General features: G+C 45.2%; 3 protein-coding genes and 1 long non-coding RNA gene across 4 annotated transcripts in view; 2 read left to right on the top strand and 2 right to left on the bottom strand.

The window, feature by feature from the left end:
- Window positions 1-14,193: 14,193 nt before the first annotated feature.
- On the bottom strand, window positions 14,194-16,700 carry LOC135371553 (uncharacterized). Its single transcript, XM_064605546.1, has 6 exons — window positions 16,625-16,700; window positions 15,610-15,858; window positions 15,361-15,532; window positions 14,964-15,112; window positions 14,678-14,884; window positions 14,194-14,481 (listed from the first exon to the last, which is right to left on the bottom strand). Exons 1-5 carry the CDS (start codon window positions 16,680-16,682, stop codon window positions 14,688-14,690), a joined length of 825 nt encoding a protein of 274 aa, XP_064461616.1. The 5' UTR covers window positions 16,683-16,700; the 3' UTR covers window positions 14,194-14,481; window positions 14,678-14,687.
- Window positions 16,701-27,482: 10,782 nt separating this feature from the next.
- On the bottom strand, window positions 27,483-31,681 carry LOC135371547 (uncharacterized). The gene is made up of 3 exons (XM_064605538.1): window positions 31,277-31,681; window positions 29,781-30,983; window positions 27,483-29,351 (listed from the first exon to the last, which is right to left on the bottom strand). The coding sequence occupies exons 1-3, from the start codon at window positions 31,575-31,577 to the stop codon at window positions 28,099-28,101; spliced, it is 2,757 nt and encodes a 918-aa protein (XP_064461608.1). The 5' UTR covers window positions 31,578-31,681; the 3' UTR covers window positions 27,483-28,098.
- A 6,331-nt stretch (window positions 31,682-38,012) lies between these two features.
- Window positions 38,013-38,211, top strand: LOC135371552 (uncharacterized). Its single transcript, XR_010415636.1, has 2 exons — window positions 38,013-38,043; window positions 38,100-38,211. It is a non-coding gene; the product is annotated as an uncharacterized LOC135371552 (long non-coding RNA).
- Window positions 38,212-64,750: 26,539 nt separating this feature from the next.
- Window positions 64,751-72,089, top strand: part of LOC135371546 (uncharacterized) — an 11,637-nt gene continuing 4,298 nt past the window's right edge. The window contains exons 1-5 of the mRNA XM_064605537.1: window positions 64,751-64,784; window positions 64,905-65,073; window positions 65,180-65,318; window positions 66,426-66,568; window positions 69,992-70,049. Coding sequence (XP_064461607.1) covers window positions 64,985-65,073; window positions 65,180-65,318; window positions 66,426-66,568; window positions 69,992-70,049 — 429 coding nt within the window. The 5' untranslated portion in view covers window positions 64,751-64,784; window positions 64,905-64,984. The remainder of the gene's footprint in view (window positions 64,785-64,904; window positions 65,074-65,179; window positions 65,319-66,425; window positions 66,569-69,991; window positions 70,050-72,089) is intronic.

The following is a 72,089-nucleotide window of genomic DNA, read 5'->3' as shown; positions in this document are numbered from 1 at the left end:
TTTTTTAAAAATATATATAACACTTTTTTCCGAGATGAAATCAATTGCAATATAGCATATGCTGAAGGGCACTCCCTAGCAGGGCATTAGCAAAGTCCAAAGGCAGTGTCTTAATTAACTTTCATTAATTAACTTTTCAATTATAAAAGCTACAAAGTTGTCCCAATGAGAACACCTGTTCCTTTCGGTCACCTGATATCGTAGCCGTTTTCAGAACAAAAATCCGTTCGATAGATCGCCCGCAAAAAATTCGTGAAGGAACGCCATTTTTCTCTTTATTTTGTTCATTGCGCATCTTCGGAGACGCGTATTTCATTCAATAATAATAATAATAATAATAATAATAATAATAATATTATTATTATTATTATTATTATTATTATTATTATTATTATTCAATAACACGTTTTCTGTTCAACCTGTACATGAGGTGCTCGTGTCAGGGTACAGCACCTCTCGCAGTTCACTGGAAAAATCCTTCTAAAAAAAGAGCATATCGCGATTCGTACGGTCTGTTTGTGCTATCGACGTCTGATATAGACCATTTTCAAATGGCTTCTTAAAATAATATCTAAAAAAGCTTACTGCCAGCAGAGTGCACCGTCAGATTGACGTCAGATGCATCTTTCAAAAATGATACTGCAGGTATATTAGAGAACCTTCATAACATCGAAGTACATGACAAATAGAACGATACACTTCTGAAGTCCTGACTGCGTGCAATAAAACTAAATTGACCTATTATCCACTTCACATTGTGGTTTTGTGCAAAATAACGGTACTATATCTTTTTTGGAAGACTTTGCTGATGGTTTGTATTCTGCACTTGACATGAACCTTGTAGCTGTTGCGCTTTCTTAGGATTTATCAAAAGCGTTTGATCCTACAAATCATCAGTATCTTTTGCAAAACTGGGGTTAACCCCAACGAGTAAAATTTTTCGAAAAGATGCAAAAGATGGCCCTTTCTTTAATTGGCTATGTAGTTATTTACCAGGACGTTCACACAGAGTCATTGTTAGTTGTCAACACAGCAAGACAGTAGACCTCCATACGGGCGTTCCTCAGGTGTCCTGTTTGGCCCCTATACTCTTCCACATCAGTTAACGACCTGTCGGACGTGGTGAAGAAGGCTTCAATATTTCAGCACGCTGATGACACCGCCTTGCTGTCTACTGATTTGCGACTCCAAGATGCAGTTCGATCTTTACAAAAGGATGCCAAAAAGGTTATGAACTTCTTTGTAAATTGTATAACAGTCAATGCAGCGAAATCAAAGCTAATATGTTTCAAGAATCCTCACAAACTTGTTCATCTTTGCTTGTCTGCTCTACAATATAAGGTCGTGTTTTCGTTGCTCAATTCGCAGGCATATATTGCTGTCTCTTGGTTACTCCATACTGAGATACGAAGTAACAATCTTTTTCAACTGTTCATTTACTTGGAAGAACAGGGTCAACCATGTTTTAAGATTTGCCTTAAGAAAGTGTGTCCTTTTGCCTACAGACGCGTTCAGGCAATGTATTTAAACAAAATAACCTTGCTCTGTTGAAAACTTATTTGCCGAGATAGTGATTCGGAAATATTACTGAACCGAAAATTTTAAGAATGTACGGATTATTCCAATAGAAACCAGACTCTCTGAAATATACACTGTCCCTAGAATGTTCACTTCTTATGGAAAATGGCAACGCTGTCACTATGTTCCCTCCGTTTTGAACTGCCTGCCAGCAGATGCTTTGCATTTATCATCAATTGTCTACCTAACAACATTACTTAGTTTTTATTCTGTAGTTGAATGCGCTTACCATGTTATTTTATTGTAACTTTTTCTGTTTTCATTGAAACTTGTTCGTTGATGCTGTATTTCGTGTTTTTACGTACAGCTTTTAAGCGCGGTTTCCACTGTCAGGCAGGACTGCTCACAAGCTCTTGTTGGCTTAGGCAAGTCCTTACATTGTAATCATTTGAATGAAGAGAATAAAATACTAATAATATTAATACTTATTATTATTATTATTATTCAGTAACACGTTTTTTGGACAACCTATACATGAGGTGCTCCTGTCAGGGTACAGCAGCTCTCGCAGTTCGCTGGAAAAATCTCGCATGGTCTGTTTGTGCTACCGACGGCTGATATCGACCATTTTCAAATGACATCTTAAAATAATATTTAAAAAAGCTTACTCCCAGCAGAGTGCACCGTCAGGTTGACATCAGGTGCATCTTTCTAAAGTGATACCGCAGGTACATTTAAGAACCTTCATAACATCAAAGTACATGACTAATATAACGATACACTGCTGAAGATTCCTTGCAATAAAAATTATAATATGTTAATAAAGCAGAAAACGTAGTAACCGAAGTGGTGGTTTTCCCTCCCACCTCCACCACCACCGCCACCACCACCACCACCAATTTGTATGTGAAAATCACAGACAAATAATTGGTCCCGGGGGTAAGACATGCGACCACGCATCGTGCAAACACATCTTACATAAGATGAGCAATACCGCAGAGAGTGACAGTAGAGACATACTGCGCTCAAGCGGAACCCACTTATACACAACCCTATGCCGGGGCCATGATGGGCCTTCTCGCACCCCGAAAGATTTGCAGTTAGAGGCTCCTATCATGCACACCAAAAGCATAATGATAAGTACTTTCGGGGTCATTATGCTGGTACCAAAGCGGTTGTGTGGCGATCGCAAGTTACCACAAAAGCGTCGTTCTTTATCATCGTCTATGGTAAAACGACAGTTCTCTAAATCACGGAACGGTGGCGCCTCGTCAGTTTTTCGAATATATTTCTCGATCTCGATTTGCACGATATGTTTCTCTCACTAGAGGGACTCCTTGCCCTACAAAGGTTATTGTCTGCAATTGAGCTCATTGTAGTGATGTAACATGTGTAGGGAGCCAACGTAAACTCTGTCTAATCAGAACATGAGTAACTAAACAAAAGCACGGACGGATGGATGGATTGATTGATTGATTGATTGATTGATTGGGGTTTTTGGCGAAAAAGTGACAAAAGCCATAGAGCGCCAAAAACAGTGGGCATGTGCAGAAGTCAATATCAGAGTAAAATTAAATTTAATGCTATGATTTTTGAGGTCACGCAAACATCATCGACTCAAGATTACAAAATTCCTCTCCCTCTGCAGAAGTCCTTTAAAGGGTACCACAAAACTTCAACAAAAAAAAAAAAGAAAAACAGAACAGAAAAAGGCTCAAACCCTGAATCGGGCCCGGCGGCCTGGTGTTAACCCGATCCATATCGACTACTGCCAGGTTCGCGTTCGGTTGGCGAACTGAACATTACTATAGCTTGCACTAGCCTGATCAAAACCTAGGTGTTCCGGGATCCAGGAAATTCCTGTTTTGTTCAGGCAGGGTAATGGCTGATCCATCACGGAACCGACTGGAAGAGGCCGACCTCGGATTTATCTTGATCAGGCTTGATTAAAACCAGATCCAGGCTGATCAAGTTTGATCCGCAGCTGTCATACGGGAAAGTAAACATAAAATAATGACATTATGAACAAAACATTGGGAGTCCCGTAAAATGAAATACTAAAAAGTACAAATTTTACAACTTACCAGTGAAGCCAATGTCATGGAGGACATTCTCGAACTGAACGAGTGGCTCATCACCCAGCAAGAGGGCTTGGTGAGGGGGTATGAAGTGCTTCTAAAACCTGCTAAAATAACACTTACGCTGACTTTCAAAAAGAAGACTTCAGATGAGGACATGGACAACAGGGGGCTGCTCACCACAGTGTGTGCTCTTAAGAGGCTCCCATCCTCGGAGTAAAAGCCTGGGAGTCACATAAGTCTGCCCTATTTTCAGTCTGCATCGCAGGGTCTCCTGCATTCCCTATTTTAAGAGGATACCCGTGCCATTCAATGTTCCTTTCGACAAGGTGGAGCTTATTATTTTCCTGTGTACTGCAAAACTCCTGTCGGTCGGAGTCTATACAGTTTCGCAGGAGCCGAATCAGGTCCTGGGCAGGAATATCAAACGGTGTGATGTCGTTGTCCATTGCTTTGGCTGCTGGGCTGTCAGCACACTTGTTTCCCGGTATCCCGTCATGGCTGGCTACCCAGCAGAATATGAACCGGCATTTTTGTTGGTGATTTGTGATGCAAGATACCGTGCCCTGTGGGCAAGGGAGTTTTTTGTTTTATGTGGCCTGCATATTCCCTGCATAGCCCCAAAAGAGTCTGTGTAGATGACTGATGAGACGATGTTGTGCTGCAAAATGTAATTCAGCACAAAAAATGGACATGTACCAGTTCAAACGGATTGCCCTGGTGCATCTCAAAGTCACCATGGCACTCGATACAACTGTGTTGGTTTTGGATCCATCTGTATAGAAACCTGTGTGCTCTCCCATACTTTACCTCAGATGTTCCAACTCCTGTTGCAATACGGCCGTGTTGATATCATTTTTCTCGTATCTTGCTAAGGATCTGTTAAACCTTGGGGGGGGGGGGGGGGGGGGGGGTGTCCATGGAGGTAAAAGTCTAGTAGATTCTGATACCTGACTGTTGAAATCACAAAAATGGTACTATTGAACGTGTTGTGAGATACGCATAGCAAGAGGAGGAACAACCGAAGGCTTGTTCAAGAATAGCTGTTGCTGAAAAGCTTTCCTCTGGCGAGGTGCGAAAAACACCAAGCACCAGCCGTAGTCCGTGATGATGTACGGGGTTTATGCGTTTTAAGACAGAACGACGTGCTGACGCATAAACTATACACACGTAATCCAGTCTAGACCGAACCACAGCGGTACACGCTCGGTGTAAAGTCTCTTGATCTGCTCCCCAACCTGTGAGATAAAACTTTTAACAGATTTAATGATTTGGTGCATTTCACTTTCATGTTGTTGATGTGAGATTGGAACGTGAGCTTGTTGTCAAAAGTAAGGCCCAAAAGTTTGTGTTCCGATTGCACAGTAAGAGGTTGACCATTTGTACTCAGAGATTGCTCCGGAAACAGCCCTCTTAACCGTGAAAAATGCACACAAACCGTTTTATCTGGTGAAAACTTAAAACCATTCTCAACCGATCACCTAGTCAGTCTATTGATTGCAAGCTGCAGCTGTCTCTCGCACATGGCAAGATTGGACGATGAACAGGATATTTGCACATCATCCACATAGACTGAATATGTGACCAACGGTGGTAGTGATTGTGTCACAGAATTGATCTTAAGAATGAACAGGGTAACACTCAGTACAGGTCCCTGAGGAACACCATTTCCTGTATGAAAGGACGCGAGAAGGTAGTTCCCAGTCGCACTCTAAACATTCTTCCCCGAAGGAAATCAGAAATCGGAAGGAAATTTGAAAAACGGACCACGTATTCCGCAAGAGTGAAGGTCTCGTAAGATGCCGTACCGCCATGCCGAGTCATTCTGAAGGTCGAAGACTACGGACCTCTGTGCTGTCTTCGTACGAAGGCTTCATGGATTGTGGTTTCTAAGCGAACAAGATGATCGGAATTGACTTCCTGTATTCACTTCAGTTCTAGCTCGACTTCCAGTTGTCAGCCCTGTCTAAAATGACTTCTGGTTGTCCATTTCCCATCTGTACATGACTTTCAGTATCCACTTGCGGTAAAATTCGACTTCCGGTTATCCACTTCCCGTCTGTGCTTCACTCCCGGGTGTTCACTCTGCAAATGGGGAGATCAGAATGTGACATTTGTGAGTACAACAGCAACACAACGGTGATGTCAGAAATAACATACCATGGCGTAAATCTCTACAGGAAATGACAGTTTCAAAAACTGAGGGATACAGTCATTATAACGGGTGAAACGTTCGACGCAACACCGTAGAAGAAACCAGAAGAACGTCGCAGCATTGCGGAGGAGTATTTCCCTTTTTGTTAAAGTGAATTTTTTGCAAAGCTCCTCATCGTCTTTGGTGACACCACAGTTCCATATTTCAACGCTATGCAGTACATCACAATTCCTTCACGTGCGACGTCAAAATAACACATATCAAAAAGTGCACGAGTTGGAACAGTGAGGTGATGACTTTTTTACCCGAACGTGTCCAATCTTTAATGCGTTAGCATTAGGAGTGTTAAAAATGGAAAAGCTGTATGTATACATGTATGTGTTTGTGTGTGTCCTCGTGTATGAGATGGTGAAGCCTCATCTAGGAACCTGTATAACAGGACAGTAAAGGGCAATAAGAGGGTAAATGTAAATGAGGTAATTGATTTGAAATTGAAGTAGTCGGAGGTAATGAGGAGTAAGCGGTAAGAGCAATTAAAGGTAATTAAAGGAAGACAGTTAGTTGAGTATAGGAAATGAATGTAAGAGGGAGAAACATTAAATCAAATTAAAGTGAATAGAAGGCAACCACATGTTATCGGAGGTAGCTAAATGTATTTGCAGGTAATTGACGTCAATTGAAGGGAAAATGAGTGCGATTAAAGCAAGTAAATGAATGAAGCAATTAAAGAAAACTAAATGAAATTCAAGGTTACCGCAAGTACCCTCCGATTACCCTCGATAATTACAGAGCAATAGAGGCCAATGGTATATTAATTAAACGGCCTTACATGTCGTAATTCAAAGTCTGGAAGCAGAAGTGAAGTGCAGGCCAGAGCTGGACAAACGTATTGGAAAACAGCAAGCCAAGTATAGACGGAAAGTGGACAACCGGGAGTGAAGCACAGACGGGAAGTGGATAACCGGAAGTCGAGTTTTACCGGAAAGTCAAGTACAGATGAAAAATGGACAACCAGAAGTCATTTTAGACCGGGTTGACAACTGGAAGTCGAGCTAGAACTTAAATGGATGCGGGAAGTTCATTCTGATCATCTTATCCGCTTAGAAACCACAATCCATGAAGCCTTCGTACGAAGACAGCACCGCGTGTCTGTATTCTTTGACCTTCAGAATGACTCGGCATGGCGGTACGGCATCTAACGAGTCCTTCACTCTTGCGGAACACGTGGTCCGCTTTTCAGATTTCCTTCGCGGAAGAATGTTTAGAGTGTGACTGGGAACTACCTTCTCGCATCCTTTCATACAGGAAATGGTGTTCCTCAGGGACCTGTACTGAGTGTTACGCTGTTCATTCTTAAGACGAATTCCGTGACATAATCGCTACCACCGTCAGTCTATGTAGATGACATGGAAATATCCTGTTCATCGTCCAATCTTGCCATCTGTGAGAGACAGCTGCAGCTTGCAATCAATCGACTGACTAGGTGATCGGTGGATAATGGCTTTAAGTTTTCACCAGATGAAACGGTTTGTGTGCCTTTTTCACGGGTACGAGGGCTGTTTCCGGAGCAATCTCTGAATACAAATGGCCAACCACTAATGGTGCAATCGGAACACAAACTTTTGGGGCTTACTTTTGACAAGAAGCTCACGTTCCAATCTCACATCAACAACATGAAGGTAAAATGCACCAAATCATTAAATATGTGCAAAGTTTTATCTCACTGGTCTTGGGAAGCTGATCAAGACTTTACACCGGGTGTGAAACGCTGTGGTTCGGTCTAGAATGGATTACGTGGACTACATAGTTTATGCGTCAGCGCGTCGTTCTGTCATAAAACGCATAAATCCCGTACATTATCACGGACTACGGCTGGTGCTTGATGCTTTCCAACCTAACCTTTCCTTCAGGGTGAGAAGTTACCCACTACACGCTGCTCGTTCGAGTGTTGGGGGCACACGTTTTCAATAGCTCTTCTTGAACAAGCCTTCAGTTGTTCCTCCTCTTTCTATGCGTGACTCACAACAGGTTCAACAGTACCATTTTTGTGATTTTAACTGTCAGGTATCAGAATCCACTAGACTGTTACCTCCATGGACACCACCCCCAAGGTCTAACAATTCCTTAGCAAGGTATGAGAAATGTGATACCAACCGGCCGTATTGCAACAGGAGTTCGAACATCTGAGATAAAGTTTGGGAGAGCACACATGTTTCTATACAGATACATCCAAAACCAACACAGGTGTATGGAGTGCCATGGTGACTTTGAGATGCACCAGGGCAATCCGTTTGAACTGGTACATATCCATTTTTAGTGCTGAGGTTTACTGAATTATTGTCACACTGAATTACATTTTACAGCACAACATCGTCTCATCAGTCATCTACATAGATTCTTTTGGGGCTATGCAGGCAATATGCAGACCACACAAAAAAAAAACTTCCTTGCTCACAGGGCGCGGTATCTTACATCACAAATCACCAACAAAACTACAGGTTGATATTCTGCTGGGTAACCAGCCACGACGGGATACCGAGAAACAAGTGTGCTGACAGCGCTGCAACCAAAGCAATGGACAACGACATCACAAGAACAACAACAACTACATGAATGATTATGGGTAGAGGTGATTCACCGCAACAATTGCGGTACCACACCTGAGTGCCTGTGGGTTAGTACGTGAATGGGATGACGATGAAAAAGATAAAGCATACACACTCGCACACCCACCCGCACACGTGGGTGCGTCGTAAACGATGTGATAGACGTTCATCCGGTCGGCTACCGGAGATGGAAGAACACATCTCTGTGCACTGTGAACACTGTGAAGAACACATCTCCACCTTCTTCGCAACAGCTCTGAGGTCACAGGAGTTCAAGCAGGTTAGAAGACGTCAGGAACACATAGAATGAGTGAAGACATTGACGGTGCTGCATAGGGTTAGACCAAGGACCCAAGATTGCTGGAAGGCTGAGCGGCGACATCACACCGTTTGATATTCCTGCCAAGGACCTGATCCGGGCCCTGCGAAACTGTATAAACTCCGAGCGGCAGGAGTTTTGCAATACACAGGAAAATAATAAGCTCCACCTTGTCGAAATGAACATTGTATGGCACGGGTATCCTCTTAAAAAACGGAATGCAGGAGACCCTGCGATGCAGACTGAACATAGGGCAGACTTATGTGACTCCCAGGCTTTTACTCCGAGGATGGGAGCCTCTTAAGTGCACACACTGTGGTGAGCAGCCCTGTGTTGTCCATGTCCTCGTCTCATGTCCTCTGTTTGAAAGTCAATGCCAGTGTTATTTTAGCAGGTTTTAGAAGCACTTCATACCCCCTCACCAACCTCTCTTGTTGGGTGATGAGCCACTCGTTCAGTTCGGGACTGTTTTTATCTTCAACCAGGACATTGGCTTCACTGGTAGGTTGTAAAATTTGTACTTCTTAGTATTTCATTTTACAGGATTGACAATGTTTTGTTCCTAATGTCATTATTTTACTTTTACTTTCCCGTATGACAGCTGCGGATCAAACTTGATCAGCACGGATCTGGTTTTAATCAGGCCGGATCAAAAGAAATCCGAGGTCGGCCTCTTCCAGTAGGTTCCGGGATGGATCTGCGATTATCCTGCCTGAACAAAACAGGAATTTCCTGGATCCCAGAACACCTAGGTTTTGATCAGGCTAGTACAAGGTATAGCAAGGTTCATTTCGCCCACCGAACGCGAACCTGGCATTAGTCGATGTGGATCGGGTTAACACCAGGTGCGCCGGGCCTGGGTCGGGGTTTGAGTCCTTTTCTTTTCTTTTTTTAACTCGTGTGCTACCCTTTAAAGGACTTCTGCACAGGGAGAGGGATTTTGCAATGTTCAGTCGATAATGTGTGCGTGACCTCAAAATTCATAGCATTAAATTTAATTTTCCTCTCATATTGATTTCTCGATATGCCCACTGTTTTTGGCGCTGTACGGCTTTTGTCACTTTTTCGCAAAAAGCCCCAATGAATCAATCAATCAATCAGTGCATTTGTTTAGTCACTCATGTTCTGATTAGACAGAGTTTACTTTGGCTCCCTACACATGTCATATCACTACAATGAGCTCAATTGCAGACAATAACCTCTGTAGGGCAAGAAACCCCTCTAGTGAGAGAAACATATTTGAAAAACTGACGAGGCGCCACCGTTCCGTGATTTAGTGAACTGTCGTTTCACCACAGACGATGATAAAGAACGACGCTTTTGTGGTATCTTGCGATCGCCACACAACCGTTTTGGTACCAGCATAATGACCCCGAAAGTACTTATGATTATGCTTTTGGTGTGCATGATAGAAGCCTCTAACCGCAAATCTTTCGGGGTGCGAGAAGGCCCATCATGGCCCCGGCATAGGGTTGTGTATAAGTGGGTTCCGCTTGAGCGCAGTATGTCACTACTGTCACTCTCTGCGGTATTGCTCATCTTATGTAAGATGTGTTTGCACGATGCGTGGTTGCATGTCTTACCCCCGGGACCAATTATTTGTGTGTGATTTTCACATACAAATTGGTGGTGGTGGTGGTGGCGGTGGTGGTGGAGGTGGGAGGGAAAACCACCACTTCATTTACTACATTTTCTGCTTTATTAACACATTATTTAATTTTACTGCAGGGAATCAGTACTTCATCTGCTTTACAGTGCCTACAGTACTTATATCTCCCTCTCTCTCCCTCATGTGTGCCGCAAGCGGCCGCAATGTTCCAAGTCACGCAGATGACAATTAACCAATTTACGCAGTCGTGAAATCAGTGATAGCATTAGGACCACACGGACTGGGAGATCTTCATTAACCCCAATAACGAAAAGCGCTCACGCTTTTGCGCCGTTTAGGTGGGTCTTCTTTCCCCGGTGTGGACAGGTATTGTGATGGCACTACACCTTCATTCAAATGACCCTGAGCTCGGTATCTAGTACGTTGAAGAGCTTCAGCGTCCCCTTCGTAATCGCAATCATGGAACTGTTCGCTACAAACACAAGCAGTCGATGGCACCGCGCCGTCAATCCATTCTCGCGATCGGATTGGTTCGTGACATCAAAAGATGCCAGTTTCGTCACCGAGAAGTATATGTCACTGGAAGCCAGCGAATATTGACGTGAATTAGGGCAACCGAACATCCAACATCGTCTCGGCATGTCGGCGAAAACCACAGGATGCGACTGCGATAAACTGCGACCATCGCGCGGAAGCTGGCGTCATGGAGATTTCCACTCGCGATGGACGCATATGCGGAATACTATGGCGCATGCCATTTGCGGGACCGGCGCGATGACGCGTCGCGGAACCGGCCGTAGTTGCGTGAAGTTGCTCGCAGCGTCTCCGCGTGGCAACTCGCCAGGGCGCGGTGCGAGCTGTGCTCCCTTCGCCCCTCCGTTTTAATTCGCTCCCGAGAAGGCTCCTCGAATGATGAAGGTAAAATTTTGGTTCTATACTAAAAAATATGTTTTCTTCCTGATGAAAACGAGAAAAAATCATTTCATAGTCAATTTAAGTCTATGTGATTTCAATACACACAATACACATAACCCATTGAGGGGCAGTACAAGACCTGCCAGGCGCCGATAGATGGTAGAAACCTGTTACTTAGCGCCTTACTTTGCCTCCTAAACACAGGTTCCCTAAGTTCCCTAAACAGGTTCCTAAACACAGTTCATAAATGTAGGTACACATACATTTTTGTCTCTTTTTAACTCTTTCAATGCACAGACTGGGAGGTGGGCTAGGACCCTATAATAGCGACTACTTTCCGGTTGTCCTCAACCTCGATGTCATAACAAATAGGCTAGCTACCCATATACCTCGATGAAAGATATCGCACGCAGACTTGAATCTTTTGCAGAGGTAAGTAAAATTTTCCGCTTCACTCCGTGTAAAGTTTAGATGGTGAGCAGGCAAACAGCCTTGTAACCTGCATGAGCCTTGTACCCAGCCTGATCAATACCATCGTCAATGCAGCCATCCAATCCACTACTCAAACGTCTGGTCGCCTCCCCAAGCATTCCGATGCTTGGTGGACAAGCGACTTTGAAAAGAATCAGAAGGAACAAAATCGAGTGTGGGGTATATTCCGCAGATACCCAACCGCGCGAACTATATGCCTTCTTTAAAGCAAGAGCAAACACAAGACGGATGCACCGATGGATGAAACGCGAAACATGGAAGATCTTGTTCGCAGCTATAACCCTCAATCTAAAATGTGCGGGAAATGCTGAGAAAAATTTCAGGTGACTAAACGAACCTATGTATTCCACTTTTGCGTGTCAAGAGCACACCGTCTCAAAACATTAGAGGGACAGGTCAATGCTCTTGGCAAGCCTTTTGAATACATGTCAAGTTCCTTGCATTACACAAACGATGTTTTACAGTACAAAATGATACGGTCAATCTGAACGGGGCAAAAACACATAGGCAGCACAACACAGAAATTTAAACCAGCAACGTGTTTATTTTTCTCTTGGACTGATAGCTACGTACAGTGTACGTGGGTAACAGGGGAAAAGGAGGGACGGGAAAAACGGAAGGGCTACAAAGAACGACGTCACGAAGCGGTTAAAGAATACGGCTGGAAGCAGGATGAATTGACACATACGGAGCACCAAGGTTTGCATTTATGGAGTTCGTCCACCAGCTTGCCCGCGACTACGCAATTTCATCTTAATAACTGTTAGGTCACCGTGATGTCTTCTACTCTTTCATGGCATGTCGTCTTTTCTGCCAGGTTACTGGGAAGATGCGTCGAAATGGTAATGCGCGTCTCCGTGTGATGCAATATAGTGAGATGTTTAAAGGAGCACCCTAGTGCCCCCTCCCCCCAAAAAAATCGCGTGATTTGTGTTGGTCGAAGCTCCGGACGTCCAACAATGGGTTTGCACAATCTTTACACCCGTGGTTGAAGTGAACCTCATGTTTGAGCCGCTTCTTTCTGACGGGAGGAGGAAGCCCTTTCCTTTTCTTTGAGAGTGGCCCCCCAGAGGCCATGTGACACCACGTCACCCCTGAGGCTGACGTGACGTAGAATGTCGATCCCGTCCATCCATTCATGGTCCGACTCCGAAGTGACGTAAGTTGACAGCGGTCATCGGCACCGGATCGGGACGCGCGGCTGCGGAGGCAGAGACAGGACCGGCGTTCTGTTGACGACCATGGCAGGCCAGTTAAACGAACACGAGTTCTTTGGAACACTGACGCCCTGGGAAGCACGTATACTGCAGCGTTGCCGGGCAATAAGACAACGTTGTACGAGACGCCAGTTCTTCCCGAAGGTGCGAGTTTGCACGGTGTTGGGGACTGTCAGCCGTCCGAGCCTTCTCCGTCTCCACCACGTGATGGCGGCAACTGGTAAGCCGCTTGATGTAATTTCGACTAACTGGACGGTACACGAAGTTGTGTTTGCTACTATGCAGGTGCGCTTGTGGGAGCTGCTCGCGCATGCCGACGGCGCGAGAAGATACCTGCTGCAGAGATATCGCCGAGGTGCGGCGAAAATTGGCAGGATGCTGCATCACCGCGCATCCAGAGTTCGGATCGCTGTGTCTGTCGGCCACCATGCTGGAAGTTGTCGGCATAGAGTACCGGAGGTACGGAATTTTGCTGGGCAAAAAACGGGACGAGTAAGTGAATAACTATTGTTCATTTATGAATAAGTGAGAAAACTGGTGAAACAGAGCAGTTGAACCAACGACACACATGTCTGTTTGTTTGCTGTTTTCGTACAATATTTTTGGTTTGATTTGTACTGCTCAGCGGAAAGGTTTACCAAACACTTATATTTCTTTTAGTTTTTTGTGGGGGAGCAACAATGCTCACAAGCTAATGGAACTGAAGGCCTTGTTGAGCTAGTGGTGGCTGAGAGAACTCAAATAGAAGAGGAAAAACTCGAGTGCTTGGTATGCTTTTCTCCAAAGTCCTGTCCGTGTCCAAAGCGCAACCGGGCGTTATAAATTCCGCTGCATCTCACAAGTTAAACAGCACATGACATTTTAGTCTTTACAATGTACAGTCATCATTTGCATGTTGCAAAAAAGAAATACATGCATTGTGAGCACCATTGATTTCCTCCTAGCCACCCCAGCAGCCATTAGGGAACGTTTGTTGAAGAGAGTCCTTGGAATAAATCAGCTTAAGATTCTGTTCTATTAGTGTTTCTATAAATCCCCATGGATGCCTGGGAAAATTCCCATAAAATCACCACATCCCACAGACTTCCTGCACAGGCTGTACATACCAACATATGTCTAGCAAACATATGCATATATACACGTTTTATTTACATATTTTTACATATTTACATATATTACATTACATATTTACATATATTACATTACATATTTACATATATTACATTACATATTTACATATATTACATTATATATTACATTACATATTTACATATATTTTGCATGTGTGACATTTCCACAATTTTTATCTCATGGTTGTACGTATTTGTATATTCTCATTTGTATCATGTGTTTACATATCTGTAAATTTTTATATTACAAAAGTAAAAATTAGTTATGCCTTCCCATTTCTCTTTGTTTTCAGGATACTGCGTCACATAGCATATCGTCATTTCACTTCCTGGACATGGGGGCCTCTTCCTCCGGAGGATAGACGAGTGCTTCCATCATGCGTGGTAACGGCGATACGAAAGGCCTTCCCTTCACGATCTGGCAGCTACAGGGGCTTTAGATCTGCAAAATAAATATGGTCACCACAGATGGTGGTGATGGTCATGCACTGTCCCATGTTGCTGTGAACCTGTAGCATCACTGGCATGAACACAAGACAAATCAAAATGTGCAACTTAATAACTGACAAAGCTTTACTGTTCACAAAAAATAGGTTTATAGCAATTGTACAAATTTAATTTCAGCTGCAGATGCTCACCATATGCATGCTACTCTGTACACTGGAGGCAGCTGCAAGGTCCCAACCTACGTTGTCTTGCGTAAATGAGTTCTCGCTTGTCTGGGGCAGGGTTTGTTTGGCTTAAGAATGGAGGGTCGTCACCAGAGTATGCTTTGAATGCCTCGGGGAATGTAGCCCATGTGTTGCATAGCTCCACACACTTGTCAACAAGTTGATTGTAGTAATCTAAAATAGTGTTCACACTTGCTCTACAACCCTGCAGGCATAGACAAACACCAAGGAGCGCACACGTCACAATACTTACGAAATGTTGGCTCCTCTTTGATGGGCAGTGCAACGTGTTCCCCTTTGTGAACTTTCGATGCTTTCACTCGATACCTGAACTCCCCATCTTCGGTCAGTGCATGCTGTCTGTCTGAGTTCTCGTTAAAGTGAAGAATGGCGAGATACACCCTGGAAAAGCCAGTTTAAGGTTGTTCCTTTTTGTGTTATGCACTGTGATCCAAATAAAGCGTTCAAGAGAGCTTCACCAACACAGGAAATGAGAGGCTACTTTTGTGGTACTTGTGCTAGAAACAGGTGGTATTTTGATGTAGCAACTGATTTTAACTCAATTTGTGAAGCTTCGTTTGAAGCTCTATTAGTGAAGCGCTCATGAAAACCTAAATTTGTGCACACTGCACCGTGAATTGCATTTGTACCTGCTTCTCATCACTCTAGCACAGAACCCCACAGATTTCGGAGCGAATCTTATGAGTAGGCTGTGAAATGCCTCTAGGCCTGATGTCTGTACGTCTGGTGAAAGCTGCTGTATGTCCTTCAGCAAATGCTTTGCTTGCGTAATGGCATTCAGCTTTGCCTTTGGCCGAGAGTCTGTAAAATGAGCACAGTGACTATCTGTTTTCAACCTCTTTGCGAGCACTTTCTCGTCGTTAAAAGTCATATCTTACTCGGGAGAAGCCAGGGTCGCTTTTCGTCGGTGAGAGGCCCATGGAGACAGCGTGAATATGGTCCATCGTGACCATGATGGATATTTGAAACATGATTCGTAAAGCTCCGCCACATGGAGAGAAGTCGATCAGGGTCGCCCTCACTGTGTGTCACGCAGTGATACAGGTGAGTTGTGACTGGCTTTACCCACAGCTCTAAACCGCCACAGTCTTTGCTCTTGCTGGCTGCCACCATCTTTTTCCTGATACCTGTTACAGACAAAAGGATTTCTGCTGCTATACTATGTACTGGCTAACGGCAAATATCAAAGATGTATCATTCCCGTGGCAGTGCAGACTTTAGACACATTAATATGACCAAGTCCCTGCCCTCCAATCTTGGACATACAGCAAATGGTCATGCTGACGAGAAACATACAAAAAACTCCACTTCCTCTTCCGGCCAGGTGTACTACATGTTCCCACCTCTGAGAAGCAGAGGATTTGTCCGTAAGAAGTGACTGTTTTGTTTCACATGCAATTTGCAATCTCTCTGTTGTGTCCAAGTTTTCGGTCCTTCTCGGCATCGCTTTCTGCACAAGAGCTATGACCCACTAATGAATTTACTTCACAAGGGGTGTGTGCGTTGGTCGACATCGTTCACACGTGTCACCCTGGTCCCCTGTACTTTGTGGATCACAAGGGTCGCAAGTTCAACAGTTGGCAGTCACAAGAGTGGGTAAGCATTGGTGTTTTTCACTATTCATCCTCAAACGTTTGTTGACTGTCGACGAGCTGGCGGTCATAATAACGTCCGCAAAATTTCGGTCATAATCCGATTGGAGAGGTGTCATAATAACGAGAAACAGTTACATGGTGTTCTTGTGGGGAAATACACTTTACAAGAAAAAGAGTCACGAAGTAAGGATATCACAGTAACAAATATCCCAATAATGAATTTAGACTATATTTTACACCCTGTTACTCAAGCAACATGCAGCTAAGAATCAAGGCAGAACATGGAATGGGCACATACCTTTAGACACGTGCCATACGTCAAACTGGTGTCTAACATTCGGATGTGTAGTACGCATGTACTTCCGGACACCAGGGTGTCGATCTGTAGTGAAGGACTTTAATTTAACGTTGAGGTCTGCCAGTTCTTCAAGTCCCCGGCGAACCGCTTCTAGTTCCATGTGGCTGTTCGAAAGAACTTCGTTTGCCTGGAATGGCAATAATTAGAGGCAACACGTCATAGGCCATGGCAATTTGGCATTGGCTTCACAGTAAGAGACAGATATCCAATTATTCGCTTTCCTATTAGAAAAATTCAAGTAAATTGTGCTCTAAATTACGACACTCTTTTTTGACTACTGTCACTCACTTGCATCTGAACAGTGTGGACAATCTTGTCCAAACCATCATGGTAAAAATTATATGTGAGGAACTTGGAGCTGTGTCCCGGTGAATCACAGCGTCCATCTCCAGCAAGCGAACACTCCTTCCCTGAATCTCTGTTAGGAGTTCTGCCTGATGACTCGTCCACACCTGAAGCAAAGTACAGCATTGCGCAAGCAGCAATAAGTGCACTGTGTTACTATGTTACTATTGTGCTCTGGCTGTTTTTCACAATTAACTGTCAGTACAACGTACAGCAGGGGTCAAAACTCTGTGGAACACATGGATTTCAAATTTTCATTCACATAGCAATTCCAACAACATGTGGGAAATATTATACGTGAGTTTTTTTTTTAGCTGATCTGTCACGGGCTCTGCTGAGTTACTATAACCCAACTGCCTGTGGGCTGGCTGAGAGTCCACGCCTTCCACAGACTCCCAGGCTGTATAACCTACTACGTTGTCGATGTTATTAACTTCACTCTGGCTCTGCTAACTGACTTACTTGTTCAATAGGTGGCAATAAGTAGCCTCTTTGGTAGTTGAAATAGGTCTGCTCACAGAAGACTTACAAAATAACAAAACTAATAAATTTGAAGGCTGTGAAAGGCGTGTGGGTGCGTCGCTACTTACCTTGATATTCATTAGGTCCAGCATCCTGAGTGTCGGAATAGGGTTTGACCCGCTGAAGAGCATTGCTGCTGACAAAAGAACATTCCCAGCTGGCTTGTTGCCAATATAGGGCTGGCTCTCCCATATTCTCTCGTGGCCATCCTTGCACGAATATATGACCCGAAGGAGTGTTCCTTTCGAAGTGAATGTCTTCGTGAGGAGAAGGGTCAAGCATTGTGCTCCTGGCGGCAAAAAAAGAGCGAAGTGAACAGCAGTACGATACTGAAATGCTCATCGGTAGAGACCAGATGTTCAGGCAATATGCTTATTTTTTTCCTATGCATACTTGTGGTGGCCAGACTTCCCACCAGACTAGTGGACGTAGCTGCCACACCGGGAGTATATTGCAGACATGCCCAATAGTAGTAATGTGCTCATACATAAAATTTACATGATACATTTACATTTACATTTATAGACAAAATTTACCTGAATCTGACTTACTGACTGACTGTAAAGGAGGTAGAGGTGCCTATATCTGCCTTTTCCGACCTTTTCGTGCCCTTCCCATGCAGCTAAAACGCTAGCTTCAAGTGACTGAACATCCGATGTCTAGTCAACTACCTCCACTGAATGAGGCCTACTGGCACATGCACTTACAGTACCGTGCTGTGAATGGTTGGTGTATACGATGGATCATCTGGACATTGTGCCATTGACAGGTCCTCCTCACTGGCAATACCGTCCATTGCAGGTGCTGTGTCACCAGTGAGTGGCGTCGAGGAGCGCAAACGGATTGGAGAGAGCGATCTGGCACGTTTCTCATTTGCAGACGAGTTGCACATGAGGTCAGCTTGTACGCCAACAAATTTCATTGGCCTTGCATCAAGGCTGGCTTGGCTGCCTAAAAAACATATGACTATCTCCTTACACATTTTGGTTACAGTCACCGAACGTTACATACTAGAGTTACTTACTGAACAGTTATAAGCTGATAATATACATGCTGAAGTATTGTATACTAATATAGAGGTACATATACAAATTTGGAGAGGTTAACAGGGTGCGTTACAAAGAGCACTTGACAAAGAGAGTGGTATGTAGAAACTAAAGGTCATGTTTCTGGCACTTGAGTTAAAAACATGCGCCGCATCAGAAACAGCACCTATATTTTTTTATAGTACCGCAAACATAACCTCAGATTTCTGGCTATCACTCTGGTCAGTTTTTAATTACGCACCCTGTATAGTAATAAAAAAAACTAAGCCTTCACGATTTTTAAAAATAAACAGTGAGCAGCACAAGAAATGCCGTTTTCGCCTATAGGTTATGTGGCCACGCGGACACAAGGTGAGATGATGATTGTTGCTGTTAGTCCTGTAATTAACTAAAAATCATTAACTTTTTAATTACTGAAATTAGCAGGCGTGTTCATATTGGAAACTTTGTGATATTCATATTTGTAGGTTATTCGCTCACTACGATGATTCGACAAATGGGATGCACCTACGGATACGGACATCCCAAAGTTTCCAATATAAACACGTGCACTAATCTCAGTAATTAATGAATTTTAGTTATATATCGGTTGTCGGCGACGATCATGATCTCACCTTGTGTCCGCCCGGCCGCATAACCTATACACGAAAACAGCATTCTTGTACTGCTCACTGTTCCTTTTTTAAAAACCATGAAAGCTTAATTCTGATCACCCTATTTTACAGATCATGAAAAGTACATGAGCAAAGTGCCAGACACAAAACACAGGGTAAGATTGGGTGGAATGTGAACCCGTATAGCACAGAACCATGTGGCCTCTTTAGCAGCCAAAGGACAAGCGTTTTCCTGCTTGTACAACTCCTCTCAGAGTTAATAATAGCACATGGTTACATCGGCAAACAATATCAGAGGCACCTCGGTGGTCCTTGAGGAATGCTTGTTGAGCAGACACCTTAGAACTGGCCTGGCCAGAGGATTCTGTTCAACAAACATTCCCCAATTTCTGTTGGACTGTTCGACTTGCTTGGGGACACAACCCCGTGTTATTATTAACTCCAAGAGGAGTTGTACATATGTGTGTCAACCCTTACTTCGCTTGTGCGATTATAAGAGCTATGTACCAGCTTACTCTTTTTTCCACTCTAAGTGCCGGTTGCATTAGCAATAAATATGTAGCTGAGGGATAAAAACATTGGACCTGGAGCCTCGTTTAAATGCCTACCCTTTGAATGTCCCTTTTGCCTGCATGTCTGTTCACCTCTGGTCACCTTCACAGGACCTTGTGCCTGTGTACCAATGCTCTTCTGTGACGGTTGAGGATCCTGATGTGTACACGTTCCTTATTTCTTGACTAGCCATGCAAACTATACAGACAGTGTGCATTATGTTACAAGTAGTGAGAGAGTACTGTGTATTTTGCCCATGGTGCCTGCTAGCAGGAAAATGAGCCCTGGCAGCTTTCAACCAAAATCATGAAGTATAAGCACTTCCACATAAGACAAATTGAGGATCATTATATGAATGGCAACTCACGTGTGGAATATCTGTGCCTTCATCTGTGTAGTTGTCATATCCTGTTTCATTCTGTACATAGCAAATAAATGTCACTACCACAGGTCTCTGATTATTACAAATACCGCTTACCACTGCACTGCAGTTGCTGTCGCTCCTGCCAGTGATTTGCGATTGAGATATCTGGAAATCACCATGCTTAAGTTACACTTCTGAAATATTCTTCCACTGATTTCAGCCTTACAGTGTCTGTGGGGTCAGTCAAAGTCGCCAAAGGGACCTCGCGTTCAGTAACGGGTACCGTGGGATGCGCCTGCAAGTTGTTTTCGTACTTCACAACGTCATTCATCAACGGCATACCTTCAAGAAACTTACCACGTCTGTACGGCAAACTGTCCGACCGTGATCTGCCAACCCTGGTTGGCCGACAACTGGCTCAATCTAGAGTAATATATATATGCGTCACTGCAGTGAAAAGGCAACGAGACGGGCACCCAACTCACAGTCCTCGCGCCGATAGTTTCATCAGCAGCAAGTGGTACATCACCGGCATCCAATCTCTGTCTTTTCCTCGACTCGCTGCTGCCTGGCAGATTCCGTGACGGAGTGACACCACGCTTGAGGAAGACCAGGGAATTGACGCCGATAGATTTCACGATGCTTGGCGGAGATTCGTAGTCGTCCTGACTAAAGTGCAGACTACATACTCGAATGCTGCTGTCCTGTTCAGCGTTATTGCGCTGAATTAGAGCAAGCCACCGGCTTCTTTCTGGCTCATTCTTCGGAACGCTATGCAAACGAAAACCACGCATCCATTTCGTGTTTCGGTTCACGCAGCCCGGCACAGCGCACGGCATGACTACGGACACAGACAACGAACATTCGCCAGCGTAGCAAAACTGTGTGGCCGAGATGTCGAACTGTTTCGGAGACGTCTTCCACTGAAAATAGGTCCAGCCAGGGCGAACGGCGCAGTATTGAGGGGATTGAAGGCGTCTCATGTGTCACATGATGGGCTATTCAGCAGTACACGGTGCAAAGAAAGGCTTGGAATGCAGTCAAGGACGGTCGTTTTGTGTATTACTTTTTTTTTTATGGCTGCGTTGTGAATTCTGCAAGTTAAACTAGTGAAAGGTTCCATTGGAAACGCAGCTAGCTGTTCCAGTAGCAGACGAATTGTTCACAGCCAATCGGCGTACAGGAAAATTTCAGTGTCAGAGCGGCGGGTGACTCAGCCGCGCTGGCCTCTCGCCAGCGTGCCTCGCTGGTTGTAACCGGGTCGTGCTGACAACCGGGAAATGTGTGGTTGGAATCCCGCCACAGGTTGTATTGTTCGAGGTTTTCCCTGCTTCTTTCCAGGTCTGCAAAGGACGTATACTAACCTCATTGTCTACCACTCCTTTCTGTCGTCCTCACTCCATCTGTGCATGTCGGTACTGCGCTCGTACCCCGAGTTATTTGACTGCACTAACAAGGGATTTCGAAAGAAACGGTGCGACGCTTTGCGTAATTAAAATGTCACGTTTGTCACGGCCATCCAGGCAGCATTGCCTGCGGTGCTGTTCACGGGAAGGTTTTTTTTCTCTAAAAATCACCACCAACATCACATCACATTTATTTCAGTTTTCATAAGTGAAACGTCGTCGTCATTGACTGCCGCTACGGTGTGGGAGAGGCGAATATCTTCATTCCTAAGCTTCCGCCACACCGGCAAACTTGGATAACTGGCACGCATGATATGTGGCAGTCGCGTGATTCGGAAACCGTGCTTGTGGCGATGTTCACAATAACTATCTAAAGGGAGCCAGCTAAGATATAGCAAGCTTACGCTTGTCCCATCCTACAGTTGGCGATACAAAGATATATGGCTGGTCTTCCACCATGATGCCAATACATATACTTATATATATATATATATATATATACTACAAGTAATGAAGAGATTTGGGAGGCCGTATTAGGGTTAAAAACAGTTGCCACTTTTATTACATTAATAATTAATCGGGTACTAGAAATAGATTTCCAGTTAGGGGTCGACGTTTCGGCAGTCAGCGCTGCCTTCAACAGGACTTAACTTGTAAATAGGTGACAAGGAATAATGTACAAGGGAAAGGGAGAAAATGAATCGGGGACAGTCCACGTAGAGCGGCGTTGGTGATGTTGCAGGAGCATTGTTGCTAATCGTACATTGAGCACTTGCAGGTGTTCCATGAGAGTTCTAACTGTTGGTCTGATAAGCCTGAAATGATACCAAAACAGACAGCAGAAAGAACGAAACAGGGTCGGGGGACTTGGTATATGAGTTAAGGCTGCGGACTGTAGACAAAACGCCGGGGTCTTCGTTTATCGCGGACTGGAATTTGTGGATTAGGAATGATTCACGCTGTTGCCTGCTACGGTCTGAGGGGAAACCAGATTGTAAGATGTACACGAGGATATCCTTGAATGAGTGGCCCGTATAATTGAAATGACGCGACACAGGGAGATTTGGTTTCTTTGTAATATCGGATCTGTGATTATTAAAACGAATTCGGAATGATGTTCTAGTCTGGCCAACGTATTGCGCTTTGCATGCGTTGCATTCCAATAGACATATTATCTTGGATGAGTTGCAGTCAGAAGCACCTTTGATTTTTACTTGGAAGTTGATGTTTGTGCTTTGTACCCTGTCTGCAGTATGCGTTACTGTACAAATTTGGCATCTTCGTCCGTTGCGAGTGGCACCCTTCGGTGGTAGGAGCTGGCTTATTGACTTTTGCGTTGACTAAGTGGTCTTGAAGATTCCTTGCATGATGATATGCTATGCGAGGCTGTTCTGGGAACATTTCTCCAAGGCGCTTCGACTGTGTTAAAATTGGGTGATGACGTCTGAGTATGCTTTTAACCATCAAAAATAACAAAGACGGTTAAGAGCATCAACTGTTTACTATATACATAAAAACAAGACTTTCGTGCAGTAGGCTGCACTTCTTCAGGTTTGAGGGCCTGTTACAAGTGGTGAAGCATATATAAAAAACCAAGTCACATGGTACAAGAGAAATTGGTAAGGCTGAAGAGAAATACAAACGCAATACAAATATCAACAAAAATGAAAAACAAAACAAACGCAATCAATGGGAGGTGGCTGGACAAGGTCGGACAGACATACAGACGAGTAGGAGTTGTACGTGGAGGAAACCAATGAACATCACATGAATAGGCACAGCAGCCAGTTGGCACAAAGAGCTTTAGAATGCGTACGGGGAATTAGGGCTCAAGGGCGAATGATTGAGGACACACAGCACCTTGATGGCTAAGAGCTTCCAGACTCTGGGAAAGTAACGTAGAGTTGGTGTCTTACTGATTGTGTATAATCGTGTATGATGTGAAAAATGGCAGACAAGTGATAATACAGTAAATAGACTCATAGTATAAAGGACTGTAATGGGCCGCCGTACACGTTGATGCCGTGCGGCTGTTACGTTGCAAATTTCGAAATGAAAAAGGATTCCCGATTTTTGCGTTTGATGTCATTAGCGTACCCGGATTCTAAAACGGTCATAAGTATATGCGTATGCAGGCCATGTCCCGGAAGATTAAAATGTAGCGATACAGGCGATTTACGATTATTAACAATAGCTGATTTATGGCCATAAAATCTTTCACGGATGGTGTTACGTGTTTCGCCTATGTATTGTTTATTGCACAGTTTGCATGTAATGAGATAGCAAACATTGAATGAGCTACAGTGAAGAGACTGTCGAATAGAGAAAACAAAACCATTAACAGTGCTACAGGTTGAGGTACATGTTGCAATAAATAAGCAAGTTTGGCAACGGTTGCAAGGAGCGCAACCGGGACTCTGTTGATAATTGCGGGAGCAAGTGAGTAAGTCGCGTATGTTACGTGATCTCCGAAACGTAATAGCCGGAGCATTAGGGAAAGTGTCTTTGAGATATTCATCGGCGTGGCGTATGTTTCAATAGCGTTTGAGCACAGATCCTACATTATGGAGTGCGCGGTTGTAAAGTGTAATGAAAGTAAAGTTATTATGACTTGGTGCCTTATTGGATTCACGAGAAAGCAACCTTTCCCTGTCTAGGGAGGCGGCTCTGGCTAGGCCATTGTCGATGAGTTGGTCGGGATATCAGCGCTCCTTGAAGTCATTACACATGTCCTTTGCATGCTTCAAAAAATCTTGTGTATTGGAACATGTGCGTTTTAAACGTGTGAGTTGTCCAAATGGAATGTTTCGCTTTTGGATATTAGGGTGATGGCTGTTTTAATGAAGGTACTGCCGTTTGTCAGTCGGCTTCTTATAGAGATCTGTGAAGAGTTTACCCGACTCGAGAGAAACAGTGACGTCTGGAAAGCTGATTGAAGTTCGAGAGTGGTCGCAAGTTAATTTGATGGAGTTGTGCCGTGAGTTAAAATGATCAAAAAATAAGAGTCGAGAGTTTTCGTGAGCTGTCCAGATGGCAAAAATATCATCAATGTATCGCAGGAATACTAATGGTGTCACTGGAAAAGCGTCTAAGGCTCTTTGTTCAAAAAGCCCCACGAAGAGGTTTGCGTAATTGGGAGAGACACGGGAACCTATCGCTGTGCCCTGAACTTGGGCATAATGTTTGTCATTAAAAACAAAGGTTGTTGTACTACTACTTTTTTAATGTATATAGAAAACAACTCATGTTCTTAACCGTCTTTGTTATTTAAGTATTCTGCTTTGAGTTCAGTGAATCTGGCCTCCATAATTTTACTGCCCCCCTTTAAGCTTTCTACTACGCCCTTTCTAGGTTCTGACCCTGTTGGCAATGCAGCTCTGTTTTGGCGATTTACCCTACCATTCTCGCTTTTAATTGGTGACCTTTGCAGGTTATTACTCGCAACAAATGGGTTGTCCTCTTCAGTTTCATTCCTAAATCTCATTTTTACGGCTATCTAATCCGAACGATAATGTGCTAGGCGATAATGTGCGGGCCTGGGCATCCTTATCTTTTTTTCCTTCTCCGAGAGTAATGTCCATAAGCCATTGGTAGGTTGGTTCGGATCAACGCGTCGCCCCGGAAATCTCTCGAAGTCTTTTAGACAGAAGAAAATCGGTGAGATTTTTCGCCAGAGATCGCCAGAGATTTTTCACAAAGCTTTTGAGCTTTCGCAGTGCGGCGGGCGACAGTGATGCGGCAGGTACCGAAGGGATGATGGAAGGTAATAGTTTCAATTATTGCTCCGGGTATATCCCGCATACCTCTCCGTGTCTTCCTTGAACTTAAAAGAAAAAAAAAAACACTTTTGTCTTTTCTCATACTGACATTAGTATATGTAAAGTTTCTCACGAAAACAGTCAGCGATCTTTTCAAATGAATGGCACATGAGTCATTATTAGTACCTTGTCAGCGCAGTACATGCAGCCACCACATGCAAAACGGATCAAATGTCTTGGCGCCGTTTTGGTTTAGCCCTCATTGTGCCATAAGGCACAAAAACACCACCCATCTTTAAACGCACTTAATTTAACATTCAACTCTCGTATCACTTCTTCGTATGAGTCTATCGATAATTTCACAAAACTCCTTCCGGACTGTTTAAAATCATTCCCGAGTGCCGCCTCCGTTTATTTACTGCCCAACTAGGTCTATCGATTCAGCGATGCAACCTGTATCCCACGATATACAGCGTTGCACAGTTCCAATTTACACTCACCGCATCATCCAGATGTATTTCAAACACTTCTGACGCGTTCTGAGGGAACGTTCAAAATGACTTTAGTGTGCAGCCCTACCAAAATACGTCGCAGAACAGGCGGAGCTCAAAACGGCGTAGCCTGCGGTTCACAGGCGTCAGGACAGACAGGCGTATCAACAGCTGTACTTTACATCCCACAGGACGAAGCTGCAAAAGGGATCAAATTGCCCTACGCCATATCATTTATGGAATCATTTGCCGTACTAGCTGCTTTGAGATGCATCTCCTCGTCCACACCCAGTGTCTCGACAATCCTGACGGACAGTAAAACGGCGCTAGATGAGGCAACATACTACTCAACGAAACTGATTAGTGATGTGATTCCATGATTCATTGCAACTACCAACTGATGGCAGCCACATCATACCACTGGGCCGCTGTGTATGTTTACAATGGGTTCTAAGCCATATATTGGTCAATTTGAAAATGACAGCGTTGACTCTGTCGCAATACGAGCCCACGATACTGAGGTAATTAATGCCGTCCAGCTTGAGTCCTCGCCTGCCAAGTGAATACCTCATGCTTCTGTACCTTTAGCACTCGGCTCTTTCTGAAGGATTCTGTCAGAACTAACGCCTGCTTGAGACCCAACAAACTGCTGATGGCCAATGTTACGCTTCGGCACATATCTGGGGGGAAGAACCTGTACTCGATCGGCAGCGCTTCAGCGTTGCGAGAACTACATTTTCTTTGTTTTGTTTTGGACGTCTTTGTTTTGCGTTTTTACAAACGCTTGTTTAATTTCTTACGCTTTTTTAAATATTCGTGTGAAACGCTCTTAAATTTAATAGTCCTCTATTATTCACGACGCACGACGCGCCCGATGGCAGTGTGTAGTGTCACCAAAGCAGGAGGCCCACCAATGGACCACCACTACGAGTAATCAGAAATGTTAGTTCGACGATCGCCGCAAACGCAAATTGAGGTCTGGCGACAGCTGCACATCACCTGTGCCAGCTACACAAGTTTGCTGGTGTGGCGGACAAGAGTCAACAATGAAAGTGGTCGCCTTCGGGCTCCCAAGCGGTATCCAACGACGACGAAGAGTGAGATAGTGACATGGGGCGCGTTCCCAGCCACGTCGTAGGTGCGCGAGCTCGCTATTGTTGCACCCATCCCTATCAAAAAAAAGTCTGAGGTTACCCCAGAATATCCTGGGGTTTCTGAGGTTTTTCTGGGGTTACCCCAGAAAACCCTAGGGTTTCTGAGGTTTTTCTGGGGTTTACCCCAGACCCTCTGGGGTTACCCCAGACACTTCTGGGGGCTACCCCAGACTTTCTGGGGTTACCCCAGCCACTTCTGGGGTTACCCTAGCCAGTCCTGGGGTTACCCCAGAAATGTCTGGGGCAACCCCAGAAGTGCTTGGGGTAACCCCCAGAGGTGTTGGGGTTACCCCAGAAAATCCTGGGGTGAGCTCAGTGGGTCCCTGGGGGTTGGTCCAATCTCATGATGTCATTGATACTGGTGTGAATATTATGGGATAAGTTACCAGAAAAGTGACTTAGTTGTAATTACCACATGCTGTAATGTAATTAACACTTGGATTATATTCGAAAAATGGTTGAAGCGCAGGCACAGGCCTGTATATGCAATGCTTGGCCTCTCATTCACATAATGAATTTCTAAGCAGGCCATAAAGCAATATTCCTTTGATATCCGGAACAAAGCGGTAACGAAACAAAATCTCATTGTTTGTAATATCATAGCAATTCCTTTATTAAAGCCTCTGATGCTATGACAGAAAGCCTGCAAAGTATAAAAAATTGGGTGAGACGGACTGGTAGTAGCATAAAGGCACAAACACGTTCCAAAGGAATAAAGGAAATATAAAGGTAGCGGTCGCCACTGCACAGCATGAACTGCGTGGTGATACTGGTGCACTCTAATGACACTCTCGGTTAATTCACAAAATGAGCAATGCAAAAACAAAAATACAGGAAGCTATGCAGTGAGAAAAGCAACACATGGGAAAGCACACAATGCAACAAGGTCTGCACCACCTCAAACTAACATATATTCTCAAAGTACGAAGCAATCTTTAAAGCAAAAGTTGCACGCACTGATATTCGTCATGTTCTGACTCAGTATACAGTGAACCTTTGTTATTATGACCATGGCCGTTCCCGAAGATTCTGATCATAATGCGAAGTTGTCATATTAACAGAAGGAATTTGCAGAGGTTTGTACTACATGGTTCCCGAGGAATTCGGTCATAAAGTGTGCAAGTCAGATTATCAGGGTCATACTAACAAGGCTTCACTGCACTTAATTAGTTTCTAGGGTGTTTGGTGGCACGCTCAAAAACTGCGACGTACCCACATCAATAAAAATGGCTGCGCATTCTATGTCACTATCTGCCACAACACAGATATCTTGTCCGTCAGGTGGCAATTCACACCTCCTAATGTGGCTTGCTTCAGCTATCACAGAATCCACAATGGATTCTCTGCAAACGAACAGAATCTGCTCCTCCCGTTTGACTTTGAGTATCACAAGCACTTCACAAAAGGAGCCTTGCCTAGCCTTGATAAAACGTGAGCATGTCTTTGTTGGCCTTGTGTGTTGAGCACTATGCACCGTAACGCCATTAACTACAGCCCTGAGATAACGCTGAAGCTCTGGTAAGTGGCCAAGACGCTGCTGAATTAGTTGTTGGATCGTCTGCGAGATATCAAGTGGGGTTTGCTCGGAGCCAAGAACACTGCTGCAACACCTTGATGGGCGGGAAAAAATGTTGAATCCTTCAGAAAGGTGCACAAACTGAGCAAGGTCATGTAATTTTTGCTTCATCACGCACCGCTCTGCTATTTGTAAGGGCACAGAGTTTGCAGCAGTGACAAGGCGCAGGATGACCCTGTTATTACTCTCAAATGGAAACATCGATGTTGCCCACAGTGGGCCGAGGTTCCGTACTGTATCAGGAAGGTGCAGGAGCTGGTGGACATTATAGGTTGACATAGCTTCATTGTAAAGTCCTTCTGTTTGCTTCACGAACTGCTTGATAAGTCTTTCTGCCCTGGATAATTCTTCGGGTGAAATAGTTGACTTCAGCAACAAAAAAATTGCCTCCGAGAGAAGGCCAAAGTGATACAGAAACTGCTGTGGAAGCAGTCCTTCAACACAAGGAAGGCAATAAAACAACAGCCAAAATTTCCACTCTGTAGCCTTCCATGATGCCCTTTCGTCGATAGACCTTGGGAGACGTGTAGACGCTATTGGTGGATGAATATGGCTCAGTCTTTCGTTCACAGTATTCACCTTCCCACCGATGTATGCCTCGCTTGTGCATTTGGTTAGCCAGAATTCAGTGAATTGTTTTGTCACACCCTCTAAAACACAGTGCATGTAGTCAGGTGAGATGCCACGCACCACATCAAATCCTTCCAGCTGCACTACTGCACTCAGACCTTTAATGCCATTGACAACCTCTCCCTGGTTCGTTGCTTTCTTCATGTCTCTGACCACTTCATTGTGGGTACGCATCCTCAACTGCTCACGGTATGGGTATCGGACGCTTCCTACACAAGAAAAGGAATCAATAATGGAGATCAATCACTGACGTGTTGGAAAAAGGAACAGCAAAGTCACGTCCAGCCCTTCATCCAGGCCATGTACTTTGCGGAAATAGGAGGTGTGGAGTCAAATAGAAATATTGAATACACTCGGACCCAGAACTCCACCGAAAGAATAATTTTTTACGGGCAATTAAAATACTGAGTAGAAGTTCCTCGAAAAGGTATTTCAGCAAGATTACAGTTACTTGCTTTTGAATATATTTGTAAGATACCCACTTACTCCACTGAAAGAAAAATTTTTGACAGGCAACTTAAATACTGAGTACAAGTTACTCGAAAAGGCACTTCCGTAACAGTAAAGATTTGTAAGATAGCATGCTGCGTGTATGTGGGGCAATACGGCAATCATCAGCTGACAAAGTAGCAACTCACCGTCAATGTATTTTCCAGGGTGGTAGCACCAGGGACACCCATCATAACCATTGTATTGTTTCCTGTTTAGGACCATAGCCCTGGCTGGGGCATCAACAGAGCATGCAAGGACATGGACGTGCGATGATATTTGTCTTGACGTACTTGCGTCTTCCCACATGACAGTTCCAAGCTTTCTCAACTTATCGATGAACACCTTCAGGTACATAAACATGTTGGGGTGGTGGCTTGAGAACCATAGTCCACCTATTATGATGTTGTGCCACCTGGCAGGCAAAGGCATCTCGTTGATAATCAGCTGCAGGGGCCACACTGATGCTGGACGCGATTTGAAGACATTGGCCCCGTCAGTACTAAAAGTGACAGTGACGTCTGTGTCCTCCCACCATGATTGCAGCCTCATGTTTCTGTACAGTGCTCCGTCAGTGATATCACTGAGGAACCTTGATGATGCCCGAGATCTAATTTGTTGTATGTTTTCCAGAATGGATCGTGAAAACCGCTTCAATACTGACTGCAGCTGGCGTTTGATGTCAAAAATTATGAAAAACTTTCCTCTTGCCACAAGTTTTGTTGTATCATATTTTGTCCGGCAAGAATTACACTTCACAGACCCAGTACTGATAGGATGTATTGAGTGTCCAAGATGCATATCACAGTCTTCACAAAAATAGTGAAGCTCTATTGTGCCCTTTTTTGCATGTTTCCAAATTTTCCGAAACATGTAATTGCTGTTCGGTAGCACCTTACTGCCAAGGAGGGCATTAATTAACTTCAGCAGCCCATCCACATGTGTCCAAGATAGGCCTGCTGTCACAGCATACATCAATATCAGCAGTAAAGCTTGCGCTTTCGTCGTAGTCTGGTTCGGTAAAGTCACCTCTGAGTATTCCTTCAGGAAGTTGGTTATGTCCCTGTCATCCATGTTGCATGCCTCGGCATCATCAGCCTCTGTGTCACTTGATTCACTGGAGTCCGAATTGCACTCGTGTAGGCTTCCGTCACTTTCGTTGTGTTCCAAGTGGCATTCAGGCTGCACGTTACCAACATCTGACTCTGGACCCGCAGGTGGACATTCTTCGTCACCTGTAGCATTTGGCACGGTATTGCAATTGTGTGTTTCCTCTTCAGGTGCCAGTGATAATGATTCTGGACTTGACATAACTTGCTCGTTGTGAGTTTCTGCAGAGACTTGCAGGCAACCTGCAGGAGACAATTTTAGGATTTTTGGTACCTAGTGGAGCAACAGACTGCTTATGTGACGAGACAGTGATGGGGGGGGGGAGGCTTAGGGCCAAGAGAAACAAGATAGGCACGTCATACTACAAATACACATTTTCGTTCGCTGTGGCATTGATAGCACTGTTAGTAGCTGCAGTAGCAGCTATTTCGTAAGCGTTACTTAATGGTGGGCATAATTACTTCATTGCCTGACACGTTTTACTATGGTAGTACTATAGAGTCGCGTAATTTTGTTGCTCGGAAGATACACGAACCTTTCTTCCTTTGGTGGTACAGTGTTTGTCTTGGTACCACATATGGACTGTTGGGTTCCAAATACCGCTTGCGCCGAATTCTAGCAGCTGGAGGTGAAGCCGTAGACGTTACGCCACCACAGGATTCGTTCTCTCGCAAAGACTGCGGAGGTCTTGCTTCAGATGTCACATTCGTAGATGCTATGCTGCACGAAGTATCATGTCCGCCGTTGTAGTGATGCACAGCGTAGGGCCCGACCGCGGCGGCTCCGACTTGTGCGCTTGCGACCCCGCCGCTGTTTTCTCTTTGAAGCTCTTCCATTGTTGACCTTGTTTTCTTAAGGCACGTTCAAGGAATAGCACGGCATCACAACTTCTTCCAACTAAAACCTGCTAAAACCCTTCGCGCCTTGGCCTTAACCGACCTTTTTCTTTTGTTTTGTTTTGTTTTGTTTTCATGACGATGACACTGCTGGCTACCCTTTTGTAGCTGGTGGCCTGCTCAGATAATATCTGCATGTCCCGATGGTGATCACCATAATGCCTTACCCGTGTCAATAGTGAATTTAGCTTTGAGAGGCAGTTTTTTTTTTTACAGTTTGAATAAAGCAACGTAGCCGAATCTCATCTAAAAGCATAGTATGGCCACGATGATCTCAAGTATCGCTCACCGAGAAACACGCTGACTATGGGATATTTTCTGGGATGTCGTTACCGTTATAATCATATGGTGAACTTAACTGTAGCAATAATTTTTCAATTATTCAAAACCTACAACCGATTTTTTCTGCTTTCCAGTGGCGCCACCGCGCCATTACAACTCCTAGAAAGGGTGTGGACGACTGGAGCCTTTCGTTGTTTGCTTTCAGGCATTTGTTTGCATCTTTGTTTTGACAGCCGCTATGTTTGCGTATGTCAGGTATTTGTTTGATGACGTACGGGTGGTTGTGCCTGTAACGGACATTAAGAACTTTCCGGGTGATGTGGACATAACAGACCTCAACGGCAACGCGGAGTTTTCTGTGTTTAAGGTGTATTGGGCAGGGGACAGAAAAACGCGTGGGGGATATTACGACGCGCAAGTCATCTACCTTGCAGGTGAGTTAGACGACATTTATCACGTATTTCACTACTTTCGTTCACGGAAACGTCTTTCTTTTTGTCAGACGATGAAGCCGACGCAAAATGTGGCGGTGAGAGGAAGCGGCTGGGAAAGGCGCCACGCATTGAAGCCATATCACAGCCGTCGAAAAGCAAGGTAGGTGCACTCTACCAAAGCAATGGCGAATTCGCGTGGTTAGAAAATGGCAACTCAGTCTAGCGTTCAGAAATGGTCAGCATGGCGATCGTGTGAAGCCCTACGGTGGTCACGACCAGGACACGAGCCCCCGGAAACTAGCATCTTATCACTTCTCTCGGAAACTAGTAGTTTCACGTTTCAGGGCCGTAGTCAGCATTGTGAATGCATGATTGGAAAGGCAGGCGCGAATTAATCCCAGCAAAGGCGAAAAAAATCACGCAATATTCGTATTATCAGAGCTCTTCGTTACAATTCGCTCACCTGCTGGTGTCTTTGTGTCTGCAGAAGGACAATACTGTTAAGAAGAAAAAATCAAAAAGATCAAAAAAAGACATGGAGACTGCGCTACTTCGGGAGCTGAGCTCCGATTCTGAAGACGACTGCGTCATACTGTCCTCAGAAAAGAAAGAGTTGGAAGTGAGGCTGGCCAGGTGTCAGAAAGAACTACGCCGAGCAAGAGAGGAAAACCTCCATCTGCAAAAAGCACTTGTGGCAAAGGTCCTGGAAGCAGGTTAGTATTTGCGTACACTTTGAATTTTTAGCTAGCTTGGCATCGGCGTCAACAAGTGGGAACTGACCCTTACTGGCTGCAAAATAGCCCGACGCGACGTGCAGGGGGTGTCATAACAGTGTCTATGTGAATCCCAACTCCCATAATATATCCCTTTGAGTGACAACACGGTTTATTTTTCGCAAAAGTTTGCAATGGTCGAGCCATCCAATTGGGATGTTCGGGCTGAGATGACCCACCTACTTTGTTCTTGTAGATACAATCATTGAGAGATACCACTGCAAGTGCTGCAGCAGAGGGATAGAGCAGCACGTCTCTTCAGTGAGCACTGATGACATCGGAGCAATGACAGGTAACAAATCACATCTTGTTTGCAGAGCTATTGAAGACAGCACTTGTATATTAGAAATGTAATTGTCATCTCCAATGCCAAAATTTTAAAAATTTTCCATCGCAAGTTTAGTTCCCTTTTGACATGGTATTTTAGAATGCAAGATTGTATGCAGATATTGTTAGCTATCGTAATTTTCTGGTGTATCCTGCCCATGGAAAGTGCACGGTCTGCTGAAAGAGGCAGATGCATTTTTTGTTAGAAATTTTTGCCACGTTAGGCTGACAGCCTGTATACAGCGTGTCAAAAGTAACCCCGCAATGATTTTCTTTCTAAGGATAGCGATAAAAGAAAAACGAGTTCTATCCTTCTTTCACTTGAGTAAGAAACAGGTACTATGCCAAAAGTAGAACCTGTTTCCAACTCAAGTAGAAGAAAAATATCACTCGTTTTTCTTTTGTCAAGCTCATTCACAAAAGAATCGTTGCAGGGTTACTGGGACACCGTGTATTTCTTCATGGCAATAAGCAATGGTTGAGCAGCGTACACCCAGAGGTTTGAACTGAAACGACCCTCTACATGCACCAAGAAATGGTGTCCACACGGATTCAAAGTTTCGGAACTAAGTGCTCATTACGATTCATTGTAACTCTCCGAAAGAGATTTCTGAAGACTTGTCTTCGAAAAAACGGCTGGCATTCAGATAAGAGAGTGCTCTGGTTGTTTCTTTTCTTTCCTTTTTTTCTCTTTTTTGTTGTTGTTGCACAATGTAAACCCTGGCTTAGTATTGGTGATGCGAGGCAAATCTAATAATTTACCTTCCTAACAGTGCACAAGGCAGCTGCAGTTATCGGCAGTGAAAGGAGGGGTGTCGTCAGCACTGCTGCAGCAGCTTCAACTGTTTCTGGCAGCCAGGAGAACAGCAGTGTCAGGCCTGCTCCAGTAGCTACAGCAGTTACTGGCAGCTCTCATGCTGTGCCTTCAGCTGTTACTGTCAGCCAGACAAGCACTGGTATGGTACCTGCTCCTGTAGCTTCAATGGTCTCCAGCAGCCAGAGAAGCACTAGGATTGGTATCAGTCCTACTCTAGCAGGTACAGGCAACCAAAGAAGTGGTGTCACCTGCCCCACTCCACTAGATGTTGATTGGCTCATGGAGGAGCCTATAGCAGGTAATGAGCTGAAGCACGTTGAACATTTAATAATCCAAGCCTTGTTGTTGATTCTCAGTTGGGGCCAACGTTCTTCGATAACATCAGCTGAGAAACTTTATATCTGAGACGGGTCCTTGCCAATGGCCACCGCAGTGTGTTGCATCGTTGGTTTAGGATAGAAATAATTAGGCTTTCACATCGTGTAAATGTGTAATAATCACTTATGTGGAATGTTTGATTAAAAACACAAGCACCCACTGCTTCCAATTTCGTCATACTGTCGTCACCCCAGTGTTGATTCGTTTGTAGTATTAGTGAGCTTTAGTATACCGTTGATAAGGTTATCATGCCTCTCGGAACCAATCGCAGTCCTACGTGACTCAGAATCTTATCCACTGGTTGGGTCCGGTTGACACGGTTCGACGCAAGCCACATTATCAACGGTCTGCTAAAACTCTCTATTTTGTGCCGAAATGACTGATGATGTTACTGACGCGCAAGTACTAATTTTGTGGCTCCTAGAAGTCCGAATTATCAGTTGGCAACTGTACGTTTCTGTTTGGACTGTTTTATAATTCAGTTTTATTCGGTGCAGACCACGAAGTCCTTTTGCGGACTCCACCATCATTGGCTCGTGAAGTGCAACCCTCGGAACACTTCGTACACGAAGGTAGGTTGTTTTTTGTGTTCATGTTCTTGCCACATCACATAATTTGCAGTCTCCTGTTTGATACTCTATACGGAGTGTTTTGCAATGAGGGCAACTGAAAAGATATGGTGCACAATCAGTTTTAACCTTGTGTGCTTTTCTCAATAAATTTTCTTTTATATTATTTTTATTAACACTTTGAGGATATCAGTGAGGGTAGAACAGGGCGGACCATATAAGAACTGATATGGCTGGGCAATATTTCGACTAGAGTTGGGATCCCGGAAAGAATAGTATGTCATTGCCTTGAAGTGCTGTGGAAAACTACCCCCGACTCGGCGGTAGCTCCCACTCTCGGGCCGTAACCCGTCCGCTCAGACGAAGCAGGAAGCAAGGTGGCCAATGAAGGATTCAGCAAAACATACCAGAGTTTATTCCCAAGCAACCTCCGGCCGCAACAAATGATAAACCAAAAAGGCCCTGTCACATGAGCCGTCCCCGCATAAATAGTCACAAAATTGGCTACCGCACCCTTAGGTGGTGCCGACAACCCCACAAACGTGTCCCTCAGGACACCCGATAAGAAACATGATAAGGGCGAAGCCCACACTGCCTAGCTTAACAGCAGTTTTATGGCTCATACTAATTGCATCCCTGTACACGCAAACCTGAGTTTGGGGCAAAACTAGGGCTAAGCCCTAAAAATTCAGGGTCTATATATACACAGGGTGTCGTGGTCACACCGAACTTGTTTAGACATGTGGCACATTTGTGACCCTCTGCAACTACATTGTGGGTGACAATATGTTTGCAAACAGGCTGTTTTTGCCTTATGCTATGTTTGATCATATTCCGTCCTAGTCAGGAGGGCCTTCCCAGGAGGAGGGGTAGACCCTGCTCTAGCCCTAGATCCTGACACTTCCCTGAAACAGATTTTTGTTCCTTCGATTTGATCATACATACTTTGATTACAATGTTTTTGTGGCTTCTTATGTTTTTTTCACAGCTCACTGCACAGTGGAAAACAGAGCCATGGTGCTAGATGTGCCACGTGAAGGTCAGTATTCTGTCTCTTTTATGCCAGTAGTACGTGATGTAAATTGTGGACTGTGAGGGCGCATCTGCTAACCAGGTGTTATTGCACTACAGACAGCACCGCTCCTGGAGACACGCACGGGGGTGAAGTTGAGATGGTAAGCCGTTGTTCACGTTCTTTCTTACACACAAATTATGGGAAATCCATTGATGTATGGACATTAAAAGTCATCCTTCCTTCATTTCAGCAGCTTCTTGGTGGTAAGCTCTGTGGTGTTTGTGATTTTTACCGTGAATGCTTTGCACCAAATTATGATAGCAACCTCGTTAATCCATACCCGCTTATATGGTAGCCACAGCCATTGCGAAGCAACGGTGATTTCCCAATGTTGCTGACATTGAAGCGCGTACATTTAGTGCAATTCAAACTACGCCTCCTGCCAGTAGTCACTTTCTATTCGAAGAAGGCGAAAACCACTTGGTAACACAAAAAATTTTGACACACTGAACTCTTCGTTCAACCATTTGTTGAGCTTGAATGGCAAATGCATGACTGCTTGCACTGCACGGACAGTGACCAGTGCAGCACGAACGTTACACACAACGAACTTTAGTTCCACCTGCATTCTACCCAGCTTCTCTCCAAGTTCCGTCTAATGATTAACTTTTCCACCCGAATTTGCATGAACTCTTGACATAGAACTATTGGCCCAGTTTTTACTCCTGAATTTGAAAAAGAATAAAACCCAAAAACTTCAGGTCTAAACATTATGTATGAGGGCTACTGATACAGAAAGCCAGAAGCTTACATTTCAGCAAAAGTCCTGATAATTCAAATAAAAGTTTGTGGTCCCCTCAGGTTCGAATTAACAAGGCTGTACTGCAGTTTGGAAGATGTGGGCTTCAAATTTTAGATCTAAGCGTGTACAATCTTGCCTCGTTAATATGGACCCTGTGAATGCAGACGACTCGATATTATGGACAGCATTTCCCGGCATTTGCGGTTTCTGACTCGATATTATGGACGATTCACTTTATGGACAATTTATGGGAAGCACGAAGGTGTACACATTAACGAGGGATGACTGTATTTGTAGCAGAACAGCCTTTCGTGCTTAAAGGAGCTCTGACTAGTGATTGTGGAGCCGTTTTTGCGATTGCAATCGATAGAAGACATAAAAAGGAGTTTCCCCACCAATTTGCATGCTTCCAAGAGTAGTACTTTTCTGAAACTCAACTTCAAAAATCCCGGTTCATTCTCGTACAGCATGCCAAGGGTCAAACTGGAGGAGTGGGTTCTGGTCAGAGACCCTTTAATGCTAGCCTGCAGCCAGCCATCAGAACCTTTTCAGCATAATTTTCTTCTCATGAGGTGTTCGACCTTGAGACGCGTCAGATTGGAATGCTGCCGCAGCCTATCGTGATGTCATGTACTGGAGGTCCACACCATGGTGTCACAGTGAGCCATTGCGGTTATTGTCGTGACGCAAACGAGTGTCTGATCATTACTCACGCAATAGAGGCATACATTAAACAAGCAGTGCTAACTGACATTAATTGATGCAAATGAATTTTGTATTTTGCAGACAGACATAGGAGGAGGAGTCACTGTTCGCAGTGCACAGTGGAAGCGAATATCAGCCCAAGAAAAGGACTCCCTGTTCCTGAAGGAGGCCCTTGTTCTGATTTGGGGAACAGAGACCCTTAGAAACAGAACTGTGACGGGCCGGCCATGCAACAAATTGAAGTCTCAAGGTGTGGGACCAGTCGACCCTGGACTAACACCGAAGAAACTGGACGCTTTGAAAGGTATATGTTACACAAACTTATCCCACTGATTCCTCAAATACTATTCCTGTTCGTAGAGGCATATCGGAAGCGTCTGACAGCAAGAGGGGAGAAGGAAGAGGAGATCACAAAAAAAATGAAGAAAGTGCGCGAGACGCTAAACGATAAAATAAAAAGCTTGAAAAAGTGGCCAGGTGGTTAAATTTATAAGACCTTATATATACGCAGACACAAAAGATCATCCCGTATTAGGTACACACATTGGTAACATGTTGTATTACATTATGCAGCTTAATTAGGCCTGTACCTGCCCTGGAACCAAGATTACACGCTTAATTAAGCTGCATAATGTAATGTACCACACGGCCCCAAATACCCCAGGAGTCTGGGGTAACCCCAGACTTCTGGGGTTACCCCAGACTCCTGGGGTTACCCCAGACTCCTGGGGTTACCCCAGGATCATAATACCCCAGGACCCCAGACTCTTTTTTTGATAGGGATCACCATAGCAACGGCCTGATCACGTGACAGGCTTCGCGATGGAGCACTAAAGAGCCGTTCCCTGCTACCCTGGCGGCGGCTCCTGCATCACGTGACCGTAGCCGTTGTGAGCCCAAACCGCTTCGGGGTTCGCGATCAAATTGGCGGATGTGTTCGTCATTTTTGACGGGGAGGGCATCGCCGATCGCGACCCGGAACGTACATATCGCACTTACAGCGATGCTTTTTCCACGATGTCAGAGGACAACTTCATTGCGACCCTCCGCTTGTCTAAGGACGCAGCTAGAGAGGTATGCGAAGCTGTGAAGTGGGATCTAGAGCGGCGTAAGTATAACTATAGTAACTCGTAGAGTGCACTTGCTGTAACGATCTGCAACGGTCCAGGAGGTGGCAACGAAGACTGAGGAACCGTAGGACAGCTCAGAGAACTTGGTACCGTGCGCTCCCGACATCGAACTCCGGATCACTTCGTCGCTCGTGCCTTGCACACGTGCGCCCTCTTTTATTTCTTCTGTGGCAACACGCTGCACAACATTACATCCCTTCCCCCCATACCCAAACACATAGACAGGTTCAAACACAAAATGAAAACTACCCAACAATGAACAGTCAAGTCGCTACGGCTGATAGCGGTCAACTGGTCGTCGTGGACGAGTAGACCGCCGCGGAACGGGCGGTGATGGTGGCGCCATAGCCGCTTGTGATGGTCCAGCATTAGCAATTGCGTCTGGGAATGGACGGACGTTGTCCCGCCCAGGACTCGACACAGCAGGTGCCGCAGGAGGGGGAATCAGGTCCGCGTTTGGTGACGCAGGCATGGATGGCCCCCGCACGCACAGGACTTCCAGGAGGATTCTGCGAAGTGCTGTTGTTTTGTGGTCCCCTTACGAAGTCGGAATGTCTATGCCAGGTGCTACCATCGGAGAGCCGAAGGTTCACAGATGACGAACTTGTCCTGTGGGAAACTTCACCTGGAACCCAGTTTGGTCCTGGTTTGAAATTCCGAGCATAGACTGTATCCCCTGGCAACAACTCTGGGCTATTCCTAGCATGCTGATCGTGCCATATCTTCTGTTTCAGCTGGTGATAGGTCACGTTTTGCCCCAAGGCAGGGCGAAGACAGTCCAACGCCGTTTTTAGCTTCCTCCCCATGAGCAGTTCGGCTGGTGTCCGTCCAGTAACCGCATGTGGTTGGGTGCGGTAGTGCAACAAAAACCTGGCAACCTGGGTCTTGAAATCCCCTGTAGTACTTTTCTTCAGCTTGGCCTTTACCGTCTGCACTACCCTTTCCGCCGCGTCATTTGATGCAGGGTGATATGGTAGAATGAGCAGCTGTCTGATGTTGTTCCGCTTAAGGGGAGCCCTGTACTCACTGCTCACAAATGCAGGCCCGTTGTCTGAGACCAAGGTATCCGGCAGGCCATGCGTCGCAAAGATGTCGCGTAAACACGCGATCGTTGTGGTCGCCGATGGTGACGTCACTGGTATGACCTCAACCCACTTGGAAAAAGCATCGACCAACACCAAGAAATAGTGTCCCTTGAACCGTCCTCCGAAGTCGATGTGGAGTCTGGACCACGGCTTTTCTGGGTACGGCCACGAAGTCATCACGACGCGCCTAGGCATGTTCTGCTGTTGCTGGCACACGCTTCAACCTCGGACGGTTTCGGCTACGTCGCTGTCCAGCCCCGGCCACCATGCATGACTTCTCGCAACAGCTTTCGCCTTTTCAATTCCGGGGCGTCCTTCATGTAGGACTTGCAGTACCGCCGCGCGGAGCTCCTGGGGAATAGCCACTCTTGCTCCAAACAGTAGGCATCCATCATGCAAGCTGAGATCCTGGGTAACGAGCTCTGTATGAAATGAAACATGCGTCCATTGGAAGCGAGATCCCATGCCTTACGGCTTCGCGCACGCTGTGAAGAATGGTGTCCCTCGTTGTCGCTTCCCGCACAACGGTTGGTGACAGAATGTCCGAATATGCCCTTTCCAGCATGAATATTTCCGCGGGGCGGTCAATTTCCTGGGGCTTGGTTTCCAAGGGAATGCGACTCAGCCCGTCCGCGTGGGCGATTCGGGTCCCGGCCCTGTGAACCAGCTCGTACTTATACGATGACAGCAGAAGTGCCCACCGCAGGAGTCTCGGCGACCCGTGGAAAGGTACCGGCTTCTCTGGCCCGAGAAGACCCAGCAGCGGTTTATGGTCAGTGACAATCTCGACCGCTCTTCCCCAGATGTACTGGCGGAACTTTGTAACGCCAAAAACTACACCCAGGGCTTCCTTGTCGAGATGGCTGTAATTACTTCTGCTGGTGCCAAACTTCTCGATGCAAACGCAATCGGACGTTCTTCTCTAGATTTGTATCGGTGGCTCAGTACCGCGCCAACGCCATGAGGCGAGGCGTCACAGCAAAGGATAACCGGAAGGTCCGGATTATAGTGTACGCAGACCTTAGCTGACGTCAGTAGTTCTTTGCTTTTGATGAAGACAATTTCATGCTTGCTTGTCCATTCCCACGGCACGTCTGCACCAAGGAGTTGATTTAGTGGGTGTAGCAGAGACATGTTCGGCAGGAATCTCCGATAGAAATTAATGAGCCCAAGATAGCTCTGCAGTTGCTTGACATCTTTCGGCCGTGGCGCCTTCATGACTGCTTCTACCTTCCGCGGGTTTGGATGTACTCCCTCGGCATCAATTATGTGCCCGAGGTATTCTGCTTGCAGCTCGAAAAACATGCATTTCTCCAACTTCAACCGCAATCCCGCCTGTTCAAGTCGAGAAAGGACACGCTCAAGGTTGTCAACATGGTCTTGGTCTGATGTCCCGGTTATCAAGATATCGTCCAAGTAGACTACGACGTGCCGCATTCCTCGAAGCAGATTCTCGATTTCCCTTTGGAAAAGGGCTGGCGCGGTGGTGATCCCAAAGGGTAATCGGTTATACGCAAACAGTCCGAGCTGTGTGTTGATTCTCCGCGATTCTGAATGCATTTTGATTTGTACCTATGCGTCCCGCAAATCCAGCTTGGTAAACAGTTTCCCTCCAGCGAGCTTGGTGAGGAGTTCCTCTATTCTAGGAACAGGGTACTTTTCCGCCTGTGTAACGGGATTTATTTATTGTAACTTTGAAATCCCCGCAAACCCTGATCCGGCCATCTTGTTTGAGAACGGGAACCACTGGGGCTGCCCATTCAGCCGTGCGCACTGGAGATATGATACCATCTCTTCGAAGCCTTTCAAGTTCGTGCGCTACTCCTCCCTGAAGTGCCAACGGCACGGGTCTCGGCGTGAAGAACTTGGGTTGGGCATCTGGTTTCAAGTGGATCTTTGCTTCTACGCCCTGGAATTCGCCCAATTCGGCCTGAAACAACGCGGAATGTCGGGCAACGACGTCTTGGACCGAAACTGTTCGGGCGTCCTCCCACTGTGGTAATGGCACCAGCAACTCCTTCATTCAGGTTCGCCCAAGTAAGCTGCGACCCTTCCCTTTAACGACGAATAAGGGCATAGCGCTTCTCTTCTCCCGGTACTTCGCCCAAACTGTCGCTCTCCCGACGACCGGCGCTAGCTCCCCGGAGAAACTGCGCAGCAGGACTGACGAAGCCCCGACCTTAATACCTGGATAGTGAGTTTTCAAGGTCTCTTCCCCCATGACGCTGACACTCGCCCCTGTGTCGAGTTCCATCTCAATCGGCTTGCCCTCAATTTCGACATTTACAATGAACGGATCGACGGTGCCGCGAGCTGACGCCGACCACATGGCATAAACAACCGTGTCCGACGACTCGTCGCTATCATCGACATTGTGGACATCGCCCTGGTGATAACGGGTGCCTTTCCCTTTCCTAGGACCTCTGTTTTTCCGTCGCACCCGTTGCCAATCACTGTGACGTCCGGCATCTTCCTCTTGGCACATCCGAGCGAGATGCCCCCTCTTCTTGCAGCGGAAGCAGGCGGCATCCGAGAAAGGGCAGTCATCTGGTGGATGCTTCCCGTTGCAGCGGTAGCAATGCGGTTCCCGCGGGCGTTGCTGCGCTGAGTTGATTGTGCACGCCCCTGCAGAAAGGTTTTCCGTCTTTCTGATTTCCCGTGAATCTTTCTGCGCTGTCTCCATGGCCAACAGCGTCTTGACTGCGAGATCATAGGTCAGATCTGGGGTCTCTAGAAGGCGGGTCTGCATTCCGGTATCGTTAACGCCACACACGATACAGTCTCGAAGCATCGTCTCTTGGAAGGTTCCGTAGTCGCAACCCTCCGTCAGCCGTCTTAACGCCGCAACGAAGTCACTCACAGATTATCCTTCGCGGCGTACACGGGAGTTGAATTTGTAGCGAGCGAGGACTTCGGAGCACTTGGGGGCGAAATAGGCGTCTAGCGCGCTAAAGATACTGGTCAAATCTCTATCCATGGTCTCTGGGGAGCCAGAAGGCGTCGCAAATTAGAGTAAGTTTTTGCGCCGCAACAGCTTACAAACACAGCTTTTTGCTTCTCTGCGGTAACGTCGTTGGCCGAGAGGAACTGTTCGACTCGTTCGCGGTATTCCGACCAATCTGTGCCATCTTCAAATTCTTCTAGCCTTCCGAAAGTAGGCATAATGCGGTGACGTGCTAGTCCTGCCGAGAATACTTAACGGCTGTGAGAACTCACGGTTGTGCTGCGTTAGTTTCACGCTCGTCGCCAGTGTAACGATCTGCAACGGTCCAGGAGGTGGCAACGAAGAGTAAGGAACCGTAGGACAGCTCAGAGAACTTGGGACCGTGCGCTCCCGGCATCGAACTCCGGATCACTTCGTCGCTCGTGCCTTGCACACGTGCGCCCTCTTTTATTTCTTCTGTGGCAACACATCGCACAACATTACACTTGCTAACTGCATTTGTGCACCAATGCAGTTCCATAGTTCCAATGGAACCAAAGTTCCATTTTGAAACAACGGCACATTTCAGCTCAGCAGTGGCGTCGTACAACCCTCAGCGTCGAGCAGAGAGTTTTAATGGCGCTACGCTTCTACGCCACTGGGGCATTCCTCGGCAACATTGCGAGGGAAGAGAGCTTCGCTTGCAGTAAGCATGCAATATCCGAGCCTCTCCACGCAGTGAGCATAGCCATCACAATGAACCTTGGGCGGGACTATCTCCGGTTCCCCTAGACTACAGATGAAAAGCTGGAAGTAAAGCGCGGGTTCTACGAGTTCTATTAGAGTGGGTGCCTGGGTAAGCAATCCCTGTTTTCCATCAACAACATAGGAATGCCTCTCACAATGCATGCAAGAATCATGATGAATAACACGTCAACTCCGTTTCACATTTTTGCCTAAACGCAATGTGTAACACAAAGTCACTATACAAAAGCACAAACTGGTTATAACATCAAATATAACGTGCACGTAATAGTGATCAGCTTCAGCATTCGTGATCTGCAACTCCCTGGTACAAAATGAATGATTATCCCCTAAAAGTCGTGTCAGAAGGGAACATCCTCATTATTTGAGTGTATATTTTCGCCGGTGCAATTGATGGTAGCCAAGTGGCAATACAACAACCGAGCCTTGCTGATCCACGCTTCGTGGATGGAAACTACTGTAGCGGCCGCAGGTCGGCGCCACCCGAAGATACGCGCCAAAAATAAACGTTGACGCTCGCTCACGGGCTCCATTTCTTAGCGGGCCGAGTGCAGTCTGATTCTGTTGCCTCCTTTCTGTCTGCCTGTCTACTTCTCTCTGCGACAAGCCACACTACTATTGCCATAAGGGGTACCATTCCATCAACGTGTTAGCGGTGAGCAGTTCTCGTACTTTTTGGCACTTATTTCTGCACAAATATTTCTAGAGTTCGAGGTGACTCGTTACTGTAACTAAGTTCCGTTTTTTGGTAACTTGTAACGTACTTATCGTAACGTATCGGTACTTTTGCGCCGTGGTAACTTTCAGAGGAACTCGTTCCTTTTTTTTTTGTAACTTTGCCACAGTAACTTAAGTTCCAAGTTACTTTTAACTCGCTTTTCACTCACGTCCACACATTTTCTTGCTTTCTCTCCGGTTCCTTCATGGCATATTTTGCCATAAAACGTGATATCCAATGAGTGACAGTATTTTATCCAGGAAGTAAGAACCGCTGCCATTGAAATAAATCTGAACCATTGTGCGCCCACAGAGGGTAAGATGCAAAGTGTTCGAATAGACCTTTACCAGAGAAACGTCATCATGACACTGGTATACAGACTGAATCCAAACAAAGCGGAATGACGGCTGGGTTCCACGAACGGGCACTTGTTGGCTGTCTCCCATTGAAAGAAAAATAGGACCGAGAGTCTCGTCCATTCAAGGGATCATGTTGTAATCCCCTCAAGACTGTGGCTTTCGGGCGCGACCTTGTTCACCTAGCTTCGAGCGTAGTTCAATTCAACCAAATTTTGGCGCTATCGAACACTATGACGTCATTTATTTACAAACAGGGAGAGGTCTATTGTTGGGCATAAAGGAAAACGATCTAAGCGTGTTGCAGTCCTCCGCAGGCAACTCAAGGTCTAACTCAACTGCTCGTGCGCTGCACCTGCGTAATGTCATTTTGTTTCCTAAGTAACTTGGAAGTACCTCGTTCTTTCTGTTAAGTAACTCCGTAACTGCGCGTTAGATTTCATGCTGAAGAACTTTGTTATTAACTTAGTTACACTTAACACGCGGTAACTTAACCTGTAACGAGTTCTTTTTGACGGGTAACTTCTCAATCTATGAATATTTCATTTAAGTTTTGTGCCACAAAGTCAAAAAATCAATTAGGGAACTGTGTTTCCAGAACCATTGTATTTCCAATGTCCCTATGTACATTCTCTTGCTTGTTTGTTGCCTTTTATGCATACAGAGGATGTTCACGCTGTAACATTATACATCTTTCTAGGATCTGTGATGCAACCAGGCGCATTCTGTTCCTGAATGCCAGATACCCGGGATCCTGCCATGATGCCTCTGTATGGGCAGCGTCCCAGCTCTGTCGAGAAGCTCCCACAATATTTGAAGATGGAATCGTTGGAAACCCGAGGCCTTAACTATGATAGGTGGTTAGCCTATGTCAGAGGCAATTACTCACTCACGCAATGCTTTCAGTTGATTCTTGCAGAATTGCGAGAAAAGCATGGTTGCACATGATTCGTTCTGTGGAAAGGTACACTATGGTGCAAGCTTCGCAGATTTGAATGGTTGCGGGTGAGTATTGGCCTAGGAGTGTTCTGGACACTATCAGCAATGACTTATTAATTTTTGGCAATAGTGGTACACAGCCATGTCGATTCCCAATCTGGGCACTGAATATAGCTTGTGTGTGTGTACTACTGTACGACATTCCACTGTTGAAGTGTTCCCGTTGCCAGTATTCCAAAATGTTATTTCATGTCATTTGCAGAACAGTACCAGGAAGAGCACCCCGTTGGTGCAAGTCAGCGGACACAGTCGATTTGGCAACCCCCTTCACAGCAGGGTACTCTACGTAATAGTGTCGTGTCATTTCTTTGTACTGGAATAGCACATTTGTAATTGTGGGCTCTATCTTTAATTGGGTTATTTATGGGAACTGTCGAAGTAGAAATTTTTGCAAGCACTTTTTTTTTGCAAATGTCGTGATTAAAGTTTCCAAAATACAAGTAGCAGGGATGACAAAATGAGGGTACTGGAATTAGCAACAATATGTTATTGTAAAACATTGCTATGATTGAAAACACTTCTATGACATCCCTAGATTATTCACATACTGCAAAAACGACTTACTCTCAAATGAAAGTCCGTGTTTCAATTCGTAGAGTGTAAATAAAATTAGTTCACAATGCTACTGCTTAGGGGAAACACTCAATGAAAACAGAACTGTCTTTGGCGGCAACGAATGGAATCCCGGGGATGGCATATATTGGCGGCATCCAGTGAGACAGCAGGAGAGCCACGCGAATGCCCATCGCTTGCGGATGGGTTTGGGACGGGTGGAATATCAGTGTTGCATATATTCCAGCATAATGTGCATTGCTCCATTTTCCAATTCCCGTTCACTGAATGAGCCCACAACAGTTCTCGCAAATATTCTATTGACAGCACTTATCTGCACGTACTTCGGACAAAGACATGAGCCTGCTTTGCAACGCGCATTATATCTTTCACCGGGCCTATCTGCATTGCGTGGCAGAGTAAAGACGTTCTCTGCTTAGCATCAAAGCAGTACAATTTTGATTGTAGCTTTGTAACAGCAACAAAGTTTTGAATTATGATAACAAGTACGAAATTAAATTAACATAGCATGTAATGTGATTTGAAGTCAACTTGTTTTTGCATTTATTGCCCCTTTAACGCCTGATTTGCAACCCAAGGTGTGACTTTGCCTGGCTTCTTTGACGACTGCCACCTTTAACTGCACAACAGTACCACAGCCTCTATATAGGTACCTAACTTGGGAAATATCTTCCACACCATATTTGCCAACTGGGCATTAACATTTACCACTGCGGGCACGTGTGTCTCATAGTGATGCCAAATTGACCAGCACCCCCAATCCTTTCCCTGTGTTTTTACAGCCATCACAGTTTTCTCGGTAGTGCAGCTCACTGAAATCACACTACATTTGTCCCCGTGACTGGGATGTTGCTCAATTCCTGGAACTTGCCAGGAGACTTTACCATGAAGATTGGTTTCACCACAACTCATCATGTGCTCTGGTGAAATAATTTTGCAATTGTGCACTCCAAATTGAAAAGCTAGAAACCTAACAAATTCTTGCAACCCTTTGAGACGTCTGGTGTTCTCTGGTCTATAATATTGGTGCAAGCTGTGTGGTTGAGCAAAGTCTGTGGTTGGCCACATTTTTTTCTTAGCAGCTGAAAACCATTGCTATATGCGCTGCTGCATGTAAAAAAAAAGCTGCCTGCACTTTACAGGGCAATCATTATTTGTTGTTTTCTGAGAATTCCAGAAGCAAGTTCTGCGACTGCTGTATACACTACGCCTGACACAGCGGCAGCATGGTGACTTGCTGCAGGAACTTAGCAGCCACAGTCTCCGCTTTTAACAAGCTCCCGTTTCAAACTCAGCACTTATTAGGGCTCCATTTTCAAGCTCAGCTGAGCTGGAGCTATTTAACTCCACCATGAACGAGAGAAAGAAGGAAAAGCTGGTAAGGGCCTTTATACTTTGCCAGTAATATGCTCGAATTGAAACCATGGACGTCAATAGGATTAGTTTTCCTTTTTTTGGTGGAGGGGCGGAGGGAATGGGGGGCAGGGCAGAATTTTTGGAGTGGTGATTTTCTCAGTACAAGACCTGCACCAAATTATGTGCATCAACTGCCCAGTGCAACTACATTGCCGGATTGCATAATCTCACTATTGCAATGCACTTCCTAAAGTCAATAACTAAATGGTTGATGAAAAGTTAGAACAAATACTGTTTCGTATTAGCGGCCTCGTCGAGTAATCCACTGACAACAGTAAGATCATCCTAAATGCACTCCCCTTTCTTCCCTCCGGGCTGTTGACCCACAATTCGCATGAACCTTTAAACACGTCACACCTAACCCTTTAAATACCATGCCAATGATGAGGACGGTGCCCAGAAGAACAACAGTCCCTGTTCGAAATATCGGCGGCTTCTGTCCTGAGGCAACTCCTTTCCTTTGCATGAAAATTTGTTGCAGATAAAAGGTAGAACCCTGTATAAATGTATTCAGATATACCTGAAAAAAGAAACACGAGAGAAAAAAAGAAAAAGAACGACAAGAGAGATTCTGCAGAGAGATATACCTCCTGATGTCATGGGAGCTTTTTGCTACTCGAGGGATGTTCTCTGGTATGATTTGCATGTTCACATGAATTAGCAGCTAACATCGTTGTAATGTGCCGTGAACGACAGTGTTGACTCGGTTTCGTATTGCAAATTATATTTTTCGTGAAACGGTGAAAGGGCCGCTTGACGGAAAAAGTCCACTGTTTGTTGGGATATTAACTTATGCTGAAATACTAGGATTTGGGGATCCCAAGCTCTGAACACTCTCATACCCACAGTACTGATGTCAGCCATATGTATCCACATGCAGGTACAAGAACTACCTGAACTGGGTGGCAGTGACGTGGGCGCTGCAACAAGTTCAGCGCTGCAGCATATCATGACAGACACTGTAGCAGCTGAGTACACCTGGAAGGAACAGAAGGGCAAGAAAAAGTTCTGCCTTCTCCACTTCCCTGCGGTTATTCTTGGTAAGAAAGATGTGTGGTGGTGTCTTCTTGAACTGGACTTTTCGCCGTTTTACTTTGTTGTTATGCAGCTGCATCTTCGTGCTACGAAGTTGCAAATGGTTGTGCAATGTATTGGTCATACAGAAATTAGTTAAATGCACCGTGCCATGAGAAGAGACAATGGCCTATGTGGTGACCCGCATAGTGCTTACTGTAATATATCACTTATCATAACATCTCTTCACAACGCCAATAACACACACATTACAAAATACAATGATTGTGACAGGTTTCATTAGGGCATAGCTTATAATTTACATTGTATACAGGATGTTCATGTGCCCAGACAAAGCACTTAGCAAGCTTTGAGTGCACCAAGTACAAGAATGACGGAGGCATGGTGGTGGTGGTGGTGATGGTGAAAAGGCTTGCCGTTGTCGGCCTCACGTAGGTGGGCAACGTCAGGACTGACGCCCTGGGGGAACCTGCGTCCTGGGCCGACTTCTAAGGGAACTGGAAGGAGGTAGGAAACATTAGTAAACGCAAAGCACAGTCAATGGGGACGCGTTAGTGTTAGCATTCTATACGTTAAACAGAGGATTCCACAGATGTTAGTGATATACTATAGAACTCCGGATCTTTAAGCAAGAAAAAAGTTAGCTTTGGGGGCCTGTAATAGGATGTAAAAACGTTGATTTAGGCACAGAGAACTATGTGAGAACTATGAGAACAGATGTGCTTTCTTACTGTCCAGAAAAAAAATAGTTTTGGCAAATTTCATAGTTATCTGAGAAACTCAATTAACACTTCAGGTAAGTGCATGTGGAATGTGGCGCAAAACTTATATTTTTCTTATATTTGTTTGTGTAGTAGTAAAGTATGCGAGCATGGCACGAGGGCGTCGTCATAGTTGGCGCCACAGGTGCAACAGCCATTCAGCAATGGTGTCCTTAGATGGTACATTCTTTTCATCAAATGCTTAATTTGGTATACTCAAAACAGTGATTTGGTACTACTCAGACTCGACTCAAGCTAAAAAATTTTGCTACTCACACAGTCCTATTATACCCTTGACACTGACACTGAATGTACTATTTTGAGGGAAAGTTGCATAGGCAAGGCAATTGTTTTGGATGTCCCGTATAGCATGGGGAAAACGAAGTTATTCTTATGTTTCAGGAGGCCATTAAACGAAACAAGAAACTTCACCAGTGTACCAAGTTTGAAGTAGACACTGCAATTAAAGGATGGCTGCGAGACGGAAAAGAACGCGCTTCAAAGGAGTCGAGGGCCACAAAATAATAGGCACGGAAAAAGCATCTTGATATTGGAATATATAATAAACACTCTTGTAATGTTCTGTTGCTTGCCTGTGATAGGCACTCATGTGCAAACAGTGTCAAGTAGAACAAACATGAACTGAGCCAAGCTTGTGGACAATCTGATAATTATATCTGAGCAATGGATGAACACTGAAGGCTGCACAGGACAGTTGTCTTGTGTAGCCTCCATTGCTAAGGCATAATTATACTAACAAGTCTGTCCACCAGTATGCCTGTCTCTATCATTTTATCAGCATTTGGGGCATGCTATGAAAGCCAACACAGTATGGGAAAAAGATACGTTTCAGGTCCGTGAAATGTAGTTGACAACGTTATAAGGACGTTTTGAGAGATCCTGGGATGTGACTTTGGCAATTTACAGGTAGTCCCTCAGACGTCCCAGAGATGATAAAGGATGTCCGAAAGACGTTTCTATTGTCCAGAGCTGAATGTTCTGAGGACGTCCACAGGTCATTGTTGGTTTGCTGGGATTCCGTGAAACATTGTATCGAGATAGAAAGGCTCCCTTTGCCCCAAATATGTTAATCAAACTGTTGGAAAGATAATATACTGATAACATAAATTACCTATGACGGTAATTTGGCATAATCACGCGCGTGTTTTAAATCTGGTGAGTGATCATATTTTTAAGAAAATTATTTTTCGCAAGTGATGTTCTTGAAAAAGAAGAAAACGCCCAAAACATGAGTATTTGCATCAAAGAATAGGAAGGCCAACCTCAGGGGCTGGCTTCCTGTGGCATCTCAAACGTACTTGAACCCAGAGCGTCGCCTCAGTTTCGAAAACTGAAATGCCAACGTTAATTATAGTGATATGAGGGGTGTTCAATGTGTAATGTGCCACACTATGAACTACTAAGTCGTCGTGGAAGTATATTTAAACACTAAGACTCTAAGACGATGATTTTGAAACAGCTTCTGAGTCAAGCGGCATGAGAGTCGACATAGGCTGAATGTATATCACACAGAATGTAGAAACCACCAGACACCAGTGGGGGGTAGCTGATGTCCTAAAAACTGACACACTGTGACAAAATACTGAGACGCATCTTCACGATGTCAATGGGCTGGATGAACATGTTAATATTACGCACAAAATTCAACGAAAGGACGCATACAATAAGTTTCGTCTAATTGACGGGTTATAAGAATAAACATGAGGAAGAGAAGATTGTCTCTGTCAACATCACCTATTATCGTATTCAACGGAAGCATGGGATATTGCGACCAGTGTCTGTTCTGTGTTTTTTTTTTTTCAATTTCGTTTTTCTGAAGCGCGGTCATTACAAAAAAAATAATGTATATATGCAACATTCTATCGCCCGCGTTTCACCCACATTGTTGTATTTTGTTTGTCCATATCGGGAGAAAAAAAGAACAGAAAACGAGACTTCCGAAATGCGGTTTTCAGCTTGGATATACCGGGTGTTCCACGAATGATTCTCGGCTGCATAGGTGGGACAAAGTTGGCGCTATCCAAGGGTTTCCTTTTCAGTGAGCATCCATGAGACATCGGCCAAGTGTTGAGAAGTGAGTGACTCACCTGCCTATGTTCATTCACCACGTAAAGTTCCTAACTCTTAAATTCTGCATAAGAAGCTTTCGGAACCTCCGGTGGGGGGTCGACATGGCACACCGGCCGCGCGCCAACCCACGAAAGGTGTGCGACTTCCAGGGTTAATAAATAATGAGTGAGAAAGGTCATGCGCGAAATATGCAGTTTTTTTTTATCCCGTTCAAGTACTTTCTGTGTTTTGAATCTTTCTAATTTATAAATAGGTGGAGCATGTATTTAGGAACGTCTGCACCAACGTTTTTGCGATGGAAAGAAAATAAAAGCTGCAAGAGCACTGATGCGAGCAAGTTGGTCTGGATCAAACGTAGCCATGATACGGAAAGATGACAGCACCCTAGGCAGACAACACCATTTTGTCCTTTGCGCACTCTACAATGCGGGTTAGCGCAGACACATTCGTGTATATACCCAGTGTGTGCCCCCACATGGTCGCTGAGTCACGTTCCGAAACTGTGCAAATGCAGCCGTGCAACCTGCCAGCTTTTGAAGTTTCTCAGTCCAGAATTATTTTGGAAGATGCAGGGAGACATTGCATCCCGAAATCTGCATTGTCCAACTTCCTGTAACTCACCGTTATACACAGTTCTTATCCTGACACAACAGTGACGTTAACGCAGCAAATTTCGGAATTGCACTCGTAGAAACAATGATAGTAAAGCTGAAATGAAACAGAAATGGAACGCATGTGATAAAAGAATCATGGCGAACGCAGCCGCAACCGGCTTGCATAACTCCACCGTTTGCAGTGGAGTTCCAGACAAGAAAAGCCACAAGTCATCCACAGGGCATGCGCAGAATTGTGAATTATTCCCTCTCCACTGAGTCAGCCGTAATGTCCCAGGTGAACTCGTAACCTATCGATGTTGGTGAAACAGTGCGAATTATTCCCGTGAATTAAATTTAGCTGCCTCCACGTGTACACTGATATTTGAAAAAGTAAACAAAAACAGCGAAAAAAAAACGAAACATAAATTTCAGTGGCATATCGACGTGGCCAGTTTCGCCGAGTCGACAGCTTCCAGTCGTTTGGTCTGCTTGCAGACCCCACGCACATTTAAGGTAGCGATACGAAGCAAGGACACAGAAAAGGAAATTATAAGAACACAGACCTACAATTTATAGGTAGTCAGTCAAGTGACGTCAGGATCATTGGGTATCGCTGATGGTTTTGTGTACTTTGTTGAGGTGCTATACGGCGGCGCAAAAGGTGTAGTTTCCGTAGCTGGTGGTATGCCGTCTCTGTTTGACGTTACGTGTAGTGTCCCACACGGATGCCTTTTCTTCCCCGCCTTGTATGCCCTTGTAACCAACCCCCCCTCCTGAGACTGTGTTCCGTCCCAGTTATCCTAAGGCTACCTAATAGATGTCCACCGCTGACGATGTCTTTGTCATACTCAGCACGAGAGTTCCCTAGAGCAAGTATTGAAAGCGTTTGAAGATTACTGTTCCCGGGCCAAGCTTGAACAGATCCAAAAGTGTCACTCTTTTTTAGATGTTCATCAAACCTGCGGTGCACCTTTTCAATCATTGTAAGACCTCAGGTTAAAATCCCAGGAGTTGTTTTTGACAGTGCAGGGGTCTCAGCTGTCAACTGGCCTCAGTATTCAGCAGCTGTAGCGCTGTACTGCAGGAGCTGAAATTTGTTGAGCTGTCGATTACTTTTCGGGCACGACTGTTAGCAGCATGGTATTATACTTGCTTGTGGTTTTTAGCGACTGTTTCATCCCCACCAGCGGTAATGGAAGCTGCTATCACACGACACGCGTTCCGCTTTCTGTGAGGCGGATCCGTTGAGTGGATCTGTCGGCGTCAACTACAATGAAGCCGTAATCTGGGTGACTTGGGAGTACCAGCTGTGCCCGAAAAGTGCTTGGCTCTTCAATCGCGTATTCTCTTTGAGGCGCTCTATGCGTTGGAACACCCGGGTTGCACGTTAGTGCAGTATTTCCTAAGATACGCCGACAGGTGGTTCCTAGAGAGTCCCTGGGCGGAGGTACTGCCTGCCTATTTTAGTCCTTGTGTTACGGTGCTTGCGTGTTCCGTGCTCACGTGAAGACATTCCCTTGTGCAGCGTCCATGATTTCTACGCAGCTTACAGGGAAATGCGACCTGGTCCCGCAAGGCCAGCAGTGCCAACGAAATCGGCCTGGCGACGTATCACTGCAGGCTGGCTTGATGCACGGCCAGCTAGTCTCCAGTGGAAGCTAGCACATGGTGTCCTTCCACTGTGCGAACGTTTGCATCGTTTTCGCATATGTCACACGGACGGTTGTTGGACTCGTGGCATGGCTGATACATTTTTTTCTGCGATGCCATATGCCACTTTTACTGTGAAGTAGGGTGGCGCAAATATTTGGTCTCCCAGGAGTTTATTGGGCCATTGCCGGTCGTGCGCGCAGAGCGGAAGCAATTAGCATTGCTGATCTCGGAAATTCACTTCCAAATTTGAATTTGCCGGAGCCGGCGGGCCTTCGGTGGCCCAGATGTTGGGATCATGGCTATTTTCCAGCCAGTCAGACACGGGCTGCGTGCGCATATCGTGAGCAGTCGTTATTTGGATCTGTGGAGTGCTGTTGCCGCTGGCTTCCAGCGACGCGGCTTTTGCATCATGATCAAAGTGAGTGGTATATCAAGCGGTATATCAGAAAATCGTGAAGGAACACATTTTTTTCTTTACTGTGCTGTGTTATTTATTGCGCATCTAGGAGACGCGTCTTTCCTTCATCCCCAGAGTGAGAGAGGGAAAGACCACACAATCGCCTCTTGCGTCCTGGTAGAACATTAACAGGAAACAGAAAATTCAACCAAACATGTCACAGGGTACATTTGTTGTTGTTTTGTTACTGCAAGTTAGACCTCATCTTCGACGCCTGAGACAGCACTGTGCTCATTCACCCTCTCACACTGGAGGTGATGGAAAGACGTGTCCCCGAAGATGCGCGATGAACAAAATAAAGAAAAAATCGTGTTCCTTCACGATTTTTTTGCGGACAATCATCGAACAGATTTTTCTCTTCTTCTTCTTCTTCGCGGAATTGTTCCGACTCTGAAAGATTAGATACTGTACTGTACTGTACCGTACTGCACAGCTGTTAGTTCGGAGACATTTTTGAGGGAATGAGTGAGTTTATACAAATTACGAGGAAGCATTATAACCTGCTGACAGCTTACTTGTTTTCTCGACAGATGTGTCTGTCTTTCAATACATATGGCTTCACGGGCGGCTACGTCATCTTCGACGTCCATTTCCACTACCTGTGTTCAGCACCGCCAGCATTCGTAGATTCCAAGGGTGACTTTGGCGTTGTGAAGTGGGCAAAAGTTAATATGAATAAGAACTACGCGGGGATAAACTGCAGCGACTCGTGCTGATAAGCTCATGGGTGAAGAATGTGATTTACCATTTGGATGCGGAGTATTGTTTACATGGCCGTGAAGCAATCTGATGTGATATGATGCAATATATGATGTTCCATCCACGACTCCTGCCCGCAGTCACCCAGCGTAGGGGCTGTGTTATGCTGCCTCGCGTGATGACTGAGCCAAAGTCTTAAGCGACAGCTGGAAAGCCGAAGTCCATATGTATGGACTCTAATATAAAGCTATGAGAAGTGTCGCCTTTGCATTTGCGTTATGAGTACGGCCAGGCGGATATCCTCTCGTAGACAGTACGTGTATTGCAGTACCCTAGAGCAAAAGCCATTCTATCCTAAAAATCGTGAATCCTAAGTTTGCTATGGAAATGAATGAGCCAGGGAATGAATCGACCATGATAGGTTTCACTTTATATCCTGTTCGGGTTAAATCATCCAAAATTAAGCCGAATATAGAATCCCGTATTGCATGCGATTCGCTTCGGTATTCAAAAGAAGTCGAAAATTCGCATATATGCAATACTGCGAACGACTCAAATCATAAACAATGTCACATAGAATGAGAATGGATGTCAAGCATGCCATGCCCAAAGCGGAGTGGGGGAGTAACGACATTTTATAGTCGACGATCGATATAGTAGACGATCAATCGGTCGACACTTCCGCAAACGGAGGATCCTCCTTTCTGCCCTTTCAGACGAAGAGATTTTCTCCTGGCCGATACAGTGAGCTTATTTACTCTATACAGGGTGCTTCACGAAAATCCCCAGGCTGGATAATTCGAAGAAATTTTTTTTTGTAAAGATCCTCGGGGCATCGTCTATGAACTGAGTAGTGAGCGGGTCATAAGCATACGCTCATCAATTAAACAAACATCCTATCTTTAAATTTCACTTCGCACGCTTACGGAACCTCTGTTCTACGTATCGGCAAATATGGCAACAAAAGAGACGCTTCGACACTATTGATTGTGAGGCAAGATAGACCAAGGGAAAGGGGTGAAGAAAGGTGTTAACGCGGGTGATGGACCCGATGTCCCTGGCTATCTGCCAAACTCAAAAGTAAGATTCAGGAATACGGCATTTGGATAACACAGACAGTTTACTGACACTCTGGTATGATACATACAATGAATGAAAAGACAGGAAAGATATACCTAGCAATTTGGGTGATGAAGGGCCGAATGAGCTAAAGGGGGGATCCAACAGACTAACGACGTATGGTGATGAACGTCGTACAATGAAAGAACTGAGAACAGCACGTGGCGCGCGCTTATAAGCATGTAGCGGCGCCACTGCTGGCTTATGACGATGACGGTGAGGCCGAATTGAACAGTTTGGCTCTCACACGCCCACCTCTAACAAAAAGAAGAAATGTCCTCATTTCGTTATTACACTGAGGAAAAATGAAACGTTACAATAGCGTTAATGCAGAAGTTGAACATCGAAGCTGTTCTGAAACAGGATAAAAAAAACAAAAGAGAACATGATTCATGCCAGGGCCCTTGGCAGAAGCATGCAGCATCTTTTGTCCTGAAATGCAGAACAACCTAGATGTAAGAGAGTTTGATAATCCACCCTCAAACGAAGTAGTAGAATCTCCTGATTCTAAACACATTGTGAATTTGATAACATTGAAGAAGAAAGTTCGTAGTACATGATATAGCACACCATAGCATGAGTAGCATTGTGACATGCAGTACATACACAGTACATGCAGTGATACGAAAATGAAGAGAACTAGTGTGAAGTAGTGACTAAATTCGAAACACTAAATTCGAAACACTAAATTCGAAACACTAAATTCGAAATGCAGAAAGTTGATCTGAAGAGGTCAGTGGAAGGGAAATGCTAAACAGCAACAATGTAAGCGTGTGTGAGTGTGGCTGTGTGCGTGAGTAACTAAGAAATGTGGAAGTAACCCAAAGCGAAAAACAAAGCAAAAATGACCGCAAAAATTCATATTGCAGACACTGGATACATTTAAAGCAATGTAGTACAAAGTCATTTAAGGACCAGAGCGTCCCCTGTCCATGAATGAACGACATTCACCAAGGCGTCCCTATGGAATGTGTGTACTTTGAAACAGTCAAACAAGGTCATACGCATGTAATGGTACCCTTTGTTTGGTGACGCGTCCATACCTTGTCGTGTAAGGTGGACTAAGTGTTTCTTCGGATTCTGAAGAACTGTCTTGATGAACAGAGACATTCTCGTCACTGTCTATATCATGAAACGTAATGTTAGGATCCCAATCTGGCTGATCCTTGAACAGTTTCATTTGTGAAACATGAACTGTTTTTGTTATTCCTTCACCCAGACTTTGAACAGTACAAATGTCATGGGGATGAGTGGAAATAACTTTGAATACCTTGTCCTTGTACTTAGGACCAAAAGGTGAAGTTGAAAAGGATTCTATCCAAACTAAGTCACCCGCAGAGAACTGCGATGGGTTTCGACCGTAGTCGTAACGTCTCTTCTGAGAGGATAGAGCTTTTCCTAGGTTTTCCCGTGCTTCTGCACGTATGTCATGTAGCATTTCAATGCTCTGAAGTCGCGACGTGTCGTCAACGATTACTCCAACCTGAATCTCGTTTTCAATACGAGGTTCAAATCCAAAGAGAAGGAAATGTGGTGAAAATCTAGTAGAACCTTGTCTTGAAGTGTTTATGAAAGAAGTGGTGTTTGCGATGTATTGGTCCCATTTTGAAGGATTCTCAAAGCAATATTTTTTGAGAATATACTTTATGGTGGCTACAGATCTTTCCACGAGACCATTTGCCTGATGGAAATAAGGACAAGAAGTTGTGTGTTCAATTCCTGTTGTGGTTAGGAATTTTTCCATGTTCTGACTCATGAAACCTGAACCTTGGTCAGAAACAATTGTCATAGGAATACCAAAAGTGATACTGTATGATATGTGACGATGCTGTTGATTTCACAGCCTGTGTTACTACAAAGCGTGTAGTGTGGTCAACACATACAATGATGTACTTGTTTCCATTTCCTGTTTCCGGAAGTGGACCAATGTGATCGAGGGATATTGTGGTGAAAGGTTGCGTGGGAATTGGTCGAGGATGTAGGTATCCCACGGGCTTCGATGTTTGTCTGTTGAAGCGCTGACAAATGTTACAACCCTGGACGTACTCTTTGACGTCCTTATTAATGGACGACCACCAGTATTTACTCAGAATACTGCTTTTGGTCTTGAATTTGTCCATGTGACCACGTTTATCGTGAAACTTAAGCAGTATCTCTTTCCTAAGAGATTCTGGTATGACAATCTGGTTTTTGTCAGTCCGTTTTGTTGAGTGGTTTTGTGGCAGAGTATGCCATTTGACAACATGAATGTATTCCGCATGTTCTCAGCTTTGCGAGAAGAAATATTAGGATTTTTGAGGACTCTCTAATAACGACGGATCTGACTGTTGGTGATTGGAGAGATGAGAATTCTCGGCAGTGAGAATTAGTGACGCAACCAAAGGTTGTGGGATGCGTGATAGAGCATCAGCGACAACATTGGTTTTTCCCGAACGATGGTGTATCTTCAGAGGAAGTTCTTGAAGATCGAGAACCATGCGAGCAAATTTTCTATTGATTTGCTGTGCATTGGTCATTAAGGAGACACTGTAGTTGTCTGTCCAAACATGGACGATAGGCAACCCGTACACATAAATACGAAATTTGTCTGTAAGTGCCCAATGAAGAGCAATGCATTCGAGCATGTTTGAATGCAGTTTTTCCTCTGTTGTGTTGGTTGCTCTGCTGGCATACTCAACAACATACTCTTCTCCATCGTGTTTCTGTGAGATGAACGCTCCTAGATGTTTCGCTGAAGCGTCAACATAGATATGTGTTTCTCTGTCTGGATCAAAATGAGCCAAAATAGGTGGAGATTTTAAAAGAGATTTGAGGTTACGTACAGCCTCAGTGTGTGTAGGTGTCCACTCTGACGTAATGTTGGTTTTGCCAGTGCTTTTGGACTGTTGCTTGTTTCGCAAGAGGAGTGATAGAGGTCGCGCAATTTCAGCAAAACCTTTGATGAATTTGCGAAAGTAAGAAGCAAAGCCCAAAAATCTCTTTACGTCTTGTATTGTGTTCAATGTATCGGGGTATTTGTCAACAGCTGCTGACCTCTCCGGATCTGGCAGTTTACCCTCATGAGATACAATGTAACCCAGAAACTTTATATGGGTCTGAATGAACTGACACTTATTGATCTCGATTTTGAAACCATAATTTTCCAGTATGGACATAGATTGGTCAAGAACATCGAGATGTTCTTCTATGGTGGAAGTGTAGATACAGATGTCATCGAAATAGACAATTACAACGTCCTTCCACTTGAGGGAATGAAATGCTTCATCCATTACTGCTTGCCAAGTGGCGGGAGCACCAGTTGGACCAAAAGGCATTCGAACGAATTCGTAAAGACCGTCAGGTGTAATGAAAGCTGTCTTATGCTGGTCAGATTCCCTTATTTTGATGTTTAGGTAACCTTTCTTTATGTCCATAGTGGAAAAGTATTTGCCTTTCCCTACTCTGTCAACAGTATCATCAATTCGAGGCATACTATACTCTTTTGACGGTTTTCCCATTTAGCTTACGGTAGTCAACAACAAGTCTGCGTGGTGTTGACGGATGGAATGGTTGATCAACAACGAAAACTGGGGAAGCGTAATGAGACTCAGATTTTCGAACAAGACCTAATTTAAGCCAGTTGTCGATTTCTTCTTTGATGAATTTTCTGTCATTCCATGAGTAGCGGTACGACTTTACGCGAACAGGAATGCTGTCAGAGAGATCGATGCAATGTTCGGTCTTTGGACAAAATCCGATGTCATACTTTTGCTTAGAAAACACGTTCGCGTGGTTAAGAATGATGTCATGGAGTTTCTTAAGCTGTGTGTCATTTATGTCTGAGGTTACTTTGTCTTTAAGTTTGTCCAAGTAGTTCAAGATTTCGGCATGCTGTACTTCGGTTTTTGCATCCGACTCTCGTACAACAACCCTATCCAAAGGAATGATGTCATTGACTTGTAGGGTATTCACAAGCAAGAGGTCAGATGACTCATCCTTTTCGTCGTTATGCAACATGACATTTTCACATACCTGTGATGGCTGTGTTGTATGAAGGTTGATAACATTACGGAATTCACTAACACGTTCACAAACACTGTTGTTCGCCGGAAAACTGTTTGACGAACTTGTTCTTGCGGAGACTGATGTTGCCTGACGAGATGGTATCTTCACCTTGTCCTGGGATGCCACGATGTTGGGGCCGTCCTGGGGTGCCACGATGTTGGTGCCAGGGAGAAGTGAGAATGGACAGTTCCTTGGTGGAGATTTACGTTGTGTTGATGAACACGTTGATGTCGAGGCTTTGTTGTTGTTTACTTGCACGTTGTTGGAAGCGTGAAGGATGTGATGTGTTTTGATGTCTGTCGAAGTGTCTTGATCCTTGGATGTCGTGTTGTAGAAGATCCTCTCCTGTATGGGTTGAAATTCTTCAGCGTGTGATGGAGAAAGTTCCTGGAGGAAGTCTTTCTTTAAGAACATGCTGTTGAAGATCTTCTCCTGGTGGGACTTTGGAGGTGACTGGATGGAGACGTGTCCATTAGGCCAAACAGTGATTCCAAGCTTGGCAGATGTGCGCCAGTCGCTACCAAGTATGAAAGGATATATGATGTTAGCGACGATAGCAACTTGAAGAGAAACAGTTGTGTTCGCTAACTTCACTTCCACGACGGCTTCGCCGAACGGCATGGACTCGTTATCGACGGCGATCATTGCTGAGTCACTCCATGGTTTTATGTTAATACCCCAAAGCTGTGCTTCCTGTTTTCTTAAAATTGAGATGTCTGCACCCGTGTCAACCAAGGCGTCGACCGGTGTGTTGTTTACAAGAATCTCAATGACGGGTCTCACGGGGTGTCTAGATGGTAAGTCGTGTCTTATTGAAGCAGTGTAGCTGTGTTTCTTGTCTTTGTCTTGATGTTTGGTGTAGTCCTTTGGGTCTTTGTATTTTAGGCTTGATTTGTCCGATGTTTTGGTGGAAGTAGGAGAATGTTTCTCACCATTTTGTCGAGATGAATACTTAGGCTGTGATGTGGACGAAAAGCCTTGCTGACGTTCCTTCTTCGTGTAGTCCTTTGGTTTGGCTCCTTGTTGACGCCAGTTTGGATCACGGTGTTTCTGAGAAGGTTCGATCTGTCGTGCCAGCTTGATCAGAGTGAGACAGTCACATCCAGTAGACATGTAGTAGGAAGTGAGACTGGTCCTCGTTGCCTCGCTCTGTAGACCCATGGTGATGTAACGGATCTTGTCACGTTCCCTGAGCTGGTAAGGGCACTGCTTTGCGTGAATATAGTCAGAAATAGATTCTTCACTTTTCTGTACTCTAGCTTCACAATCGCGATTCCAATCTGGTAGATCTGGATCATAATCAAATTGATCTTTCAAACCTTTGACCCAGTCTTGCCATGTGACACAACTTCTTCCGGATCCATCGTCCCAATCCTTGGCCGCACCACGAAGCTTACTCTTTGCAATGGCTAAGGCGGTATAATCGTCCCAACCGTACTGGATACGTAACACATCAATTGATGAAAGCCATGCGCGAAAATCATCGTTGGGCCGGCCATAAAAGAACTTCAATGTCTGACTAAGGTCGGGGTGGTTACTATCCTCTGGTGTGGAAACCACCTGTTTGAAAATCTCAGCTAACTGATCGATGGTGATCGGAGCAGATGAACTCGCGGTAGGTGTCTTCTTACTTGTTTTGTTTGTTGGTGAGGCTTGTTCATCCTGATGTTCATCTTCGGATGATTCGCATTCTTCCGATGTTTGGTATTCCTCGTTGTCTTTGGTGGGAATAGCACTCGTAGATGCATGTTTCCTCCTTTCGTCGTCTTCCATAATGAGAATTGCTGCTTGACGAGGATCAGCGTTCTCTGGGAGTGTGAGATTACGTGAGACGCACTCTTCAAATAACTCTTGTGCTGGACGCAAAAGAAGTCTCAACACCTTTGGACTGTCCATGAAAGAACAAACTCAAAAGACGATATTTGTTAAGACACAACGAAAAACGAGAGACTGAAAAATACTGAACCAAGCTCCAGACGGGTGTTACCAGCAGAACCTCGAAATTGCGAACAACTGAAAAATGCACAAATGCAACGAAAAACTGAAGACGCAATTAATGCGTGACAAAAAGTGAACTGGAAGTTACGAACGGATAGAACTGTTCGAAAGATGCTATGCAATGCGTTCGAATGACGAGGCTAAGCCTAAATCGAACAAGCCTTTCGAACTACGTCAAAAGCGTAAGACTTCGAAGTCGAAGTACTTGCAAAAAACTAATACAGTATCAACCAGAAGTGAAAAGTCTGAAGAATCACTTGCCGTATCCTGTCGACTGCGCCATGTGAGGCAAGATAGACCAAGGGAAAGGGGTGAAGAAAGGTGTTAACGCGGGTGATGGACCCGATGTCCCTGGCTATCTGCCAAACTCAAAAGTAAGATTCAGGAATACGGCATTTGGATAACACACAGACAGTTTACTAACACTCTGGTATGATACATACAATGAAAGACAGAAAAGATATACCTAGCAATTTGGGTGATGAAGGGCCGAATGAGCTAAAGCGAGGATCCAACAGACTAACGACGTATGTTGATGAACGTCGTACAATGAAAGAACTGAGAACAGCACGTGGCGCGCGCTTATAAGCATGTAGCGGCGCCACTGCTGGCTTATGACGATGACGGTGAGGCCGAATTGAACAGTGGTTGGCTCTCACAGGGGTATCTAAGGGCGGCCTCCGGCATTGCACGCATTGGGATAGGAACAAATACATGGGAAAATGGCGACCTTGGAGGACCTGGCGTCAAGTTACTCTCGGCGTCTTCGTGCGGCAGCTCGACACGGCGTGGCGCCAGCTGTACTGCCTTCGCGGCTCTGTTCAAATTCGCACCCGAAAAAGACTCCTCGCATGACGAAGGTAAAATTCAGGTTCTAGACTCAGAAAATTGTTTTCTTTGTGATGAAAACGAGAAAACTATCAATATATCATTTCATAGTTCCTTTAAGAGACTCACGATGGTGGTGGTGGTGGTGGTGAAAGGGCACGCCCTTGTCGGCCTCACAGCGGTGATTCGCCCTGCCACAGCAAACGTGCCACCAGCGAATTACAGCGCTGTCAGCAGAATGTGTTGCACGGGCTTTTAGATTTCCAATACATGGGCCCTATTGAGATATGAACAGGTGAAGCCTGCTTTATGTTTTGCCTGGAATCCTTGCGCATGGTACAACCTGCATCCACCTATTGTTTCCATAGGCACATTGGCCTCCACCATGCGCAAGGACACTAATCTAGGCGACAAACCAAGACTTGATGTGGCGTCCCGCTGTACACTCTCGTTTGTTTAATTATCGCGGCGCCGGTTCAGTAGGGAGGTTAGATGGATTGCGAGGGATCTAGCAGATTGGAACATTTTCACTCCCCGACATTGCTGCCGTCCTCGGCCGGGAGTTGAGCCACGAGCTTGAGCTCAGCAAGCCAACACATCACCGACTGAACTACCGAGGAGGGCTGTGATCTCCTAGAACCTTCCCGTTAGGAGCTGGCGCTGTGAAAGCAAACATCTGTTGAAAGCGGCCGGTATCTGTCACGAAGAAGAAGCAGAAGGAAGCCGCGCGAGCTCATGCAACAGGACGTGCAGAAGTTCCTACAGTCCAGTCGTGCATGGACCTCACCGGATGTGGTTCCTTGGGCTCACATAATCCCGCTTCACGTTGCACCTTCTGGAAGGCGAGTGTTACGTTAAGAGCTTTGTGTGCAAGCACAGTATACACCGTTCGCAGTTTCGCGAATGTTGGTAACTCCCAAGCAGAAGCCGAGGCGCACTTTATGCATTCATTTTCCTTTCTTCGAACTATGAGTAAACTAGAGCACCTGGTTAGGGCAGGGGTATCGTTGATATAGATCGAATCTCTGAATGGGAAGACCTAACACTGTAGTAAGTTTTATGCCTGTTACACCAGCACCAACACTTTTTTGACTATTAATGTAGTATGTGTAACAGTGGATGCTATGCCAGATTCATTCTATGGTATACGATGTTGTCGAATGTCTTCTTATATTCAGTGTTGCGACTATAATTTCAATACATTTTTATTTTCAATAGTTTTAATTTTTCGTAGGCTACATCAACCGCGGGGGTCTACAGCTGAACAGCAGCGGCGGACACTGTCGACCCCTCGTAGATGAACAGGTGGAGCTGTGTACCATATCATTGAGAAAATAAAGTAGCTTTTCTGTTCGGTCTGGACATTCCTCATTGGCCCGTAACGCGTGCGTTTTGTGAAGGCGAGGCACTCGGGTCACCTCGCTACGTGTTATTCTTTCACCGCTGTGGTTTTGAGATCACGTTATCAGTGCTGTTTTCAGGGAATATCGCAAGACGGAATGTTTTAGCGTAACGGAATTCAAGTGAAGCGATTGTGTCGTGGCTACTAATTTTGCTATTCTTAGGAGAAGGCCTAACTCTGACCACGACGGAGGCAACCACTCAGGAAGTTTTCCTTGATACTACGACTGCGATTACTACGACCTTGGTGCCAACTAAGACTACCCACACCACGGCTACTACGACCACAGCGCCAATTGAGACTACTACTACGACTACCACCACGACTACAACCACCACGACTACCACCACTACGACGACGACAACCACGACTAGTACTACCACCACCTTGAAACCACGTAAGTGGTTTATATTGTGAATCTTTGATATTGACGATTATCGGTGCAGAAGTGTTATTTGCACGTTGTGAATTCCGTTCACTTCGTCACTGCAAATCCATAATGTCCTTTCTTGCCCAGCTTTGCCTCATAAGTTTCTTGCCTGCGTCAGTTCAGTCGTTCAGGCAATATTTCACCCACTCGATGATGTCTGTTACTTCATGTTCTTCACCGTCCAAGACATCAATCAACTAAAAAACAAGAATCTCGGTCTTGCGAGAAGCAAAGTTGGTATCGACATACCGAGCTCGTAGGTGAAGTAGTTCTATCTCTGAAAACCAGCATGCGTCGAGTTAACCTTTAGTGTGCTGAGAAGTGCGTGCCCTGGTGCATTGGTGGACGTGTTGATGTTTCAGAAAAGCCAACGCTAATCAGGGCAAACTTGAAAATTCCATCGCAGCGTACTGGCCAAAGATCAGAGACTTCGCTGTCCTGGACATGGAAGTCCGTCCAAGTGTTTCAACTCATGTCAGTCATGTCCAAGCATTTCTAACAGTAAGCCAGGAGATTCGTCTTACCCGTTTCGTTCGAAAAATTGTGCTGTCAAATAGGAGAGCTGACGCCGGCCCTGCACAAGGGGGATAAGGCTGCCGTGGTAGTTATCTTTAGATTAGAGTGTCACCTTGGAGTCAAGGACGGATTAAGATATGGGGGGGGGGGAGGATCCGAACGTCCCGACATCCCTCTCTTTCTGTCGTTACATAGTTTCGATTAACCTTGACTGTGTAGCAGCATGCTATGCACGACAGGACCCACTCCCCCGCGCTCAGAAAAATCCTCGATCCTGCTTGTAGTACCTATGTCTTTTCCCGGCGTGCCCTTATTGTGTCCATGACCGTGAAAACGGTTTCATCGCGGCAGTTGATTCGCGCAGGAAAGTTATCATTGAAACGTAGCACATCACATGGAACATTGCCTGGAACATGGAACACTTGCCTGTTGTCCCGTTTCGTCCACGTGTTCGTGAACCTTCCATTTTTCTGTAACCGGTCTGTAGCCTAGATCACTACGTTCACATAATCCCCTCCACACTCTAACAAAGCAGCCATTCACTCCCGCTGTAGAAGCCCGTACAGACCCTTTCTTCCCTCCGGGCTGTTGACCCACAATTCGCATGAACCTTTAAACACGTCACACCTAACCCTTTAAATACCATGCCAATGATGAGGACGGTGCCCAGAAGAACAACAGTCTCTGTTCGAAATATCGGCGGCTTCTGTCCTGAGGCAACTCCCTTCCTATGTAATAAACATAGTCCGGTGAACTGTTGTCAGCATGTGGGCCCTTTAATGTCCTATTGGGAATATTACGGGGCGTCAAAAGGTGCGTTCTAGTATCCTCCGCGTGATAGTCGACAATCCGTTACTTGATTCCTTTGTCGCGGATCTCTGAAGCTGATACATTGGTGATTTTGCCACAGGATGGAATTTTAAGCGCAGCGTGCCGAAGAAGCCAGCATTACACAAACCTAACCATTCGTATACCACTCGCTCATTTCAAACGCCAACTGAGTTGAGTGCCCTGCGCGCGCGTTGTCGAAATTGCCACCAATACCAACAATGACAACGTTGTAGTGACTAGGTGTTGACTGACTTCTTTCAGGAAACGGACAGACTTTTAAATATCCATATGAGAGCAGAACCAACGCCAAGGAGGAACTTTGGCTACGTGCTTCTAGGTGTGGCCATACTCCGGGGAAGCCAACAACCAAGCACCCTCATGGCTAACTTCAATCAACTTGTACAGTGAGTAGACTATATTTGTCCGACGTGAGGGTCCAGGGTGCTGCTTATACAAATATCTTAGCAGCAGGCTTCGAAAGGATGGAAATGTTGCGCTGATTACACTTGCACACACTTGATGGTTCAACGAAACCGCGTTCAAGTCATACGTACCAACACTCACATAAACATACTTTTTCTACCTGGTCGTTGTCCCGAAAGAGCAGCGGGTAAACTCAGTTGCCCGTATTCACCAAGCCACTTAAACCGCTGTTTAATGACGCCGGGACTAATCACGTAGTCTCTCCGGCTCTGGGGTCGGATTCACAAAGAGCTCGTGCGACGGAATCTGTCGTATCTCCGTCGTACGGGAAAGTTACGACGAAATGTAGATTCACGAAAGGCGCGCGTCGCAAAATCTTCGCAGCTTACGGCGGAATCCTGCGAGAGCTCCCGAGCAGTCTTACGAAGAAAGATGGCGGCGTATTTGGCAGCGGTGGATTTGGAGACGGCAAACAAAGACTCCGTAATACGCGCCAACGCATTGCACTTTGCAACAGAACCTTCGAGACCATCCTCGAAGTGACATTGATGCACTTCTTTGCTTGGTAACCTTCAACAAATGCTTCAACTTTGTGCTCCGTAAAATCGGGTCGCAGGGATTTTTCAAGCATCCCCTATACCCCCGCTAAGACACCCCCAACACCCCTCCAAATTGTCTGCAAGAAAGGGAAAAGAAGCTTTAAAAGCTGCAAAACTGTGTGCCACACACCGCTTACAAAACACCCTCACGCACCCCCTCCCCGAGACGGACATACTGGGAATATATTTGCTGTGTCATCGAACGCGTTTCGCCTGTGATTGCATGGCATCCATTATGGCTACCGAAAGATCGAGAGCACGTGCAGCAAAACATTTGGGGACGAACAACTTCGTCTTCTTCGAAGGGGACGACTCTTATTGGTGCGATTACAAATTTTCGTCATAGTTACCATAGCGAAAACATAGTCTCGCACCCTTTGGCTGTTTCTCTCCGAGGGGACGTGACAGGAAGCGAGCAACTTCCTCTTCCTCGTCAAAGGGGGTACCCTCTCCACTACGATAGTTTTATGAATCGCGCTTACGACGCCGTCGTACGCGCGTCGCAGGATACGGCGTCTTAGCGCATCTTAGCGTAACTTACGATCGCGTTTGTGAATCCGACCCCTGAAGCTGAAACGCACGCGCACAATACACATTGTCACGAGCTGATTGAGGGGAGGGAGAAAGTAGCTCACAATATGCTCAATTTTGCACGCAGCATCTGCAGACTGCTAACCGTGGTATCGACATCATGACTACATGGGCTGCTTGACGCACTACTGTTGAGTTTATATGCCCCTGTGGAGGTTCTAATTTGTCCATACAAATCTGTTGACACAAAACACTGCTCGCAATATTTGCTTGTATGCCTCTGCGGGATATTTCTACATGTACTTTTATCGATTAACCAAGTCTGATGTCCTAAAAACATGCTTGCTTTTTTTTTAATCAAAATTTCTCCCAGTCGACATGTACAGCAGCACCATGGATTGATGCCGATAAGCATAACCCGATTACACCAGCAGTAAATTGCGCCGAGAAACAAGCTCATAGCGATTTCGAAAACATAGTGCTTTCATAATGACACAGAACGCAATAGTGCTTTCCTAGGGAGCTTGCATCTTTCTGGGCAAGCAAACAAAGCTTTCAAAGGGATGTAGAGCTTCCTGCATGTGGTGCCTTTTCCAGAGTGAGACCTGAAATATTGTACCTTTTTAATGCACTGAGACGTCCCACATATAACACCAGGTACCCTCAGAAGACTACTATTTTGGGACGTCACTCTTAACATCTCAAAGACGAGCAACGTGCTCGATATTTATGGCTTCACATCCTGGGCAACATGTAACATACTCCTCTGTATAGCTGTAAAGTACATGGAGGTATAACTGCTCCATGCGACCACCCCCTTCTCCCTCGCTCTTGTGACCTCCGTTTACACGACTGATGCATTTTTAACAGGACACACTTAACAGTAAACGAGGAAAACAAAGATCTTTCACAAGTACCGTTGATCGCTATAGTGTGCAATAAATCGTTAAATGTATCAATCAGAACCAGCAACGGCAGCACAGCAAACACTATTGTTAATGATGCATAACAGAGGCACTAGGTGTTGTATTTAAGGAACCACGCATAATCAGCGCCGCTTTTGTTGCTGGAGGTAACAGCTGTTTGTGCACGACTTCCTGTCAGCTTTGGATCGGAAAGCGACTTGTGTGTAGCTGCCAATCTTGACATCACTAACGTGGACGATATCGGTTCTAAATTTGCAGAGCGGATTTCCAAATTCCGCTCCATACCGATAGTTAACTTTTTTGGCGGGGGGTTTATTGCCTCACTTACTTCGCTCACGGGTCTATCACAACGTTGTTTTTCCTTAATTTCTGCAATTTCGACTTGAAAAGTAGGCAACAGTATCTAGCAAAAACTATTTTGGGTTTTTTCTCGAAATGCTCAGTTACAGCTGCTCCGTGCTAGACCGGCTTTAAACTACCCCCCCCCCCCTTAGTTTAAATCAGTCCATTGCGAATACATGAGAGTTAGACCATTACTAGACCGCCGGGTTTACGCCGTGTGAACGGCGAATATAATGAGACATTGAGGGCAAATATTGATTGGAGTGCAACAACATCCGCCTTACGAACGCTTCTAGCAGCTTTACAAGTCTAAACTTACCTGTAATTTGCCGAAAAATTTCCGGCGAAGCGTAGATTAGGCCATGGAGGCTGCCAAGGGCCTCACGGCAGTCGGCTTTGAACAGCAGGGTGGTGATTGGTGGTTTGCGGACGAAGCTCTCACGCGATCAATTTAAAGCAGACGTGACCCGACGTCACTAAACCAGTGACTAAGTGGGACTGCTGAATACGGGAAAGTAAATAGTAAATTCATTTTTCCCGGACAATAAACCGCATCGTATGCGTGTCATCAGACGCCAGACAATGATGGATAGCGTGGCAAATCCAATCTGACATGGCGCGCTCACCCAGCGATTTCCTAGTATCTGGTACCATATCCACCACCACACACTAACAGTCGCGACTTCGCCCCAATTTCCAGCTACCGATCACTTTTACTATGTATCCTAACGTATGCATTGCGTTGTCGTGGTCATCACGGGCGTCCAGGTTCGTACTGTGCGTGTGTGGACAAACATTACTGCTCGGTTGCTGCTATTGAATGGAATAGGCTCCCTAGTGCGCTGAAATGAATGTCTCGTAAGTCTTGTGTCGATGTCTACTAGCTAGAGAATATGCGGTATGGGCTTCTCATGATAGAACTTTCTGTTTACAGAGTAATTAAGCCAGACGCATTGGTGTACCGAACAACTCTTAGTGGTAATATAACGGACCCAAACGTATGCAGGGCTACAGGACCGTCACCCTGGCAGGGACCTGGCATGCCGTCTATGCAGTCATCATTCGTAAGCAAAGTTGTCTAATGTTTGGAAACGGAACAATCCGTCGCAAGGGTACTATTGCACGATGGAAATAGTGCCACTCGCAATATGACATTGGCGCGGTTTCACAACGTTTAGCTTCGAACTAAGGTCAAGGGTAGCTAAAAACTGAAATTAACACTTTAATTACTTTTAGCAACATAGTCAGATATGTGCTGAGTGTTTTGGTGACAATAACCACTCTTCGTGAAGTAAAGCTGAAGGTTACAATCAAGTTCAGGGACTGCTGATCTCGGTTGAAATGTTAATCTGTGTTGGTGAAACCGGGGTACAGTAAAATATACAGTCGCAGACCCAGACCAGAACTCTTGCAGGTTGACTGACCTTGTACGGGAGAATTTATAGCAATTGCGTCGTCTACTTGATAGATAAATGCGCGTGGGAAACTTGCACAGGAAACTGGAACGATTCCCCAGTCAACTGACGGATACTGTCATTGCTGCAAACAATTGTTTCTATGAGCATACAGCCGTGCACAGCTGGACAGAACAGTTGTGACGAGCAGGTTAGTACGCGTCGTGGGCCAACTTCTCAGGTAACTGTGCCGACATGCGTCCGGAAGGTCTGCAGTTAAACCGGCGAGAGCACATCCGCCAGAAGAATTCATTCCCACGACTTTAACCAAACGAGCCAACCAGCCGTGCCATTTGGTCTTCGGCAAAGATCGAGGCGCGTTCCAAGCTCGACAGATGACGTCGATAAGATGATACCTGGCCACGCAAGTAGTAATAGTATGTTGGGAGAGAAACCGGATGAGAGTACGTTCTATGGGTGTCTGGTTGGGAACCCCACAGCGCATGGGACACCGTCGCGTATTTTTCGCTACGCGGCGCGTGTGCGGAGGGTTGTCCGCGCGCTTCCCCGCTCACATTTTTCAGCCTGGGTCGACTTCTTTCATCATTTTTCAATCTGTGCCGACAATCAATTTTTTTTCCCGGCTACAATAGGGGTGTGGTGGGCGGTTTACATGCAAAGGACAGCTAAGTCATTAGTGTCAGGAATACATGCTATATTCTTTTTAATCAATATCTTAAAAAATGTAAGAAAGAGTGTACAGTTTTGACTTCGAAAATTTAAACAAGAATCTTTGGTGGTGTAGTTTGCATTTTGTTTCATTATGAGCTGAAATCTTCTAAAATTAAAGTATGTCCTTCTCATTTGTAGTGCCTCATGTGCCGCGACATAATGAATTAACTATAATGAATTAACATAATTACATAACTAGCGCCTCTGACTCTCTCTGCCTGCAATCCGATCTTCATAAATTATCAAGCTGGTGTTCTACTTGGCACATGGAAATAAATTTAGAAAAATGTAAGCACCTCAGGGTGGCTCGTAGTAACAACACTTGTCCGTCGTACACAATCGATAACATCAAAGTAGAAAGGGTTTCCTCTTACAAATACTTAGGCGTGTATGTAACAACTAACCTGTCATGGGGCCACCACATCGAATACATTACTAATAACGCCACACGCACTTTGGGCTACATTAGACGTAATTTCAGCCTCGCACCAATTAATATAAAACTCACACTTTATCGAACATTAGTACTTCCGAAACTGGAATATGCCGCCTCTGTGTGGGACCCTGGACAATCATCGCTCATTGATCAACTGGAAAGACTGCAAAGCCGTGCTGCTCGTTTTATTCTCGGTAACTATACTCGCACAGCCAGTGTGACCCTGATGAAGTCAACTCTTAATCTATCCCCCTTATCACATCGCCGTCAAACAGCTCGTCTGTGCTTGTTCCACAAAATATATTACCACAATCAAGCTTTAAAACGTTTATTACTTATAAGTCCATCGTACACATCATCGAGAGTGGATCATCGACAAAAGGTCGGCGTCCCCTTTTGCGCTAAGAAAACCTATTTTGACTCATTTGTACCAAAGACATCACAACAATGGAACCATCTTCCTAGTCATATCACCTCCATCACTGATAGCGCACAGTTTAGAAAATCGCTATTTGATCATTTAAATGTAACATAACCTGCAT

Source organism: Ornithodoros turicata, unplaced genomic scaffold, assembly GCF_037126465.1.
Source record: "Ornithodoros turicata isolate Travis unplaced genomic scaffold, ASM3712646v1 Chromosome110, whole genome shotgun sequence".
NCBI lineage: Eukaryota > Metazoa > Arthropoda > Arachnida > Ixodida > Argasidae > Ornithodoros > Ornithodoros turicata.
This window is presented reverse-complemented; position numbering and strand designations above follow the sequence as displayed.

Excerpts from the sequence above, each read along its gene's own strand:
- LOC135371553 (XM_064605546.1), bottom strand. The coding sequence starts at position 16,682 with ATGCGTACTACACATCCGAATGTTAGACACCAGTTTGACGTATGGCAC. Across the intron at positions 15,859-16,624 it reads CGTATGGCACGTGTCTAAAG|GTATCAGGAAAAAGATGGTG; the intron begins GTATGTGCCCAT and ends TGTCTGTAACAG. Across the intron at positions 15,113-15,360 it reads GCTAGAGTGATGAGAAGCAG|GGTGTATCTCGCCATTCTTC; the intron begins GTACAAATGCAA and ends TGGCTTTTCCAG.
- LOC135371547 (XM_064605538.1), bottom strand. The coding sequence starts at position 31,577 with ATGGAAGAGCTTCAAAGAGAAAACAGCGGCGGGGTCGCAAGCGCACAA. Across the intron at positions 30,984-31,276 it reads GTACCACCAAAGGAAGAAAG|GTTGCCTGCAAGTCTCTGCA; the intron begins GTTCGTGTATCT and ends TGTCTCCTGCAG. Across the intron at positions 29,352-29,780 it reads CCCTGGAAAATACATTGACG|GAAGCGTCCGATACCCATAC; the intron begins GTGAGTTGCTAC and ends TTTCTTGTGTAG.